Here is a 60,948-nt window from a genome sequence, read left to right on the forward strand (position 1 = left end):
GGGATGTTAACATCATTGTGGAATCAGCACGTAGGGAACTCTTGTAACTTTTGTGTGATGGTTTCAGGGTGTGTTCCATAGGGCCAACACATTCTGGCATGGTGCACAACTTGTACTATCTACACAGTAGTTTCTGCCGGGCGTCAAGCAAATACATAACTGATTGAAGGAACAAAAACAATGAAATGTTGGACTTAAACATGGAGTTTTTATATTATTGCGAAGTTGTGTCCAATACCTCTGCATTTATATCTAAATCTCCGACGTATTTAGTGTTTTTGGAAAAATGAATTTCATTTCAAAGGTAGCAGCTTTACATCATGAATGCAGAGGGATGTTGTATTCTACCAAAGTAAATGTTCAAATTGGCCCCAAGCAATGAAACTATAAGCGATCTATCTTAAAGTTACTGTGTACAAAAAACTCCCCTTGTCTTTCAGTGGACATAATGTGCATGCAAGAGCTGTGGGTTTAGACCTTAACATGATTAATGTTATGTGGAAGGCTGGGCAGTTCCTAAGGAGTAGGTCTTTGAGACTGGTGGGCATTATAGACTTTCTTTCAGGCTAAATGAGGGAGCAGTTAAATGCTGCTTTGTTTAGTAATGCCTGTAACAATAGAAGCCACCACCCAAATCACAGACCAGCATGACAAGGCTGTGCATGTTCCCTCACCCCTCAGAATACAGGCCCATGGGCAGGAGGAGTATGTTGGGGGTGGACAGGGATTCTAGATAGCTCTGCCACCCACAGAAAAGGCTGGACTAGGAGTTGAGTCATCCGGTCCGAGTTTTGGATGTAAATGCTGGAAGCTGGTGTTTATGGTGCAGCTGTGTGTGTCTGTGAGCAAGAAGCAGCCAGAGGCACACAGGCGCAGAGAAGGCAGCAAGAAGCCAATGGAACAGCAAAAAAAAGTACTAGTAACATGGTCCTGAGAGAAAGCCAAGAGAGCTTTTTGGGTAGTGTGGTGGCTGGAAAGAGGCTTGGAACTGCGAGCAAAGAAACTGCCTCCCATAGGTTGATTCATACTGCGTTCAGGGAAACAAGACTTTATACTTTTTTTTGTAAGTGAACCAAATTGCACCAAAGAAATATCTGACTGCATCATCAATTTCCTCCCCCTGCCAGGAACAACCTACAAGACCCTGAATACTGGCTGCCTGCCTGGACTATAGAGGGGTAACATGAACATCTTGCATTTACATAGTGCCTGTCATCCTGAAGGAGTACCAAAATACCACACCCCTCAGTGAAAGGCACCCAACTCTGGAATGAAAAATTGCAGCAAGTGGCTAGCAGTTTGAAATGGAAAGTGAAGCAGAAAATTATATTCAATTAAAAATACAAAAGGGAAATAGGCTAGAAAGACAGTAGTTAACAACACTGGAATTTGATAAGGACACCAGAGCTAACACTTCAGGTTATCAAAGTCTTCCTTTTGAGGATCCTTTTTCTATGTAGCCATGCAGAAGCTCAGGAGTCCATCTGAACATTTGGGTAGTTTTAGTAAACCACCTGGGATGAGATTTTTGTACTGTGCCTCTAAGTGGCACAGCACAGAACTCACAGTCGAAGGGGAAGCAAAGGTAGCTTTGCACACTGCTGATTCCGGGCTACTCTAGGGGCTGAAATGGCATTCTGTAATTCAGACATCCCCAGCAGCTTGTCTCTGGCTGAACTATGGATGGTGCTACCCAGAATCCTATAGTACTGCACTGTGTGTCCACCCCCAACACATCCCTCCTGCCTTGGGCCCCTTATTCTGAGGGATGGGGAACATGTGTCCCTAAGATCACTTCTGTTCTTTGTCAATTAACTTAATCTTGTTTTATTTCACAACCATCTCAAGGCAGCGTTTCAAACTCACAGGAGTGAAATCCTCAGCCAAACTAACAAGCTGGTGCTGTGTACTGTCTCTTTAAAGGAGTAGCAAACTGGGTAATGTGTTGCCAGTGCCACAGTGACAGGGTCTGAACCCTGCAGAGGTGATAGTTTGCAGGAGACTTGGGCCTTGAAGGGCTTTTGGGGTCACCCCGCAATGAAGTGGTAGAAGCCAGGGTGAGGTCTTTGTGCTCTGAGCAGGCTGCTGGGGTCAGGGCTCTGAGCCATAGCTGCAAGCACAGGTGCTCCCAGGGTTACAGGGCAGGCAGTGACAACCCCTTACTGGTCTAGGTGAACCTCCAAAGCATCACACATGTACACCGGTTTACAGTGGCTCTATGCTATCAGGTATGTGCCAGGTGAATTCTCCCCTGGCTGGCTGCAGGGCACTTGTAGCTCTTGTACTCCACCACCACAATATATAGGGGGCATAGCAGAGAATCGCTCTATGGTATCAGGATTTGGTTGTTTGGGTTTTTTTTTTTTTAAGATTTATCATCATCATCAAGTGTATTTGGAATTTATTTAAAAGTTGGGAACATTTCGGAGAATAAACGTACTTCGAGCTGGTGATATGAAATCAAAGTGGCAGATTCTTCCACCTTTAGTCCTGCTGTGCAGTACTTCATTCCTCAAGTAGTCCCAATGAAGTCAATTTGCTTCCCTCCCTAATTAATGAGACTTCTTGAGGAGGGAGTACTACCCACTGGAGGTTGGCACAATCTATCGCAAAATAAAAAATTCCAGAGGTCCAAGGAGTTACCAATCTTCTTCCTTGCCGAAAAACCCAAACCCAAGTGTTCAAGAAACCATGACATGAACTAAGGAGTCCTATTTGCCTGAAGTGATTCAAAATGCTGTCCTGAAAAGAACCCTCTATTCACCTCTGTTCCAGCCTGCTGCTAAATTTCTCAGTTTAAAATCCATGCAAATCTAATGCAATGAAGAAGTTTGATGAAAATGAAATTAATGTAATTTTGTATATTTGAGGATTTAGAAGAATCCCCTTTCTTTTGAACATATAAAATGAAAAGATCCACCACCCCCAGAAGGCTGTGAATAATTTTTTTTACTAACAGGATGGCCAGAAATTTTTAAACACTTACTTAGCACAGGATTTCAAGGGAAAAAAAAATTAACTTTTAAGTTTTTCCCCAGATTCCTTCCCCCAGCAGATTTCACAAAGAACTTTCTTTTAATTTTTCCCCCCATTAAAAATAAATGAAATTAATAAAACCAGTGAGGCAGCATTTTTATTAATTTAAATTTTGTATGGGTACATGTTTATGAACACAGATGTGGGAGTTCAAAATACAAGTCATTAGGAAAACTTATTGCAGTTCTTTCACTTTCTTAACTTGTAGAGAATGGCACCAGGCTTGACTCTGCCAGGTTTACTCACTGACTCTTATTTGACCAGCTGAGCTGTAGCCATTTGAGTAACATTTCTGCAGTCAATCTCCAGACATCATATCCGTTTACACCAGCTGCAGAGCTGACCTAATGTGAATAAGGTGTTGGAATGATAAAAGCCAAAATAGAGGCCAGATTTTCAGTGACACTGCTGTACGTCCAGAGCAATGCCGTTGCAATCAATAGAGCTTCTGAGTGCTATTTCCATGAGCTTATTCAATAATTACACTTATATAACAACTGAGAACAAATTTTGGCCCAGATTCACAAGGATTTATGTGAACAAATTGTAATAAACCTTATTTTTTTCCTCTACAAGCTATTTAAAGAGAACATGAAGTAGTAGAACGTTTATATTGCTGCAAATTCACAAATCTCTTCTAAACGTCTCTCTCTCTTCTGGGTTATATTCCACCTACTTGAATCCCACTGCAGTTGGATGAATGATTCTTCTTCACTTCCTGACCTATTGTGTCATGTGCTATCCTGTTCAATAGTTGGCATGTTTCACCCTAGAAGTGGCTGCACTCCAGCAAAGACTGAAGTGATTCTGGCCTAGATGGAGCCTTCAGGGTCAACCCACAACATGTAACTGCTCTGCCTCAGGAGCAGGAAGAAATGGTAACTCTGGGCAAAAAAGTAAGTAACTGTAGCCCTTGAAAATCTGGACAGAAACTGGGGAGAGCAGGGATGAGGCCAAGGTTCAACGTCCAAAGAGCAGGGGCTGCACTACTTCAGCAGATCCAAAGAGAAGGCCCAGGTAGGCTCCCCAATGGTGCTGGGGCTGGTCAGAGGTTTCACACACACCCATTCAGCACCTGATCCACAGGGGATGAGAGTCTGCTACAGACCCTGATGTGTTGTGAATGCTTCAGCAATTCATGTTTTTAAGCTCTGGAGGTCTCCACTTCAAAGTTCAAACCTCAGTGTGTTAGCCAAGATGGCAGCCATCACATAAGTTTGGGGTCTGGTTCAGGATTCAAACTGCTTTGAGTTTCACACTTCAGGGAGAGCCTCCTCTGTCTAAAGGAAGCCTACTGGCCAATGTGTGTTACAAAAACTTTGTCCCTGTGCCGGATCCTCAGGGGATGTGAGGATGTCATAGTTGTCAGCTCCAAAGCCTGGCTCTTGAGCTCAAGCTGTAGAGAGCTTTTGGCTCTAGAGCTTCTGGGCCAACATGCTGCCCATTGAACAAGATGATTGTTCTCACACTTAGACCCCCTTGTTGTTCTGGTCAGCAGAATATGATAAGAGCACATTCTAGCCTTGTGTGCACCTGTTTCTCTTACAGATTGTGTATAAAGTGGGACAGATTCCCAGCTGGTGCAAATAAGCAAAGCCAGTGGAGAGATGCCATTTTACATTAGCTGAGGATCCACAGTAAAATATTTTAAAGCACCCCTGTGTTTTAGGAGTCTATCCCATTGGCTTTCTATTAAATATAGCTGCCTCAGTCACTTAGGCGCTTTTGAAAATCTTACCCCTAGACTAGCATGTTTATAAGTACTTTGGGATTCTTCAGGATAAAATTATATACTATTTGCATAGATTCTTTCAGTCTCCCTCCATTACCATCACTGCCACCTACTTTATTTGTTATGCAAAGTCAAAACGGGAAATCCCACATTCAATTAAAGTTTCATGATGCACTCAGTGGGCGGAAACAGACTGAACCAATCTGCAAAGAGCCGCCGTGTGAAAATACAACAGCATAGGCCAACCCTCAGATCACATTACTGCAGCTAAGACTTACTCTCGAATCATCATGGAAAGAGCAGCCCATGCAACTCTCATTGTAGTATTAATGTTGTTGGATACGGCTCAGGCCATCAGATGGTCTGTGCAAATCAGCCATTACCAGGAAATGCCTGCACCATGGCCATCTGGATTGTTTTTCTAAAATGACTGTAAAAACCAATAAATGTGTTTTCTATACATTTGTGACTCAAGGTATGTAAATAAAGCAATCCTAGAGCCTGCCCCCGTTCTGTCCCCAGGGCTGGATTAACATTCCTGTGGGCCCAGGGCTATTAGATTTTGTGGGGGCCCTGTATACAAGTCTCTTTCCTAATTTAAAACAAAATGATCAAAATTATGGCATCGAGGCTATTAACGTATAATAAACTTGCCTTTTAATTAATATAAAGCCGTTCTATGGTTACAATTCGGTCTTCAGACATGTAGAATATAGTTAAGTTAATTCAAAATAGCTTACTTCTTACCTTAGAACAGCTGTTATATTAGTTTCTTTCTGGGAGGGAGTTTGGGTGCAGGAGGGGGCTCCAGGCTGAGGCATGGTGTTGGGGTGCAGGAGAGGGTGAGGGATGTGGGCTCTGGGAAGGAGTTTGGGTGCAGGAAGGGATTCTGACCTGGGGTTGGGATACAGGAGGGGTGTGAGGTGCAGGCTCTGGCCAGGAGGTGCTTACCAGAAGCTGCTCCCGGCCGGCGGCACAGCAGGGTTCAGGCTGGCTGCCTGCCTGCCATAGCCCCACGCAGCTCCCGGAAGCGGCCGGCTGCCAGCACATCTCTGCGCGCCCCTGGGGGAGAGGGACAGCATGTCTCCATGTGCTGCCTGCGCCTGCAAGCACCGGCCCTGTAGCTCCCACTGGCCAGTTCCTGGCCAACGGGAGCTACGGCGACAGTGCTGGGGATGGGGTCAGCGCGCAGAGCCGCCTCCCCCACCAGGGGCCGCAGAGACGTGCCAGCAGCCGGCGGCTTCCAGGAGCTGCGTGGGGCCCTGGCATGCAGGCAGCCTGCCTGAGCCCTGCTGTGCCGGGGCCCCAGGCTGCAGCCCCTAAAGCCCCTGTGTTAATCCAGCCCTGCCTGTCCCTCCTTAACAGTGTGGTACTGTGTTAAAGCGAGTGTGGAGCAGCCAGGGGAGGGTATTGGAATATGTATTGTGCTAAAGGATCACTTTTTGATTGTGAGGCACTCAGATAATAGAGTGATGGGGACACATAATAATTTAAGCTATAGCTCCCTTTGGAGAGGGCCACACTTGATGACCAGCGCTGCAGCACCAGCGCTGGAATCCTTATTCCCCATGCTGAGTGAGGTGTACGGCCAGCGCTGCAGCCAGGGAGTTGCAGCGCTGGAAGTGCCCTGCAGGTGTGGCCACTTACTAATTGCAGCGCTGGTGGAGGCTTTCCAGTGCTGCAACTCGCCAGTGTAGCCATACCCTTAGTCCATTCACTTTGGCAGAAGAGGTTTAGTGCCCACTGAAACCTCACAGACTTCTCCACACCTGCTGAGTCCTGCATCCCGGTTAGGTCAGGATCTGACATCAATAAGCAGCCTTGAGAACACCTGTGGTTGTGCTGGGACTACCGCACCCATCTGGGGCTATCACAGTGCGAGAACATGAACAAATGCAGGCTGAGCAAAACTGCAGTTTTAAAGACCTGAGTCCAGATATGTACACTATGCAGAGCTTTTAAAATGCTTTATTTCAAAGAATAGGAAAATCAAGCATTTGTTGACCCAAGTATATCAATGTATTTTTCTAATGACATTTCTGTATCCTCCCTGCCATAGTATTGTATCAAGCGTGACACAATAGTAATGAAAAAAATGAATAAAATAATCTAAAAAACATTGCTGATGTCTTCTAGTACTTAGTGAGAGTACTAGTCTATGCTGGGCTAGCACAGAGATTCCCTTACACCTCCACTTTGTCCACAGCTCCCCTCTTTAACCCCACTGTGGAACTTATGGGATATGGAGGATATTAATGGAACCTCTTCCCAAGGGCAAATTTCACCATTATTGTATATTCATATTAATCTAAAAATTAGAAACTATGGAATAGATATTTTTGTGTAAGACAGCATTAAGGTTTCTAGCATATAGAAGATATTTGAATCATAATGAAATACTCGATGCAAAAAGCCCTTTTAGTATTTCACAATGAAGCACTGAAGTCAGATAACACCATAGTTAAAACTACATGTGCAACTCTGCACCCTTGTACATATGCAATCTTTAGTTACATGATCACATGCCGTTCCTCAAATAATAAAATAGATCATTTTGTCCAACAACTTTAGATTGCTTAAGCCTGTGCTTAAGACTCATTGAAGTTGATTCCTGAATTGGGGCCTAATTTAGATATTATGTGTCAGCACCTCTACAATTTTTTCTCCCTACCCAGCAGCAGATCAGTCTTTAGGTGCAGGTCTGGGGATAAGGCAGTTAACTATGTTAAGACAGAAACTGTTACACAACCTTAACTAGAGCAGTCACTGCTGCTCCTACCAGGATATTGAAAAATAGACATGATAACTTGCTACCAACCAGATTAAAAAAAACATATGTAACTTCTGCTCTCCTCTTTTCTGTGTTTGAGTAAGGAATTTACTGTGGAGAGTTTACTGCTAGCCATCCCTCTTCAGATATACTAGATTAGTAGGTCTGTTTCTTGGAAAATGTCATAATCTTTCATTTTTCTTCCAAGATTGTGCATTGCTCTATTACAATTATTTTCTTCTTTTGTGTTACATTCTTATCCTGACATCATTTGTTATATATCAAATCGAAACACAGTGATAGTCTGTTTACCAGATATCAAAACACTTCTTATGAGATTCTGTTTGGGCTTTTTTGCAAGTATGATTTCATGCATAATACATCATTCATTTATATGTGTGGTAGCCTTTCATGTATTATACTTGAAAAAGTGCAAGTACACATTATAATGCAGAGTATTTCAACAATGTGGTACATGCTAGAAATTCAGATGATCAGACAAAAGTTTCCCCACACCATTGATATCTTATGCCATTAGTTAGAACCATAATGATTTTCCCTCCCCCTGCCAACTCTGCCTGCTGATTCTCTCACACCTAACATAGATATTCATAATCCCTGATGTTTTTTCTTCTCTTCCTTACTTTTCAATCAGTTCCTTCCTACCCAAAGTAAAAAATTTGCAGCCCCTCCTTATCCACGTGCCTCCTCCCTAAACAGTTCCTGCTTGATTCTCTCCTGTTTACTTTAGTAAATTTATTTTAGCTAAGGAGGAACTGAAGACATTCTAAGCACATGAAACTACTAGAACATGATGTTTTAACAAGTTCTTACAACCGTTCAGATAAATTCTATTTGTGGCCTTAATCAAGACTCAAACATTTTCCAAAAACCAATGCAGATTGATGAGAATTGGATATAATATTTCAGGTCACTGGGCAGTTCAAATTATGTGGCTACATTCATGTTAATTATGATCTCATTGATTTGTTATTTTTTCCACTGAAAAAAATCAACTATATTTGGTTGGGGGGAGAAAAAACAAGCCTCAAGCAGATAACCAAGAGGGTATAATAAATATGGTTAACCCAATTTATAAATGCCCGCATTTTAAGTTGAATGTTTTCCCCCTTTGTGAATAACAATATATAATCATTTCTTGTCTTGTTCAACTTCACCTGTTGATGTGTAAAATCAAAATGTTGATCCTCTGTCTTCTTATACTTTTGTGTGTGGTCATAGAACAGACATAAGCAAATGAGCAGTACTAATTTGAAATAAGTATTGACAGACTTAATTAATCATTACTTTTGCTTATCCTTCTGGCTTTCTGAAGCATTTAAGTGGTACTGTAATCAACACATTAAACAGAGTAATGAAGAACACAGCAAAAATCTCATCTTCCTTTTTCCTCTGGTTCTTGAATATAATGTTTAGCAATAGCTAGTTCTATTGTAAACGTGTCAAATAAACAGCAATTTTTGAGATTTACAAAATGTCTTCAATTTTCTCTAAAGTGATCACACTTCGGAAAAGATATTTGCTAATAATTTGAAAGCCATATTATACTACACTTACAAGTAGTACTGTAACAATTTACATTTATACATTACCTTGCATCACAAAGCAATTTACAGCTCACGCACAGATCATCATTACATCCCTAGTGAAACGCAGATACCTTTCAGATAAAATTTGGCAACTGAGAGTCTGTGCTGCTCTGTGCTATTAAACAAGAATTCTGGGCAGGTAATAATAGAAGAAAATCTCCTTATGGTTTCATTTGAGTAAATATAATGGCCCGATCCTGCTGCCATTGAAATCAAGGGAGTTTAATCAATGTCTTCATTAGAACCAGGATTGTGTTCTTTAAAACTGTAACTACCTATTGGGCTAGGACCCATTCTTTTGGGAAATTACATATGGGTTTTCTAATGTGCAAAAAAGTGTTTGCAATAGTGATTTACAATTAATCTGAAATACACACCTCAGCAGCAGTGTCAAACAATAAAATTGAGCATTGGTTCAACATTGACTTCTAAAGTGCAACCTACTGTATAATCAGACAGGTGTTTCTTGAGCGGTCTCCCATACAGGCTTTTACTCGGACCAACCATGCTTATAGTAAACTGAGATCAGTTACTTCACCACTGCATAGGAGGTATGTTTGGAGGCAGCTCACATTCATTTATTTCAATGGAAGTAGGAAAAGGTACCAAAAAGAAATAGTCAATATTGTCACTGTCATGAGCCAGGATCCCAAAAATAAGGAGATGTATTTATTAAGCCAATTTAGTGTTCTTTTAATTTCCTCTTGATTTTTTAGTCTCTTGGGTTCATATTTTCAAGCTCTGCTCTGCAACCATGAAGGCTAGAAATTACTTTCTTAGAAAAATTAAAGCTAAGATTCTGACAATCATAGGACTCCAAGAGCTGGAGATTTGAGGAAAAAAGCACCAAATACTGCAGTATTCACTATAAAATCATAAGCGTTGGAAACACTGATTGAGCTACCTCTTTTACACTCTAAAAGAATGGAGTTTACTGTCATGTAGCACTAGTATAAGTCTGATTGAAATTCACCCTCTTTCATAACACAAGACCAAGGGAACATTCAATGAAACTGAAAGGGGGGTAAATTCAAAACAGATAAAAAGGAAATACATGATCACACACTGCACAAACAGCCTATGGAACTCATCACTACAAGATAGCATCAAGGCCAAGAGCTTATCAGGATTCAAATAAATATTGGCTGTTTATATAGATAATAAGTATGCCTTAGGTAATAACAGTAAATATTAAGACAGACAAAAAAAATTAAGGAATGTAAATCTTCATGCATCTGGGCAAAAGCTAACCTCCAACTATTGGAGATTAGCAGGAAACTGTCCCTAGGAGCATGTTACCCTGTAACTGTCTACTGCATGGTTTCTCACACCTTCCTCTGATCTTTCACTGTCAGATACATTATGATCAACTAGATGAACTCCTGGATTGATCCAGTGGCAATTACCATATATGTGAAATATAAATGTTAAAATGCTGGAGAAGTCTGTATGCTTTAGTTTTCATGATTTAAGGAAAGAAAGAAGGAAAGCCCTAGTTGACCAACATTGAAAAATATTGAGTAATACTTAAAGAAGCAATGTGAGTATCCTGTCAGAACAAATCAGAAAGCATGTACTTCCATACATATTTTAGACTGTATTCCTCATGCAGTCTGACAAGGCCCTTTTGAGTTGTTCAGATCTAGATCTTCTCAGACATTCAGGCATTAAATACTTTGGCACAACAACATTAAACAGCAATGACATAAGGAATTTAGGTCTAACCAAACAGATTTCATAAACCCATCTCAACAGTGTTGTGTCTCCTAAAGGGACTCAAACTTTTTTGCGGAAGGAGGGGTGACTTTTCCCCCAAAATATTGCTAAATAAAAATCGATCACACGCTTGTTATTTAGTACAGTTCTTTTGACAGCCCTTATCACAACAAAGCGTGGGCAGAGCAAAAGTGACTTTGCTTTCCTGGTCAGAACAAGGGTACCACGATGCCAAAGATCATGGACTGCAGTGAGCCTATCAATAGAAAAACCACAAAGCAGCACTGTAAGATCAATATAGCCCTATTACTCCCCGCATAGACTAAATGTATCTCCCTACCAGCCCATACCAGACAAGTTATCCTTGGATATCTTGGGGAGCAGAAATCAAAAGGGTGTTCTGGAAGGCAAGTCTGCCAGGTCATCTCTCATCGTTTCTTCTTATTTAGTACCTGCAGCTTCCTGCCAATTCCCTGTCTCACCCAATCTGTTTTGAAGTATTCACGATAACAAATGGGGTTGGTTCCAAATGATAAACATAGATCCAAGCCCAGACAAATTTGGAGAGTGTTCAGAATAGTATTTTACATTTCTGCTGCACCTCCCAGACAAGGATTTTGAAGTGCTGTACTATTATATATAAACACAAACAGCAAAGGCTTGAATATCTATAAAGTCAAAATCATCCTTGTTTTACAGATAAGGAAATTGAGGCATGGAGAAGTGATATGCCCAGGCTAACACTGAAATGTTGACAAACATAGGCCAGAACCCATATATCTTGTACTTTAAACTACAAGGCCATCCAGGCTCCCTTCCCTTAATCCTATTAGTTATATTTAGCATTACAAAAAGAGAGACATAGGGCCCAATTTCCAAATGTTGGTGCCTTAAAAGGACATCCTACTCCCATATTTGCAAGCTCACCTCAAGTCTTGGACATATGAAATAGATATTTGGGGCACAAATCCAGCCCACCTCAACCCTCGCAACATCTCTGAGCTTGATGCAGGGGAACTCCATTTTCACAGCTGCTTGACTATGGGATATGCCTTTATTTGCAATGAGAGTCTCGGGGGCCAATATAAACCCTTTACGGAGAGGTGCTAAATAAAATAGTTCATAGCATCAGAACCCCAAGATATGATCAAAAACTTGAATAAATCTGTAATGTATATAGGGTAACAGAGAGAAAGCACGGGAGACAGAAAATTCCAAGGCGCTCTACCAGCATTCCAATACATTTAGGTACAACACTAAATCATATCTGTTCCAAGACTCATCTTCAGTCAAAATCCTGCTACAACACAAGACCCACATTAAACAACGAAAGTCCCATCTACGCTACAATTACAAGTGGATCAGGGGACCCAATTACAATACCACTCCATTTTGTAGACTAGAAAGCAGCTTATCTCAAGCAACCTAAAACACATAGGCAGAGGAGAACAAACACTTACTTCTGCAAACTAGGCCAAAGTCTCCCCTCAGATACATATGCACGATTCCTGTTTTAGTCAAGGAATATGTACACACACATCTGTGTGAGGGAAGAATTTGGCCCATTACAGTGAGTATTGCAAACAATATTATTCCTAGCCAGGCATACTCAGCTGCCCAAGTGAGCTCAGCATCCCTACAAAACATTGTATTACATGTTTTCTGTCTCAAATTGTTTACAAACACTCACAGATTAGGGCTGGAGGGGGTTTTCCTGGGATCTAGGAAAATAGGCTACAAAATTGCTGCTCCTCCCTTCCACTTACCCTTCTGGCTTCAACTCTACTTTGTTCTTCTCTGTAGTCATTGCATGATACAAATGAGTGAGAGGATGGTCTTAATTTCCTGACCTTAATCACCTGACCTGAGTCAGCATTCCAAACGGGTAGTAATTACTATCACATGATAGTGGTTACTACCCAGTCATTTCAGTGACTATTGGTAGACCTGTTACTTCCATTAATAAAGGGAAACTGAGAGACCAAAGTGGGTAAACTTTACTGTTTGTCATAAGGACACAAGAACTAGCCATCATCACTAAGGACAGAAGAAAGTCATGCAGTTGAAGATTCAGAGAACTCACAATGTACTAAATGACAGATCTTAGTTTGATCTTTACTCTTACCTCAACTGTATGTTGCTTTTGAATGAACTCAAAGCTAATGATTTCTCCTGCCCAAATAATTGTTTGTACAAGCACCATATCCTTTGTAAATTAAGGTAACAATATTATTGTATGAGTTAAATGAAATAAAAAGCCAAGTTTCTCATCTACATTTCATTAACTTGGTTTATGCTGCACATGACAAATCCATTTTCCTTTGCATATTACACCACCAAGTGGCCTAATAGCTCTTCATGTTTCCTTCGGTTTACCATGTGTTTTCTTTGGCTACATGAGTACACTTTCCTCCTTTAATGACAGAATGAAAATATAAATAAAGAAAAGAGCTGAGCAGTTATCTTTCTAAGATAATAACATACATCCAAATGGCCCATGAGCCTGGAGGTCCATCTAGAGCAGGGGTCAGCAACCTTTCAGAAGTGCTGTGCCGAGTCTTCATTCATTCACTCTAATTTAAGGTTTCACGTGCCAGTAATACATTTTAACGTTCTTAGAAGGTCTCTTTCTATAAGTCTATAATATATAACTAAACTATTGTTGTATGTAAAGTAAATTAGGTTTTTAAAATGTTTAAGAAGCTTAAATTAAAATTAAGTAAAATGCAGAGCCCTCCGGACCAGTGGCCAGGACCCAGGCAGTGTGAGTGCCACTGAAAATCAGCTCACGTGCCACCTTCGGCACCCGTGCCATAGGTTGCCTACCCCTGATCTAGAGGTTCTTATCACTGCATAAAACGATAAGCTCACTGGAGAGGGGCATGGTTTTTTTTAAAAAATAATTAATCCTCTTTCCATATGTTTTTTCCTGGAAAATGTGAGTAACATACCTTGAACAATTTTAGAATTATTTGAGCATGAGGAAAAATATAATGGGCCCATTTCTCAGCTGGTATAAATAGACATTGCGCAATGCAACTATGGCAATTTGCACTAGCTGAGGTTCTAGCTTGGTATTTCCATATGTCTGGATCAGAATTTTTGTATTCTAAAAACAGCTAAAATGTCATGTTTGAAGATCTCACTGAAAGTTAAATATCAAGCCAAGTTTGAGGAATTTGTTATCATGATTATTACAGTAGCGACTAGGGGCTAGGCATTGCACAAACATAAAATAAGAGTTTACAATCCAAACAGACAGTGGTTAGGGGGAAAGGCTATCATAAAGCAGAGCGAACAATGCAATGGAGTTCCAATTTTTTTCCCTTTGTTATTCAAATCCTTTCACTGGGGCTATGTTAGAAGAGGATTAGCAAGATGGCGAGACAAAGGCAGGGATGGGGCAGGGGACAGACAGAGTGAGGGAGGGGTTGGAGCAAAGAGCCAATCAGCACAGGGGATAGAACGTTCAGAGTACAAACTGCAGAAAGCAGTCTGATGACTGCATCGGTATCCCTTGGTGACGGTCCATAGTTGAACTGCTGTCTGCAACTGCTCTACCAGCTTCAGTCTCTGGCTTACTCCTCACTGCAGTTTCTTTCCCAAGGCCACATGGCTGGAGGGAGCTGGGATGCCACCTGAATGCTAGTACCCCGGAAAGAGATTCCCCTGAATACTTCTGGGCCTGGGAGAATGCTAGAAGAGAGATGTGAACTCCATTGAATTCCCTTTCCTCCCCCAGTACCTGGTAGACCTGGGCAAACAACTGATTTTTTGGTTTGATGCCAATTCCAAAAAAGAAAAAAAAGTCATTTGGGGTTAAATTAAATCTGATGGGATTTTTCAGTGAATCAAATAAGCCCATTTCAGGTCTGTTCCAGAGTAGGGATTCAACTTGCATCTCCCACATCACAGCTGAATGGCCTAATCACTCAGCTAAAGGTTATCAGAGGATGGGGCAGAGAACAGCCACCCCTAGTGTCCAAATTTTGTTCCCCCGTGTAGTCCAAGGGGATTTTATTGGGTCTATTTGTGTAAGTAAGGCAAAGGTAACTTTGGAAGTTGTTCACATCTGTACTAACTCATAAAATTACATTAGCTACCTTCTATACACTGACCAGTGACTCAAACTGCTGGACCACTGGGTTTGTTTCCCTCTTGATTTAGAAGACTTAAGACCAATTTAAAGTGTGTTTAATGATTAATTAACCCCATATAATATGTATTATCTGATGTCTAGCTAAATAAATATATACCGAAATATATTAAACACTTAAGGTTATCCATATTTTTAAATACAAAATAATGTCACTTAATCCAAGGGGCAGAAGAGGCTGCCAAATCAGAGGCTGCGGCGGGGAGCCCAGAGCCCTTTAAATCCCAGCCGCGGCCGGGAGTCAGAGGGCTCTGGGCTCCCCGCGGCTGCCGGCAGCCCAGAGCCCTCTGATTCCCGGCCACGGCTGGGATTTAAAAGGCTCTGGGCTCCCCGCGGTTGCAGGCAGCCCAGAGCCCTCTGAGTCCTGGCCGCGTCTGGGATTTAAAGGGCTCTGGGCTCCCCGCGGCTGCCAGTAGCCCAGAGCCCTTTGAATCCCAGCCCCTGGCCACTGACTGCCCCCTCCCCAGACCCCTGTCCCAACTGCCCCCCAGGACCCCCACACCCTATCTAAGCACCACTGGTCCGTGTACCCCGATTACCCCCTCCCGAGACCCCTGCCCCTAACTGCCCCTTGGGACCTCAGCCCCTATCTAAGCCTCCCGTCTCCTTGTCCCCAACTGCCCCCTCCTGAGACCCCACCCAACTTCCCCCCAGGACCCTCCTACCTGTCCCCTGATAAACCTCCTGGACTCCCATGCCTATCCAATTGCTGCCTGTCCCCTGACTGCCCCTCCGAACCTCTGCCCCATCCAACCCCCCCTGCTCCTTGTCCCTTGACTGCCCCCCGGAACCCCCTACCTCTTCTCCAACCCCCAAACCGCTTACTGTGCCACTCAGACCAGCGTGTCTGGCTCCGTGCAGCTCCAGACAGTTGCTGCCATGCTCCCCCATGGAGCCCACAGCCCTCTCCCACCCCCAGCACCTGCCTTCCAGATTTGAACACCTCAAAATTCAGGAGTGCTCAAGCTCGGTTTGGGCAGCTTTTACTTCATTTCCTCCAAATCAGTTTCCCCTGCAAGGTGCCAACTGAAGGTGTTGGAGAACAGAGAGATCGGGTGGCCTCCTAATGCCTGGAAAAGAGACAAAGGCCGGAGGAGGGAGTGTCAGTGCCTGTGCGGACTTCTGGGAAGTGCACGGTGTGGAAGGGGATGCTGTGATGCTTTGGAACAACTCCACACAAAGCCAGTCAGGACTCGGGGGGAGCCTCCTCTCTTGGAGCATACTATCTCCAGGGCAAGAAGCTTACACCTTCCTGGGTCTGATCTCGGAGCATTCAGCATGCCCTTCCACATCATGCACTTTCCACAGCGAGTCTGCCCAGGCTGGTCCTGGGGCAACCAGAGGTCCCTGCACCCCAACTCCGCAGTCAGATGTGACTCTCAGCCAGACAGTAAAACAGAAGGTTTATTAGATGACGGGAACACAGTTTAAACAGAGCTTGTTGGTACAGAAAACAGAACCCCTCTGTCAGGTCCATCTTGGGGGGTGGGGAGCCCAGAACCAAGTTCTGGGTCTCTCCCCATTTCCCCAGCCAGCTCCAAACTGACACTCCCTCCTCTGGCCTCTATGTCTCTTCCAGACAGGGAGGCCACCTGATCTTTTTGTCCCCAACACCTTCAATTGGCATCTTGAAGGGGAAACTGAGGCACCCACACAGTATTCAGAGAAAATATTAAGAACATTCCCACTTCATCACAACAGGCGCAACAAAATATAATACTGTATATTGAAGTAGGCAAGTGCTGCTTCTGACTTTCCACTTTTAATTGACCCTTGTAATCTTGTGGCACTGACGCATTGTAGCTTCATTTTATATCGGCTTACAGGGTGGGAGTGGGGGGGGCACCACCATTTTGGGCCCCACCAAAAATTATACAAACCTGCCGCCTATGGTCCCTTCATGCTTCAACCACCATTCCAGGGGACATGCATCCATGCTGATGACAGGTTCTGCTCGATAATAATCCAAAGCAGTGCAGACCAAAACATGTTCATTTTCGACAAAGAGTCCTATGGCACCTTATAGACTAACAGAAGTATTGGAGCATAACTTCTGTTAGTCTATAAGGTGCCACAGGACTCTTTGTCACTTTTTACAGATCCAGACTAACACGGCTACCTCTCTGACACTTGATGTTCATTTTCATTATCTGAGTCAGATGCCACAGAAGATGGATAATTTTCTTTTCTGGTGGTTTGAGTTCTGTAGTTTCTGCATCAGAGTGTTGCTCTTTTAAAACTACTGAAAGCGTGCTCCACATCTCATCCCTCTCAGATTTTGGAAGGCACTTCAGATTCTTAAAACCTTGGGTTGAGTGCTGTAGCTATCTTGAGAAATCTCACATTGGTACCTTCTTTGCGTTTTGTGAAATCTGCAGTGAAAGTGTTCTTAAAATGAACATGTGCTATGTCATCATCCGAGACTGCTATAACATGAAATATATGGCAGAATATGGGTAAAACAGAGCAGGAGACATACAATTCTCCCCCAAGGAATTCGGTCACAAATTTAATTAACACATTTTTTTTTAACGAGCGTCATCAGCATGGAAGCATGTCCTCTGGAATGGTAGCCGAAGCACCAAGGGGCATATGAATATTTAGCATATCTGGCACATAAATACCTTGCATTGCCAGCTACAAAAGTGCCATGCAAGTACCTGTTCTCATTTTCTGGTGACATTGTAAATGAGAAGAGGGCAGCATTATTGCCTGCAAATGTAAGCAAATGTGTTTGTCTTAATAATTGGCTGAACAAGAAGTAGGACTGAGTGGACTTGTAGGCTCTGAAGTTTCACATTGTTTTATTTTTGAGAGCAGTTATGAAATTAAAAAATCTACACTTCCAAGTTGCACTTTCACGACAAAGAGATTGCACTACAGTATTTGTATGAGATTAATTGAAAAATACATTTCTTTTGTTTATCATTTTTACAGTGAAAATATTTGTAATAAAAAATAATATACACTTTCATTTCAGTGACAACACAAAATACAAGACATATGAAAATGTGGAAAAACAACCAAAATATTTAATAAATTTCAATTGGTATTCTATTGTTTAACAGTGCGATTAAAACTGCGATTAATCACGATTAATTTTTTTGAGTTAATTGTGTGAGCTAACTGTGATTAATTGACAACTCTACTTCTTAGTTATGCCATATTCATATCGTAATAATATCTCTATGAAGAGTATGGGGAATAGGGACACAAGGGTCTTTGGAATAAGTCCAATATGGCTCTTGTAGGATCTTGTATCTGGTTGTTTTGATGACTTTTGATACAAATTTGAAAATCCTTCCTAATAGTGTCTTCATTGTATACAATTCAACATTACATACATCAGCACTCTCATCCCAAATATTATGTTTATTACGTATCAGAACAAAATAAATATAGACATATGATTAATTTTTGGAGCATTAATATATTTGGCATGAAATTGTTCTAATTATAGTGGAATAATATACCTGTCTTAATTCTTTGTTTTTACTTCCCATTGTTCATCACTGTTTTTCAGCCAGATCTCACATTTGTGCACTCATTGTTGACAACCATATGCTCTTTTTACAGAACCTTTGAATGTTCAAGGAAACACTAAGCTGTACATAATTTAGGGGAAAAAAAACACCATTGCTTATCCGGCGAGCCTTCTGTTTAAAATTAATGGGAGCTTTTCCTAAGAAAGAACTACAGGGCCTAAGCCACACATTTTGTTCTTGGGAGTCCTATGAAAAAAATAAATAATATATTGTAACAGGGTGGCACATACCTCTTGCGAGTGCCATCTGGCCAGGTGTGTGTGCCTGCACTCTTAGTTTGCAGTGATCACTGTTGGTGGTTTCTCAGGTAGCTTTTCAATGACTGAGCTCTCCGACCAAGCCATGCACACAGTCTGTATGTGAAACAAAACAGACCCCTTCTGGGATATATAATCCAACAGTGACCTATCCCAGTACTCCTCCGCTGGTACCTCTGTAGCCCTCCTTGGGCTCAGTTTTTAAGTAGTCCTGCTCCTGGTATGGGGCCATAACATACCAGTCTTCATCCCTGGAGACATTGTCTCCACCTGCTCTGGGCCTTTCTGGTCCCAGCTCTCCAGCTGAGCCCTGAACCATCCGATCCCCTTTCAAGTTTGTTTCACAGTTCAATATTTAGCCCCTTGTCTGGGCCTTCTCAACTCCCTTCCTCAAGGCTTAAGCCACTTCCCTGGTGGCTGGTAGGGGGGGCCCAGACCATTCACTACTCCAGGTCCCAGCAGAAAGGACCCTATGAATAGCAGCCACATATTGCTTCCCCTTTAACTAGTCACTACACTCCTACAATTCCCTGGGCCACTTTCCCATGGCCTCAGCACCTTCACAAACACTTTCCCCTTCTCGTAGGGCTGAAGGCTTGTCCTCAGTCCCAGCAGCCAGACAAGAGCTATCTCTTGCTCCTACAGTCCCTGCCAGCAACTGATCTGTCCATCATCCTGCCACTGCTTCAGCCAGGAACACATTCCTTACTCCTCTAGTTCCTATGATACTGCAGCTCCTTTTAGATAGTCCTGATGGGCCTGATTGGCTGCTTCCTACAGCCTCCCTCCAATTGGCTGCTTTCACTGCAGCCACTATAGGCAGCCTGGAGGACTTCCCTACTGCTCCTTTCTGGGTCGGGGAGTGGTAGGACCCTGAGGTCTCCAGGAGTGGCCTCTGGGCCTAGTACACCTGTCACACATATGTTGTAAATAGACACAATTGCTGAATAAATCACATCATGGGGAGTCAGGACTTCTACAACTTGAACCAAAGGAAAGTTTCTGTAGCTGGTAGGAACAGCAGTAGGTCCCCTAGCCTCTTTATGAGGTAGTCACTAGAAAGCAATATTGTACAGTAACTCATGCATACCAAAGAAGTACACTCAAACATCCTTTACAGCCATTGAACCCATTTTGAAAGTAATAATTATCCTGTATGTGCTTGCATGCCTTGGAACACGGCATTTCAGTAATTTAATTTTGTAATTACCAGTCTCAGACACTTTGCATAAAAGTGAGGAATGCCACAGGACAAACATGTCACAACTACTTGCCAAAATGGGAGTAGGGCAAGCTTGGTGTTTGCAAGTATACTGCATCAATTATATTAAAAAATCTTAAAGTAATTAATAACTTATTGGTAAAAGGAGATTACTAGAAGAATCCATGACATCTGGCTAAGCAGAAAATAATGACTTAGCAAGTTACAAAATGGTATTTCTACTAGTAATAGAGAAGTGGCATGATAAAATATTACTATCCAGATTGCATTCAAGATTGATCAACGACAGTAGAGTCAAAAACTTCTCAGCACTAGGTCTTACTGAATTTGGAGTCAAAGCATGCTTCTCACGAAACAAAGCTGTTTTTCACTGTTAAAAAACTATACAGTACAAATGCCCTCAACCTCTCTCAGGTTTGCCAGTTTCAGTGCAAGTATAGATCAATAAATGTTTCTTTTTGAAAAAAAAAATCAATGTGCGAACTCAAACACCTTGCCTGTAAAGCAAAGTTTGCTAGGAAAAATGAACGTGGATCTGCATCTGATCAAAACCAAGATTTTGACTCAAACCTTTGTGTGTTGACACAACTTAAATTGCAAAGCTAGGAGAACAAAGACTTGCATTATGATTATCAGCAGAGATGTGCTGCAGAGATTAATACATTTTCCCTTTTGTGGTTTTTTTTTTTAAACAAAAAAGATTCAGAGCAGTGTGCAGGGGAGGGAATATTTTTTTAAACTCAAAGTTCCGTTTGGACCAATACCCCAATATTCAAACATTTTCTAAAACTTTTAAACCCACAAGGTTAGGATTCATTTCCTTTAGGGAACAGTCAGGTGAAAAAGGGAGTCCAGAGGAAGACCACCACAGAAGATGATGTCAGAGGTTTTGTACCTATACATATTCTTAACCCATATATTCTTGGCATGTGGGGATCTACTCAGGGCCGTCAAGCAAAGAATAAAAATGGAGTGCCCCATATTCTGAACTAATACAAACTTTAAGTGATTTCACTAGCTGTGAATTTGAAGAAGCAGGATGGCAGGACACTTCAAGGACTATTGCTACATAAAGGAACTTTTTAGCATACATTGTTTGTACAGGTGGCTCAAGTCAGATTGTGAACAATATTACCAACCCAAGTACTGAAAACTCATGAGGCAGCCACCCTCCCCAAATCATTAGATTGGCTTAAAAAGCATGAGATTTAATAAAATAAAAATTGGATTATTTTTATTTGGCATCTGAGCCTCTAGGGTGCAGTTGGCTTGTGTTTTCAAGCTTTCCCCCACCACTATAAGGGTTATAAACATTTTTGTTTGTTCTTGTTTTAAATGAAAGCTGAAGTTCCTATGCAATCACATGAATGCAGCTGGGGCTTTAAGAAAAAATACCAGATAATGTGTTGGCATCCTTTTGTCTGTGAGAGATGGTGGGAATTGCAGCCTATGATGTACATGGTTTGCAATGTCTCGTGTGACTGAATAGGCCAATCCAAGATTTGGATGATCTTTGGCAGTTATTGCAAACGTCTGTATCTTGGTTGGGAGCTGCTTGCTTCCTACAGGCTCTTTTCTCCTCAAGCTGTAGAAGCCAGTTCCTGTCATGGTCTTTGATACCTGATGGACACAATGACGCCACTTGTTACTATCACTTGCCAAGGTTTCTCATTGGTCAGGATCAATTCCAAATTCCTTCATATCTTGCTTGCATGTGTCTTTATAGTGAAGATTGGGATGTCCTGTTATTCTTGTTCCCTCTGATAGCTCCCCATATAGCATGTCCTTGGATATGCGTCTGCCACCTTCTGTGTTGTGTCCATGTTGCCAGCAAGGATGGAGTGTCCTCTCCATGTGATGTGGCTGCAATAGCCTGGGCAGTTGATATGCTTTACCCATGTGTCAGCGTCCCCCTCTTGACTTCACTGGTTTGGACCCAAGGACGGGAGTCAATACATTTGGAACCAGCTATGCTGCAGGAGTTGCCAGAGCACAGAAGATCTTCCATCTGCCTGCCTTTTGGGGTTCCAGTCCTAGACTGGTTATCAGCCACAGCTGAAGGACCCAATCTGTCCTGTGTGGATGTCATTGGCAAAAACACTGAGTGAATTTGCTCATCCACGTTTTCATAGCATTTCCTCCATCAAGGGTTCCACTACCCTTCTCAGGCGCTCATCAGACCAAAGCCACTGGTGCTTCCTGAGGTTTCTGGGTTAATTAACCGTTGCCCAGCACCCAGATAATGTGAGACTTGCGATAAAACTACAAGAGCTAGCAAAACTGTGAATACTACAGAGTTTGAGATAGTGTTGAGTTAGGCCTGATTCTCCATTACCCAGCATCTTGCGTAGTCATTTACACCTATGCAAAGTGCATGTAACACTATCAAAACAGAATTTAGCTTTTTGTACCCATTTTGCACTTGTGTGGTGGATAATAAGGAGCAGGTCAACAGAAAATCAGACTCCCAGAGTTTTGGATCTGTCTAGTATAAAGATAGAAATCCAGATCTGAATTTCCTATATGGACTCTTAACACACCCAAAGTTTGGGAGATTCAGATCCAGAGTTTTTATTCGGGGATCATTTCTAATCACCCAGTTCAGTATGTTATGCAGGGCTATTAAACCTTACAGTCAATTTCAAAAGATCCTTTCAGATTTGTAGAAATCATTCCTCAAGTTGCTGCTCCATTTGTCCTGCAAAACCACCACAAAGAGTATTCTAGGCAAGCTATATCAGAATGCAGGCAGCTTTCCTGTAATGCCATGGCTTTTCGAAGGACAAGACGTTGAGGATGGAGTGGAAGAAAACGTGTCCCTTGAGGCCCATTGACATAACTGTGCTACTCTGAGGGACTTTCCAATGAAACCCAAGGCTACATTAATCCTTTCCTGTCCCCAAAACAAGAGGTAATACAGATCCCTTCGTTCTTTTAAGTGTAAGAGATCTGTAGTCAGTCTCCTAACCATCTCCAATTGTCCAGCTGACCACGTGGCCTTCATTTCTCATTAGGGAAACCAAACGTATTTTTACAAATTATGTGATGGAACAGGAGGTGCTCAGCATCTCACAGCTTTGAGACTTTACTCTGACAAGCCGTCAGTTGGACAGATTCAATATTCAGTAGGACAGACGCTGATTCAATGAGAAAGGGCACATAACATGAATCTCTTGTATGGAAGCTGGACTTGAAGTGTTCAGGTAGGGCCCTACTTCTCCAATACTTATAACGTCACCCTGTTAGCATTTTGCTGAATGCTTTGTTCCAGATCGTGCCCAGCCTCTGTGTTGGCATGCAGGGGTCATGGAGCCTCTCCCCTTTCTCTCTGCAACACAACACACCAGCCGAGCACGACCATTTTCAGCAGAAGGCAAAGACTGCAAGGACTGCTCCCTAGCTAGCAGTACTAGCATTTCCAGCCACCTGAAAAGGCATAGGGTATGGGAAGTATGCTGGACCATAACTCCTTTCCCTTGCTCCCCACTGCCTCCACACAACAGGTAGTGAGTTATAAAGGAGAGCACATTCTGCTTCCTGTAAACGGTTGGCACAAGGGATCTCTGAGACACATGCTCCAACCTGGAGCTCTTCCACATCCTCCCAAAGCAGGACTGTGCTTTAAAGACACCACTGAGCTCTCAGTGTTTTGGAGAGGAAAGGAAATGTTATGCTGAGAGTGCGAAGGAGACCTGGAGATAAAGGGAAACAAAGGTGTATTCGGGCTGTGAGTGTCTGTGCCAATGGATAAAATTTCTACTTGTAAGATGCAGGATGTGTCAATAAAACTGACAACTAAAAGGGTATATTGCACTCTCAAAGGCTGACAACAAGTCAGACTTACTTGGCAATCCTATAATTCTCTCAAATTTCAGCAGATTCAGGACAGGGTTAGTCAGTGAAATTCAGAAGAACAATTGGACAAATGTTCTTGCCATGTAACATGAAAGAAACCTTAGAAAGTTTACCAGTCCCCTAGGGGGAACAGAGGATACAAACACATTTTTGTTTGCATTTTATGAAACATGTCCTTTAAACATTTACTAGACTTGTATTTTTACATATGGCCTTATACCCAGACAAAAACTCTCTGCCTCCTACTGAAATATACTTAGGAACATATTGTTGTGTTTGTAATAAGAGTATTAAAAAGTCCAGATGTGAATTAGAAAAACAACTGCTTTTATTAGAGCTAAATTTCAAACTACTGGAATAAGATCAAGCAGGGAAGTTGTGGTTTATTCCAGGCCCCCACCCACACAATTCTCCTGGTAGAATATTGAATAACAACAAATCTAGCCAGTGAAACACAAAAGTATCACATCATCCAACCAAAATCTCATTGGCTCTGGCCAGGATTGTTACTTTATAACTCCTCAGAGCTGCAGGCTTTAAAAATTAACCATTTGCAGGTGCTCTGTCACCCACCCACAGAAGTCTAATTAAAATCAAAATAAATAATCTCTTTGTCCGTAAAAAGTTGTACATGAGCTAACAAATCTGACAAGCATTAATAGGACCAGTTTGTGATGTTCAGAATGAAAGTTTTTTCCTGGTGGAACAGAATCCACTTCTTAGCAACATCTTTATGATCACCTCCCTGTAGCTTGCATAACTCAAATTCCAGGTGGCACTGGAGAGTAGATCCAGCAACACAGATATGGGATCTGTGACAGGGTGAAATGCCAACAGCAATAAAAGAAAAAGGAAAGGCTTAGAGAAGAACCTTATAATCTTTTTGGGAGAGGAACAGCAAAAAGAGAGACAGGAGTAGGAATTAGGAATCACTGAAGAAACAGGCACTGTTGAACTCATATGAGCCGCAAGACCTGTCTCCTGATGGTCTGGAGCTCACTGGGAATACTCACCTGTGTAATTTCAGCACATAGATAAATGTTGACAGGAGCCAAGCCACACTTTGGTCTTGTTTATTACAGCGGAGCAGCTGCAGTATAGACAGTACCAGTGGCAACAGCAGGGGTTCTCTCCCCTCGGCATAGTTAATCCACCTCCTGAGACAAGGGCCGTCCCTAGGGGGGTGCACAGCCCGAGACATTAGAAATTCGGCACCCATCTGCTGGAGGGTGCTCCCCCTGCCTATTCCCAGGCCCCACCCCCACTCCACTCCTTCCCCCAGGGCCCCACCCCCAACCCGCTTCTTCCCTCCCCAGAGCATGTTGTGCCCTCACTCCTCCCCCTCCCCCTGCCCAGTGTCTCCTGGGACTGTGAAACATCTGATCCGTGGCAGGCAGTAGGCGCTGGGAAGGAGGCGAAGGCGCTGATCATCGGGCCCGCCTGTGGGCAGAGACACTGAAGGGAGGGGGAGGTTCTGGTAGGGAACTCCTCCTTGCCCCCCCCCACCTGCCTGCTGCTCGCCTGCTTCCCCCCCCCCCCTCCAAAGCGCAGATCTGCTGTACCCAAGGAAGGGGTCTGCTCCAGAGGCAGCAGCTATGTTGACAGAAGAATTCTTCCACCGCCCTAGTGCTGTCTACATGGGGACTGACGTCGGCTTAACTATGTGGCTTTTTCACACGTGGGAGCCACAGGGGTCGCTCTAATTTACTGGTGCACAGACCAGCCCCTTGTAAAGCAGCCAGCCAAAAGCAGGGCCACGCAGAGGATTCAGGGGGCCTGGGGTCTTCGGCGGTGGGGGGGCTGCTTCGGTGGTAATTTGGCAGTGGGGGGGTCCTTCCGCTCCGGGACTCGCCACCGAAGTGCCCCGAAGACCCGCGGCGGGGCCCCCCTCCGCCAATTGCCGCCGAAGACCCGGAGCAGAAGAAGCTCTGGGGCCCCCGGCCCCGTGAGAGTTTTCCAGGGGCCTGGGAGCGAGTGAAGGACCCTGCTCCAGGGCCCTGAAAAACTCTCGTGGGGGCCCCTGCGGGCCTGGGGCAAATTGCCCCACTTGCCCCCCGGGCGGCCGTGGCCAAAAGGCACCGGATGGGCGCCGATCGCTCACCCAGCCTGTGGCCTGGCAGAGACGTGCCCCACCCCTCCGACGCCAGGGCCCGTCTACTGCCGTCCCCCCCCCGCCCTTCAAACGGGACCCGCCGCCTCCCACCCGCGGCAGCAGCGGGGCCGAGCGCGCCGGGGCGGGCGGAGCAGACAGAGCACGGGGAGGGCGCTGCGCCCTGCGGCCGCTAGGGGGCGCCGCTCACGGTGGCTCGCAGGCTCTCCGCTGCCGGCTACCCTCTTGCCGCGCGCGCGGGCGGCCGGGCGGGCTCGGCCGCGTCCCCGGGGTGACGGAGGGAGCTGGCGGGGGAGCGGGCGCTGGGCCGGCCGCGGGGCGCCATGGGCAAGAAGCACAAGAAGCACAAATCCGACAAGCACCCGTATGAAGGTGACGCGCCGCCTGGCTCCGGGGCGCGGGGCTGCCGCCGGGGCCGGAGGGCGAGAGAGACGGGGGGCGTCTAAGGGAGAACGGAGCGTCCCCGTGTGCGGGGAGGAGTGGGAGCTAGTAACTGGGGAGGGGACGTGGGGAGTGTGGGGAGGATAGTAAGTTGGGGAAGGGAGATGGGGAGTGGGTTTGTGGGAAGTAGAGGGTAGTAGCTGGGGGAGGGGAGATGGGGAGTGTGTATGGGCGGGATAGTAAGTTGGGGGGAAGGGAGATGGGGAGTGGGGGGAGGGATAGTAAGTTGGGGGGAAGGGAGATGGGGAGTGTGTATGGGCGGGATAGTAAGTTGGGGGGAAGGGAGATGGGGAGTGGGTTTGTGGGAAATAGGGGGTAGTAGCTGGGGGGAGGGGGATAGTAAGTTGGGGGGAAGGGAGATGGGGAGTGGGTTTGTGGGAAGTAGAGGGTAGTAGCTGGGGGAGGGGAGATGGGGAGTGTGTATGGGCGGGATAGTAAGTTGGGGGGAAGGGAGATGGGGAGTGGGGGAGGGATAGTAAGTTTGGGGGAAGGGAGATGGGGAGTGGGGGGAGGGATAGTAAGTTGGGGGGAAGGGAGATGGGGAGTGGGGGGAGGGATAGTAAGTTGGGGGGAAGGGAGATGGGGAGTGGGTTTGTGGGAAATAGGGGGTAGTAGCTGGGGGGAGGGGAGATGGGGAGGGATAGTAAGTTGGGGGGAAGGGAGATGGGGAGTTTGGGGGGGGAGATGAGAAATTGGTGGGGTAGTAAGAGGGGAGGTGGGGGGTGTTTTTGCGAGGGGGGAGATACTGGGGGGGCTGCTCTGTTCTTTATGGTCAGTGGATTCATTGAGGCTCCACACTGCAGATACGTTTCGGGTCCTGCGTTCAGCGCATCTTACCTCTGGAGTTCTGGGTGGCTGGGCTGGGTACAAAAGATCTGGATTTCTGTTAAAGGCCCTTGAAGAAATATCGGGAACAGATTATCCATGTGTTGTGTATTAGGTTAGACAGCTCAAAAGTGAAGATGGCCTGGTTTTGTTAAAGAGCAGACTGTTTATGCCACAAAGTTGTTCTGAGACATAGGAAGTTAGTTATCTGCCCAGGCTGATTGCAACCCTCCAATAAGGTTACAATGTACATGCTAACAGTAGGCATTGAAATAGGGACAATATAAAAACTTTCTTCCATTGGCCTAGTTAGTGCTGCCTGGGGAGGTGGATTATCTACACCAGCGAGAGAACCCTCTTATTCCCCCCGCCTTCCCACCCTCCGCATTGGTGTGTGTAGTGTCTGTGCCTAAGCGGTACAGTGGTAGGTAATGTCTCTGCTGAAGCAGCTGCACCACGGTAGCTCAGATCAAGTGTACTATCTGTTCTTATCAGTTTAATTTCTTTTGATGGACATATGCAACACCTGCTCTGAAGATGGATTCTCCTGCTGCCATTTTTGAAAAAATCCATGCTGCTTTGAAGATGTATTTCTCTGCTGACACTTTGGAAGAAAATTCTCTCTTTGCTCCTGAGACACTGCCAGCTGCACTTGTAACGCCCCTGTTGCTGCTCCACAGAAGGTCTCTCGAACAATGACTACAAAGAAGATCCTTGGCGCCTCCAGGACATCGCAGACCAGCAGCATGAAGAGAGAACGGTGCCTCCTCAAAGGATCCCGCCTGAAATGCTGCTCCAGAAAGATCCTGCATCCTGAGGCCGGTCTGTCGGGACATCACAACCAGAAGGAACATCCACTCTGCTCCGCAGCAGCAGCAGCTGCCAATGGACAGCCCCCCCACTCTCCAGCAGCCACCAACAAACAGCCCCCCAGCTATCCAGCTGCAAGGTGCTCCAACACGACCACCTCTCACTGCCCCAGCTGCCCAGGACCCTGACGGTGGTGGTGCACTCCCTGCTCTGCACGCTATCCAGGGAGGAATCTCCACAGACGGGACCAGCATCTTTCTAGAGACCACCTAGAGGGTCACCAGTGCCTCGCCGGATGCCTGCCCGGCCTCAGACACCACCCAGAGGGACCCCAGTACCTTGCTGGATGCTCATCTAGCCAGACCTCTCGACCCCACCCGTCAACACCAGGGAGAACCAGCCAGCGATTCCGCCGAGGCTGCTGGATCTCCCCCGCTGCAAGGTAATGAGGGCACCATCTACCTGCAGTATCCCCTCGCTGCGGACGTGCTCATCTTCCCCATCTGCTCCCCTGCTCCACCTCCTCAGTTACATCACCAGGCACCTGAAGAGATGCCACAACAAGCAGGTCGCCTTCAGCTGTGCCCTCTGCAGCCTGCCCTTTGAGACGCGGAAGCAATGCAAGATGCACCAAGTTACCTGCAAGAAATGCCTCAAGGGAACAACACAGTCTCCTGCCCCGGCTCCCAGCCCTCCTGCTGCACGCTGTCCCGCTGCTCCTGAGCCTCAACGGAGAAAGCCGACCATGCAAGCTGCCGTCAAGAAGCCTGCCCCCATCACCAGGCCAGCGGAACAAGATGCTGCGATCGAAAAGGTACCTGCTGCCTTGGGGAACATCTCCCAGGTCCTCGCCAGCAGGAGGCCCGTCTCACCCTCACATATTGCCAAGCAGAACTCCATACTAAGACGTCTCAGTTCTGTCTCACCACCTGTCCAGCACGTCCCTGTCCCCAGAAGGATTAGCGCCACCCCCACCCCCGTGCATAAGTGCTCGAGATCCTGTTGCCGGAAGAGCCAGTGCCGCCCCTCGGACCGCCCTGCCAGCTCCAGCCATCAGAAAGAGCCAGCGCCATGCCTCAGACTTCCTTGTAAACTCCAGCCACTGGAGGAGCCAGCGCCACACCCCAGACCACCCTACAAACTCCAGCCGTCACTGGAAGAACCAGCCCCGCCACTACACCAAAGCACCAGGCCTTCATCCCTAGATGGACCAGCACGGCCCCCAAGTCCATCCTGCGGGCACTGCCTGCGGAAAGATCTCACGCTTCAGCAGCAGCTGCCCAGGCAGCAGCCACTCATAGAAGGACCAGCAATGTCCCAGTAACCCCCGAGCCAGACATCTGTCCGACTACTAGCAACGCCACCATCCTGCCAGAGATCCCGCCCCAGTACCCAACCGAAGGGAATCCTGACCCATGAGAGAGACAGCAGGCCGACCACGCAGCAGGCTCAAAGCCTGCACCAGATGAGGTCAAGGACCCTGAGGACCAGCAGCCGATGGTGAGGGCTGCCACACCGTGGCAGACCACCCGGACTGAGGAGCTACAAGCGGGAGCTTCCTTTGATGACTTTGACCTCCGCGTAGACAGGCTCACCTGAGAGCTGTCTGTGGAAATTGCTCCCAGGAGGAGTTTGAACTAGGAGAACGCCCCGCCTGCCCACAGAACATTTGCTCCAAATCACACCACCACCACTAGGGGATCCAGAAGTAGAAACACCAGCCGCTGCTACAATCCAGCAGTGGGTTCCAGGATCCAAAAACTGTACCAGGCGAACCACTCCAAGGTCATGAGGGAAATCCTAGCTGGGCCCTCGTCCTACTGCACAATCCCATCTGAGCGTCCCTACAGCTACTTCCATGATGTATTTGACCGCACAGCCTGGAACGACGCATAGCGCCCAGAGTGCCTCCAGCCCCTGTCTCGTGTCGACGACGCAGGTGTCCTGGAGACTGACTATACGCCCAAGGAAGTGATGGCCAGACTCTCAAAAACAAAAAACACAGCTTCTGGGAAAGACGGCATCCCCTAGAGCCTCCTGAAAAAGCAAGACCCTGGCTGCCTGGTCCTCGCCACACTCTTCAACCAGTGCAAGCGGTTCTGCCGGACTCCCAGCTCCTGGAAGAAGGCCATGACTGTACTGGTGTACAAGGAGGGTGAGTGGGACGACTCCAGCTACTGGAGCCCATCTCCCTCTGCTCCGTGATGTACAAGCTGTATGCCAGCTGCCTGGCATTGAGGATCATGGAGTGGTCAGTGAGCGGGGGAGCCATCAGCTTCGTCCAGAAAGGCTTCGTGTGCTGCGAGGGCTGCTATGAACACAACTTCGTCCTCCAAACCCCCAGCTAAATGGCTAGAAGGGTGCGGAGGCAGTGCGCGGTACCGTGGCCCGACCTGGCTAATGCCTTTGGGTCCATGTCCCACCACCACATCTTTGCCATGCTCCAGGAGTTCAGGATGCCAGAGAACTTCCTTCGTGTGATCCAAGACCTGTATGGGGGTGCAGCACCACCATCCGATCGATCAAAGGGGAGACTGCCAAGATCCCGATCTGGAGCGGAGTAAAGCAGGGCTGTCCCCCCAGCCCCATTATCTTTAACCTCGCCATGGAGCTGTTGCTGCGAGTTATCTCCAACGGCCCAGATTGCTCACCCTCTCACCGTGGAGGTTGAAGCCTCCTGGCTTATGCGGACAACCTCGATCCTGACTGTGGCCAACCCAGAGAGCCTACAAGGTATGCTAGATGCCACCAACCGAGCTGTCGACTGGATGGGGCTCCACTTCGGTGTGAAGAAGTGCGCAACTCTGCACATTGATGACGACAAAAGGGACTCGGTGCAGGCAACGGGGTTCCAGATACAGGGTGAGCCTGTCATCCCCCTGGCAGAGGGGCAGGCCTGCCAGCACCTGGGCACGCCAACACCTGCTGGCACCGTGGCAGAAGATAAACGCTCTGAACACCTTCCTGATCCCACGCATCTCGTTCACCCTAAGGGGATCTGCCATGGCAAAGGTGCCCCTCAACAAGGCAGACAAGATCATCCGGCAGCTGGTGAAGAAATGGCTGTTCCTTCCCCAGAAAGCCAGCAATGAGCTGGTCTACATCGCCCACAGGCACGGCGGAACCAGCATCCCCCGCATGGGTGATCTGTGCGACGTCTCGGTGATCACCCATGCCTGCTGACATGTCCCGATGCCACGGTAAGGAACATCGCGGCTAACGCCCTGCATGACGTGACAGAGAAGCAGCTTGGCAGAGCCCACTCCAACCAAGACATCGCCACCTTCCTGAGCGGCTCCCTGGATGGGGAATTCGGACAGGACGGGCGTGACATCGCTTCACTGTGGTCCCGCACTCGCAACACCATGCATCGCCTGGGGAAGCGCATCGGCTGCTGCTGGGAGTGGTGCGAGGAGCACCAGGAGCTAGGAGTCTAGGTGCCGCAGATCAGGCCCAGCGACAACCCCATCGTCACCCCGAGTGCCAGGGGCTTGCTGGAGAGGACTCTGAAGTTGCCATCCACTCGCTGCATGTGGAAATCCTGAAGCGTAAACTGGACCAGGGTAAAGCCTTTGAGTTGAACAGCAAGTGGAGCCCTGGGCGCCTGGAACCCCTGCAACGAGCGTGTGCTGCATACCTGCAGGATCGGTCAATGCTACGCACGGCTCATGCAGCGCCTCATGGTCTTAGACACCATCCGATGGTCCAGGGTCATCTACATCGAGCACATCACCAGCCACTGACAGTACCAGGAGGCGTGAGCCAGAGTGACATCGTTCTTCGACTACGAGAAAGGGACCAAGAGACTTTCTCCGTTGGATCATATGAACTGGAACCATAAACTCCCTGAACATTAAATCTCACCAAATGTGGATCAATCCATCCTCATCATCATATCCACTCATTATACGCCACACCCGAACGTAGCCACTTTATGAACTTCATACCCATATATCTCAATATCTGTACTTTGACCCATCAACCTTTTACCCCCAATCGGGGATATTGTAGATTATGTATTCCTTATGCCACCCAATCTTAACCCAAACTTTGCACCCTCGATAATCTGTACGTTATTCCCGGATAACCAGAAACTACTGTGCTTAAACTGTGTACCATTCACTTTTTTTATCATCTTAATAAAATTTTTAAATTTTAAGGTTATGCCTCCACTATACTTCTATCAGTAAAACTTTTGTCGGTCAGAGGTGTGAAAAAACACACCCTGACCAACAAAAGTTTTACCAAGGAAAAGATGCTCTTCCTCCGACAAAGCTACTAACCCTCGTTGCGGGTGGTTTTATTTTGTTGTCAGGAGAGCTCTCTCCCGCTGACAAAGAGCGGCTACAGCACGTACCTGTCAATGGCACTGCTGTAGTGGCACTGTGCCGCTGTAGGGAGTGCAGTGGAGACATATCCTAAGTGTAGACGTACCCTTAGTTGTAGAGACTCACACTGCACACTGAAGAGATAAGAAACAAAACCACTTGGAAATAAGGTGAGAGAGGTGCCTGACTACTTTTGATCTGGGCCTAAGCGCCTTCACTGCAATTGAAATTGGGGGGAGGTCTGCCCTTGGACTTCAGTGGACTTGGACTCAGGACAAAACGCATTTTTGTTTTGGAACTTATCTGAAAATGATTCTACTTTAAAACACTGTAGTAAGTTTCATCTGGAACTATTTTTGATTTGGTCTAATTTGTATGAAATGTAACAATTTTAATAAAGACCGATAGGAGTGCCAGTTTTACCAAACCGGATCTGATCATCTGTTCCCCAGGATCTAGTTTGCCTTTGTCAGTAGCCAACACCTAGTGAGTATGGGAAAGGGGAAAACATCCACAATGTCTTAGACAACTGTGCAATACTGGATGGGGAGGAGGTCGTTCCTAGTGTAAACTGATTCTCATAGAAGCCATTGGACATGAGCTTTGATTAGCCTTGGTCCATGTACTGAATTTGACAGATTTTAATTGTAATTTCATGTTGATTAATTATAGACCTGTTCAGGAGTAGTTTTGTAATGTCAGAAATATATATTGGAACACTATCCAAATTGACTAAATAAGAGTATGTTCTCTGATTTCTATGCTTTAATCATATTTCTCATTTTATTGATGCTTTAAGAATATGTAGAAAAACCCTTAAAGCTGGTACTAAAAGTCGGAGGAAATGAAGTCACTGAACTCTCTACTGGAAGCTCAGGACATGATTCAAGCCTCTACGAAGACAAAACTGAACATGAAAAACACAAAGACAGGAAAAGGAAAAAGAGAAAGAAAGGAGAAAAACAGATTCCTGGAGAGGAAAAAGAAAAAAGAAAGAGAAAAGTAAAGGTAGTTACTGTTACATTATGTACTTCAGTGTTAAAATCTTCACCTGGCCGAAATATCTAAGTCAGTAAGGTGTAAGAGAACAGTTAAATCATGAAGGTTTGGTTGTTTTTTGTGTGGTGGGGGTTTGGTGGGGGTACCCTGGGGAGAATTCTCTGTGTATGAAGTTGCTCCTGTCACTCTGTAAAAATCTCAATTCTATCACAAATACCATGTAAAAAGACTCTTTAAATGGTAGTTATTCTGCTATCTGAATTACTCTATCTTCCAGCAGGTGGAGACAGTACCTTTAGAAACGTGAAATCTTGATATTCCAGTCCTTTGTTTCCCATCTTAAATAATCTGAACAAAGAAGTAGTTAGCCAACAATAATGCAGTTTCTACAGCCTCACTGAAATTGCTTATCTTTCTCTTTCTAGGAAGATAAAAAGAAGCGAGATCGGGAACATGCTGAAAGTGAGGGAGAAAGAGAACTGAAATGTCAGACTCCTGTGAGACTGGAATTGCCACCAGAGAAACCACTGGCGAGTAGTTTAGCAAAACAAGAAGGTAGAAATAATTAAGAATTAATTGCTTTTGTTGAGATGCTTTAAAAGCTGAAATTGGTTCCTTAAAAATAATGTCCTGTAAAAGGTGGCTAGTATTTTCTTGAATTGAGAAAATTTTACCTGTTATCTTCATATCAAATGACTTGACCTTTGATACTATCCAAAAATAGCTGAACTTTGAAATACTGCTACTATGGTGGCATTTTCAAAGTGAGGCTCATTGCTTGTATACAGGCATCACTACAATGTTTAATAAGGCAAATTAGAAAGGTAGCCCCCTACTCTCTTTGCTGCAGTGCATTTAGGGCAGTAAACTTAATATTTGACAGAATGCTCTAATGTACAGCAGTTTTGTAAAATCAGATGATAATCTTGGGGTGGAGAGTTTCAATTTTTTTGTAGTTTCCTTTTTTCCCCATCTTACTTTTTTCCCCCCCTAGAAGTGGAACAAACACCACTTCAAGAAGCTTTGAATCAACTCGTTAGACAGCTGCAGAGGTGAGTACTTGCTCTATCAGGACTATGAAATGGAAATTCAAAACATTAGTTGCTAAAGGGTATAGCAGCTTTGAAAATTTTTAAGCTATGTGGCCTATTAACAAGCTTGGTCAATTTTAAAGTGCTTGATAAATATTTTGCCTGGCAGCAGCAGCAGAACTACAAACTGTCAAGCATTCAAATGTCAGCATTTTATTTGCTTTCATTGGCAATTTGTAGGATATTCTATAAAGAAGACATAAATTGACAGTGACCCTCTTTTGGTGGTAATATTACCTATGCATTCTAGGGTTACAGCTGCATACAAATCAGAAGTGAGGGGAACTTACAGGGCTATTTATAAACTTAACTACCAATAGCAGAATGTCACAGTGCTTGGTAATTTCTCCTAAGACTTGCACTTTCTTTTAATACCTCTAATTATTAAGTTTTAAAGACTATTAAAAGGAAACAGTATGGCAAATATACTGAACTCAACACAAATGTGTCCCTTGTATGTCATAAAATATTTGCTTTCAGAGAAAAGCAAGAATTTTTAATTAGCATTCTGTCAAAATTGCAACCTCATCTAACTGAATATGAATTTGTGTAGTCTCAGTCTTTAAAGTAAAAAGGTAAATGCACATACAAATTAATAGCTTTCTAAAGCATAAGCGATCATCTTTTGAATAAGAGATTCAGATTCCCAGGTGGTGGTGGTGGGTTGTTACAGTTTTGCAGGAAGGACCAAATCAAGCATAAATGCTCTTAATTTAAACCTTCTCCAGCTAACTCTGAATTTGGGGGAAGAGGTTCACTGTCTGTGCCTGGCAAACAAATATGAAGATGACGGGGTATCAGGTTAAAGAGCTAGCTTTGTTAACCACCCTAAATTCTCAGGTTCTCTCCCACTCTTCCAAACTCAGAGTTAGATATACAGTATATCTAACTTAGTCTTCTCTTCTATTTAATTCCAAGCTCAATATATTCTTTTATATAAAAATAAAATATAAAGAGCGCATCTTTTCATATCTTAACAGAAAGGATCCAAATGCCTTCTTTTCATTTCCTGTGACTGACTTTATTGCTCCCGGCTACTCCATGATCATTAAACACCCAATGGATTTTAGTACCATGAAAGAGAAGATCAAGAACAATGGCTACCAGTCCATAGAAGAATTAAAGGTGCTTATAAGTTATATTTTTGCTACAGAGAGGGATTAAATGATGACGCATGGAGATACAAGCAATTGCATTGTACGGGATTATTCTCTTTTATTCACATTTCCTTAAATGTTCATATTCTATGAATATATGAAATTGGCAGAAATCAGCACATGTGGCTTTAGCAATATTTTCTGTTGACCTTGTAAGCAAACAAGTTCTGAAAATAAAAAAGAAATTACACTTCCTGTTTTCAAAAAATAATTGATGGCAAAAACAAATATGTATAGTATTGGTTAGAATACGAATATAAACAAGTTATATATATTTTAATATGGTATAACTGGAATCCAGTTTCATGAATGATTGCCTATTGGTCTGAGTGGACTTTTTTTCCCCTTCTATGTCTACTGCTTGCTTGTAGGATGTAACCCAGTGAATTTTCAGAATTGTGCTAATTGGGTTAAATATTTACAGCTCCTCCAGAACCCAAAATATGTAATGTAGTTATAGCCATGTTGGTCTCAGGATATTAGAGAGAGGACGTGAGGTAATATCTTTTATTGGGGAAAGGTAATTCGAGTACCAAAACTGAAGAACTTGTGAGACGCGAAAGTTTCTCTCTCTCTCTCTCTCTCTCCAACAGAAGTTCCTCCAATAAAAGTTATTAAATCACCCATCTTATCTCAGCCCAAAATATAGTCTTATACTCTTAGGCCACGTTTACACTTACCTGCTGGGTCGACGCGGCAAGTTCGACTGCTCGGAGTTCGAACTATCGCGTCTGATCTAGACGCGATAGTTCGAACTCCGGAAGCGCTAGTTCGAACTCCGGTACTCCACCGCGGCAGGAGGAGTTGCCGGAGTCGACCTTGGAGCCGCGGAGTTCGCTTCCGCGGCGTCTGGACGGGTAAGTGAGTCGAACTAGGGTAGTTCGAATTCAGCTACGTTATTCACGTAGCTGAATTCGCGTACCCTAGTTCGACCCCCGACCTTAGTGTAGACCAGGGCTTAAACAACACAATGTGCAAGTCAGTAGAAAACCATTTGGTGTCTTTATTTCAGAATAAAACTGCAAAATTTACAATGGACTGCATATAACCAGAAAATGTAAGGATAGAGATGAATGAACTTGTCATCCTTGCCTACCTGTTACTACTCCATCAGATTTCCCACTCCCCTCCCCACCCCCGAAATGGCAAGTCTTTAAAAGAAAAACGTAATACATATATGGCCCTTTTACTGCTGTTTTCTGTCTGACAAGTACAACTGTATAATCTTCAGGGAAAGCTGTCTATGCCTGGCATTGCCTTTACCTTCCTATTAATAATAAAGAGGTAGTCAAATGTCTGTCAAATTGCTTTGGCCTCAAGAACAAACCTGTCATCTCAAGAAGAGATGAGTTCCAATCTGCAGGCCTTGGTGCCTTTGAAGATCTCTAGTGAGTTAGAGAGGAACCTGCCCTTTTGCTGGTATATATGGGGAACTCTCGTGCTAAGTGGAATTCACTGTTATCAAGAAATTGGTTAAAGATGCTACTTCTGACAGTCATGTTAAACTTGGGGGGTCACATTGACATACTTATATTTCATGGCTTCTCAGAGTAAATTGGGCATTTGTAAATGTCCCAGAATAATTGCTTCTGGGACATAGAATCACCCCCCAAAGAATATCAAAGATCCAAAACACCTGGGACAGATAACAGCCATAACTCTGACATAACTGGGGTGAGTAAAGTTGAACCCACCTCTAGGGAAGGGGTTGCAGTTCTATGATGTCTCTTCAGTGCTCCTGTTCCTGCCAAAGAGGATTTCCTCTGAAGAAGCGTAATTAGTTTCCAGGAGCCAAAAGTCATAAAAGCTAAATTTGACAAAATTGAGCCCTCAGGGCATGATCATGTATTCAGTGCACGCCAAAACTCCCAGCAGTTTAGGGTGAATGAGGAATGCAGCTTGGGTTCCAAAACTCTGAGCTATGTGTCACCTTTTAAGATCTGCTAACTTTCTAGTTTGTGCCCCTTTCCTGGAAAACTTTGAGGCTATAAAACATCTTTTATTCATCAGGATGTGGAAACAATATAGGCAGAATCAGCATCACTTTCAGTGTAGCATAATATGTGTTACTTTTTGTAATGGCACAGAATACCATTTGCTCATTGGTAGGAAGACATACTCTGTAGCCCTTCACCTGCCTGACTGGGTATAAATGGGGCCCTCAGTTGCAGTTTCTGACTATAACATGTTTGCAATTTGTGCAGCTAATATCTGGATTACTGTTAACTTTTATTTTTTTTTCCCCAAATATATGTTCTCACTCAGAGCTTTGAAGCTGAAGAAAACATTCCTTTGTTGTTTCAGCTGCTTCAGATTAGTCTGGCACACAGATCTACAGAATCTATTTCTCCCTGCCTTTTTGAGTTCTTCGCCTTTCACACATAACTGCAGTGATTCATAGTGGAAGATATTTTGTGCCAAAACTTCAGTTTTCATTTCAACTTTGACATTCTGTGTAGATGGTTGAATGGGAGGTCTAGCACATCTATGTAGAGAAAGTCTGACATAGTTCATCCTTTGTTAGACAGTCTTTTGGATATCCTTTGCTAAGCTTAGGATTCTGTATTTCTTTTTCGCATTAAAATACTAGTGAGACACAACTGACATCTTAATGACTAAGTGCAATTCAGTCAAGTATTTTATATATTTTAAAACTCTGTTTTAAGGATTTGAGACAAGATTTTTAAAAATGGAGACCTACATCGATAAGTAAGTACTTAAATAAATGGCCTGATTTTTTTCAGAAGTCCTGAGCACCCAACAAATCTTATATCAGACTACTTATGTAGGTGTCAACATATGGATCTAGACAATTTGTGTATATGTTCTGAAAAGTTTGACCTTCATACACCTCTACCCCAATATAACACGACCCGATATAACACAAATTCGAATATAACGTGGTAAAGCAGTGCTGTGGGGGAGCGGGGCTGCGCACTCCGGTGGATCAAAGCAAGTTTGATATAACGTGATTTCACCTATAATGCAGTAAAAAAATTTTGGCTCCCGAGGACAGCATAATATTGGGGTAGAGGTGTATTTTTCATATTTAATTACTTAAATATCTTTGAAATTGCAACAGGCTTTTGAAGCTATTTGTTTGTTACCTTCAGCTCAAGACACCACTTGTATTGCAGCCAGTTATTTTAGTAGATCATCCTGTATGATCTAACTTAACTTTCACTCAAAATTCTTTAATTTTTTTTGTACAGGACAACTTCAGATTGATGTGCACTAATGCCATGATCTACAACAAACCAGAAACTATTTATTATAAAGCTGCAAAGAAACTACTGCACTCAGGGATGAAAATACTTAGCCAGGTAATGAAAATTTTAAATAAAATTTTGTTTAGTTTGGTTTTTTTGTCTTTAATTGAGAAATATAACAGGCTGCACTCAATCTGATTTTATTTGTTTTTTGGTTTATAGTAAATGAATAACATTAAGGAGTAGTGGATAGGGCTCTGGACTTGTAGTTAAGACCTGGGTTCTGTTTCTGGTTTATTACTGACCTGTCTTCTCATGTGTAAAGTGGTGAAACTATAGTTACCATCTTTTATAAAGCACATTGATATATATATATATGGATGTTAAGTGCATTGAAAGAGTGAAGTTGTTCTTTTTGTACTTTAACAGTTGCATGAACATCCTCAAACTTTCTTTTCAAGATGGACTAGAATAATATTGTAAGGGGTGCAAGATTTGTCATTTGGGGCCTGATACAGTGCAGAAGGAACCATAGTATTTCTTTGACATAATTTCTTCATTATAACTTAGTGAAAACAGTTTACTATTCTCTCATAAGCCACTCCAGTTGTAGGGAATTTATATACGGAACACAAATACTAAATACTGAAAAAATGTTGATTTCATTGGTCAAAACTTAGTGAGAAGTCTTGCTTTTGCTGTGAAATATGTGGGATCCATATTTTTTTTTTTTTAAATATAGGATCCATTTTCTTAGAGTTTAAGGCCAGAAAGGACTGTAACATCATTTAATCTGATCTTCTGTATATCACAGTCCATTAAGTTTCACTGGGTCATCCCTGTATTGAGCCCAATAACTTATGTTTGACTAAAGCATAACTTCCAGAAAGGCATGCAGTCTTGATTTGAAGACTCCAAGAGATGGAAAATCCAACATTTTCCTGGGTAGTTTGTTCCAGGAGTCAGTCACCCTCACAGTTAAAAATTTGTGCCTTATTTCCAATTTAAATTTGTCTGGCTTCAGCTTCCTGCCACTAGTTTTTGTTGTGCTTTCTCCATGAGCCCTTAGTACTCAGTTTTCTCCCTGGGAAAGTACTTATATACTATAACCAAGTCACCTTTTTTTTTTTTGCCTTTTTTTTTTTAAAGGTAAACCAATTGAGCTTTTCAGGTCTTACTATTAGGCATTTTCTCCAGCTCTCGAATCATTTTTGTGGCTCTCTCCTTTACCTTCTCCATTTTTTCAATATCCTTTTTAAAACAGGGAAACCAGAAGTGTATAGTATTTCCGTATCAATCTCAGCAGAACCAATACAGAGCTAACGTTACCTCCCTACCCCTCTGTTTATTCTTCTGTATGCAATGCACTTTGTCCTTTATTATATGTAATACAGAATAGTTAGGAAAAGCTATTTTGCTTTGTATCTACTTCACTTTTATATTTAGAAGAATAGAGTTCCCAAAGCTACTTACCACTATAAAAGAGGGATGAAAAACTTTAAACACTCTGAAACCATTTGTGCTGAGATACTGCTTGTCCCTTCTACTTTACAAAGTGCACTTGTCAAATTAATGCCCAATCTTTTTCATAAAAAATAAATATCAACCCATTAACTTGAATTTGATACATGTTAAAGGAGAGAATTCCTTATTTACAGCAGGGAGTGCTCTACATGTATTTGATTTTAACTATTGATAATATTTCATACTCCGTTTTCTACAGTACATGGGATCTTGCAGTTACTCTAGCTAGTGTTGCCCTTTCTCCCTCAGATCTCATGTCAGCAACCAAAATAGCAGTTTGGTACATTTGCTGTTTACATATAAAGGTGACCGCAAAAGAAAATCAGTTAGAATCAAGCAGGTGAGATTCTCCTCTGTAGCCTTTCAATGTAAAATGCTATTTGCTTCTTTCAAAAAAAGAGGGAACAAAGAGCAAAAGTGAGATAAGACAGGAAGGCGACTTAACAAGCCGCATGAAAGGAGAGAAATTCAGACACTACTGGGTAGGATATGGAAGGGGGGAAAGGATGTCAAACAGCATCATTAGTGATGGTCACATATCGCTTTTAACCAATAATTTTGTGGGAGACAAGATGAGAGAGCTAGAAATAATTTTTTTCACAGGATCCAGTGAAACAATTTGATATCTCTGCAGATTGCTCTAAACCAGGGGTCCTCAAACTTCATTGCACTGTGACCTCCTTCCGACAACAAAAATTACTACATGACCCCAAGAGAGGGGACTGAAGCCTGACCCTGCCCGAACTCCATTGCCCTGGGTGAGGAGGCCAAAGCCCAAGGGTTTCAGCCCCGGGCAGGGGGCCTGTAACCTGAGCCTCGCTTCCCAGGGCTGAAGCACTCAGGCTTCGGTGTTTGGGCTTTGGCTCTGGCCCCGAGCCCCAGCAAGGCTAAGCCAGCCCTGGCAACCCTATTAAAATGGGATGATGACCCACTTGGGAGTTCCGACCCGTAGCTTGAGAACCGCTGCTCTAAAGAAAATTTTGAGATGTAAGAGGCAAAATAAATTTTAAAAAAAAAAACCTTTCCATTGTTCCTTCCCGAAAACCTGCTAACACCTCTACTATTGCTTCCCCTTTATCCCTACCCTGATATTTCCTTGTACCATTTGCAGACCACTTCCTCTTTGCTAACATCTTGGGGAGGGGAATATCAACGCACCCTTTAACTTATAAATAGGAAGGAGGAGTTGCTTTTTTGCACCCTTGTCACTAGGAGCTATGAAATATTAAGACATTAAATCCAGTACCAAATACATTAGAGATGGGTCAGATGGATGTGCCTTAAATATAGGATTACAGAAATCTGTACTGGTATAAATTAAAATAGTCTACAGAGAACATTAATAATAGTATTGCCTTTGTGTTTTCAGTTTAGTATTAGATCATTTTAGTGCTTTACAAATTGTAGGTATCTAAAGTAAGTTTTGTTTTACAGTGGTGCCTATGGGTTCCACACTAGACCAGAGAACCATTCTGCAGGATTCTTTACAAACACAAAACAACAGTCCTTGTCCTAAAGAGTCTACAGTCTAATAGACAAAATAAACCAAGGGTGGGATAGGAGACAGTGGCACAAAGTGGTGATGTTATTTGCCTGAGGTCACACCAGGTCAGTGGTAGGTTTCCTGAGTCTTAGTCTAGTGCCCTATCCACTGGATAACGTTGCTTCTTAAAGGAATAGTGACAGAAAAATTCTACTTTGAGATTTTCTTAAATATAATCTGATTAAAACCTGTTTTATGGTACATCTGTTAAGTCACTACATTTGTTTTGCTCTGAACAAACTATGATTTCCAGTATACAGCAAAAAAAGTTTAAAGATGAGAAACAAACAAAAGCCAGGAAATTCAACACCTTTATGCAGTCTTTTTCTTTCTGTGGCTGATTCTACTGTCTTCATTGTTTTCAATTTTTTAATTTAATAACACTGATTTTCTTGCTCAAGAGCCCGACTCTTCCTGCATTACTTTGTTTTCTCCTTCTTGACCCTGCTTGGGAAGCATTCATCATCTTACTGAAAATTTAAAAAAAAAAATTGCTCTGTTCTTGTTCAGCTCTTAGCAATAGGATGGAAATAGAAACATCAAAATGTGTCATTGCTAAAAATCCCCTTTCCCTTTGTCTACAAAACCCAGCTGTTACACTCACGCTATAGTGACATAACTGCATAACATTTTATTGCTTTAATGTTCACCTTGGAGATTGGGAGAAGTGTTCCACACTCCCATAAATAGTTGGGTGGGGAGAGTGGAATCATTTTTATTTTTCTGAAGGCTGTAACAGTTCCTGGGTTGGTTTCTTGAATGGAACTAATAAAAGTATGCTACTTTATAACAAAACATGAAATTACATACAAGAACATCCTCTACAATCATGTTCAGGAGTTCATTAAACAGCAGCTTCTTCACTGTGTTTTCTTTCATAGATTCCTGCAAAATTAACCTGTTTAAAAAAAACAAAACAAAACACATCCTGCTTTTGATTCATATGCAAAAGGTTAAGCTATGTTTAAGATGGTTTCTCCATGCTAAACTAAGATGTCAGTTTATTTTAATGATGAACGGGATGTTTAATGTCTTAGGCCTTGTCTACACTTAAAAGGGTTTGAGAGTATAGATATATTAGAAGAGCTGTATAGTCATGCCTATTGTCCCAAAATGGAGACACAGAACTCTTACTTCAATACCTTAAACCAGTTCCCCACTCAGAATAAGCTATATCAGCAAAATGACTTCTTTATAACTGCATTTACACTAGGGCTTTTGCCAGCATAGCACAGCTATGTTTGTTAGGGATGGGGGTGGGTTCTCCCTCCCCCCCATATGTTCCTAACCAACACAACTATGCCAGTAAAACTTTCTAGTGTAGACCTGCTCTTGGCTAGTTGCTAACACTACATAATGATAAGTAAAATAGCACTGTTAACATTGACTATTATTTTAAAGAAACACCTTGACATAAAATTTAACTGGCCACAGGCGTTACTTTGTTGTAGCTGATAACTTTTTGTGGCTACTAGAATTGCACCCATCTGTAAACAGCGATATCACTTAAGTACACATTTCCTCTTGACCCCTTTCTCCATGTTTTTCATTATATGGATCCCACGTAAATTAGTGAAAATGTAATATTTCTCTACTGAATGCTATAATGGAATTGAGTCTCACTCCATTATTTTAAGTATCATGCTTCAGTACTGTTGCCAGATGACCTATTAAACACAGTGTCCATATTAATCTATTGACCAGCTAATGACCCAAGTTGACTTTTCTAGTTGATAGTGTTGAAAGAAAAGCATTTAACTTAAATCTTTGTGAACAAGTTATGAAAGAGTTAATTGTAGATGTGAAATGAAAATATCCCTTGTATATTTTTAGGAGAGAATACAGAGCCTAAAACAGAGTATCGATTTCATGGCAGACCTGCAGCAGAGCAGAAAGCAAAAAGATAGGATGGAATTACAGCCAAATGGTGAGGATGACAATCTTCTTGGGAAAGACAAAGAAGACTCTATGGAAGCTGACATCAAAGCATTCAAAACCCCCAACAAGGAGCATAAAAAGTAAAGTATTGTTTAAATAATGATTTAAAGTTACCCACTCTAATTCCACTGAAAGAAAGTGTTCTTAGACATCAGTGGATATGGCCTGTTGCATTTCTGGCACTGTTTATGGACCAAGAAACTCTGATTCCTAGACTCTTGGAAATTACTTTTGTGTTTTCTTCCATTCCTTTTTCTTCTAGCCCTTTCCTTTGGCCAAAATAATAATGAATGTATTTTTTTCATTTTATAAAAGGTCTTCATTTTGCATTATCCGGGTAATTCTGCACCAAGACTAACTCATTTCAAGATTTTTTGCAGGTCTTTTGTGTGTCTGTGTAATTGTTCTCACTCTCAAGTAATGCCAGTTTGGTGCAAGCTGGCAAATATGACTTTTCAACTATTTTTGCTGTCAGATATGTCTTAAATGCTGCAGAGAGTGCGTGTAACAGCAGCAGTTCTGCTATATTGAAATATCCTCAAATACTTCAAAATATTTGCCAAGCAGTGGCTTCATTCTTCTGAATGTTGGTACTCAAGATATGATAACATAGCTCCAGCAAATCAGAGTTTAAACTGTTGTAATAAATGTATCAAGACTATTCTTTTCAGTTTATGGTAATGCAACTGTAAAACATGGCAGTGCCCCAAACTGACAAATCTCTAACTGGAGAAACCCATGCGTGAAGACAGCTGTAGAGAGACTAGCACACGGAGAACCAAATTATTTGTATAAGTCCACTCTCTGGCTTATAGATAGAGCTGGGCGGGAAAAAATATTCCCATCCAGCAAGAATTTGAGATTTCGAAAGATTTCCATCCTGAATCACGACTAAATCAATCTCAACATTTTTTACAATCCAACAACGTGAAAAAAAATCCATTTTGGATCAATCAAAACATTTTGTTTCAATTCTGAGTTTTCTTAACTTTTCTAATATAAAGTCAATATCAAAACAAAGTAATTCAATCCAAACCAAACTAACATTTCTCATTTTGAAAATGTCAAAATGGGCCACTGACAATTTTGAAACATCAATTTTTTCAAGATGGAAAATGTGTCAAAACGGACTCTTTCCTGCAAACAGTTTCAGTTTTGATATACTGGCATTTTTGAGTGAAAAAACATTTTGGCGAAAAATTACCAACCATCTTTACTTATAGACACAGCTTCGTAATGCATATTTTCTCCTGTTTAAACCTGCTCAGACTGAATTCCTTTGTACATAGCAGGTACTCGACATTCTAAACCGATGGTGTAATAGTCTGACATGTGAGACTGTTTCTCCATTGAACCTTTGCCAATACTTGTGATTCAGTGACTTTGCTAGTTTAAGTCAGATAATGTGAGAAACTGTATTTATTTGCAGGAAAGACAAAGATCTACTTGAAGAAAAATTAAGGAATAACAACTTAGAAAGGGAACAGGAGCAGATTGATCGTATCATTAGAGAATCTGGAGGAAAGTTAACAAGAAGACTTGTGAACAGTCAGGTGAATAGTTGGGTGGATTTGGAAACCAATTTGTTTACTTTTTGGGAAATGCCCATTTAACATTGTGTAGCATTTGAAATTCTGGGTGTAACAATGTTATAATTTGCATGGAGTTTTACTCGTGTTAATCTTGATTCGAACCTAACATTTTAAACACAGGAAGTTGAAAAAAGTACTTTTTAGCTGAATATTTATGGAACTTGATGAACTAAATAAGATCTCTACTGTTGGCCTTTACACTTCTTGACTGCAGTTGAAATAAAATTTTGAATGAATTTTAGAGCTCAGTCATGCAATACTGGTAGAAACAGTTTTAATCAAAGATTAAATTTTGAGTCACTTGAAGTTTATAGTAAATGGTACAGTGCAGAACCTCAAAACATTTTAACCCTAGCGTGCAAAAAACTGTGTTTCAGAATAGTCCATTCTAATCAAAGACTACTAACTGTATCCAGTGATACAGGGATCTTGTGCTGCAGACAGGTTTTAAAGACACTCGACTAACACAAACAGGCCCATTTCATTTGAGACCAAACATTTGAATGCAGCCTCCTAGATATATTATTCCCTTGTACCTTGTTAATGAAGGAGAAAAACTTTCAAGCTATACAGAGCTCTTTTTCATTATTAGTCATATCTAACACAATAAATCTGTTCAATCTTTCACAACAATAATTTCTATTTGTCCTATTAATAATGAAATTAGAAATTTTCACAAATTGGTAACTGGGGCAGTTACAAATTGTAGACTTTTTTTTATTTTTTTATTTTAAAAAGCCTGATGAATTTTGACATTTACCATTTAAATGATTGGGTTTAGGCCAGCTGTGAAGGTATCAACTGAAGAATAAGCGTAAGAATAGCAAAGCTACTGTAACATTTATGTTTGTGGGTCAAATCTGATCTCTTAATACTCTCTGCATCACTGAAATTTTTCCCTATAATACCATATAAAACTCTTAAAAACTAAGTTCCTATCAGTTCAGATATTATGAATCCAAAGTTGTTTATAAAATCAAATGTTTTCTAATAATTTAATTTGATTTCAGTGTGAGTTTGAAAGAAGAAAACCAGATGGTACAACAACACTGGGACTTCTTAATCCATTTGACCCTAATGCAGGAGGTATGTTTGTCTGTTGAGCATGTTAATTATCATTTGCTAGACCCACTCTTGGTGTTTGCTTCAGCTGCCACCAGTTATATACATGTCTCCATTGGTGTAGACATGTATATACCTACATGCAAACCTGCTGACACAAGCCATTAGGGAATCATTGGATAACTTAGGCTAAGTCTACTCTACCACAGTAATTCTACCTATGCTACGCAACTCTAGCTACATGAATAACGTAGCTGGAGTAGACATACCTTAGGTCGAGTTACCGCAGGGTCTACACCATGGTGGGTCAACGGGAGAAAATCTCCCGTCGACTTACCTTACTCTTCTCGTCAGGGGTAGAGAACAGGGACCAACTGGAGAGCGATCTGCAGTCGATTTGGCGGGTGGATCGATCTCGGACCGTTGATCCTCGCTATAGTGTGGACCTGCCCTTAGATGTGCAGTGCCATTCCCCTCCCTGCCATGTGGTTTAGGGAGCATTTCCAGCTAAAAGGGGGCGTGGAGAGAGTTTTTAGCTATTCCCAATTTATGCCAGTGCTGCACTAGTCCCTGACTAGCCCCCGAACAGGAGGAAGTATAAAGGTGACATAAAGCTGTCCCTTCCCCTCCCCTGGTTTCTGCACCAAGCAGAACTTGTCAAGAGTGAAGAATTGGGGTCCAAGTTCTGTTACATTCCATGTGAATTCTTCTTTTATGTTATCTCAGATAGTGTAGCTTGGGGAGGAGGGAAAGAACTTAATATTAGCAATGAATTTTCCATGGAAGGTGGTGGTAATTGTTTACCCAAGTAACTCTTTCTAGTATTACTGGTAAATATATTCATGTTTGTTTAAACATATTTAACATTAAATACATAATCAGAGACTGGTTTTATTTGAGTCTGTCTTACTTAAATTTTTGCAGTGGCGTAGCTGTTCATAATGGCCTCACTCAAACAGGGAGCTGATGCAATTTTGAGAACACCTGATTTATTTTATTTTTTTGGTATCTATATAGTTTGAACTTAAATCTTTGGAAATTGCAGACTGACAGAATTTGTGCACTGAACTCCCAGATTAAGTTGGACATTTTGCATCTGTTTAAAGTTGTTAACTATTTCTTGGTGACTTCTATGTTGTGATATGCTGTATTGTAGAACCAGGTTACAGCCCTATGAAGTTAGGTATGACAGCCGGAAGACTACAGTCAGGAGTTAATACGTTACAGGGGTTCAAAGAAGACAAAAGGAACAAAGTTACTCCAGGTGAATGCTACATATTTTCTTTAAACCTTTATTCTCTTTAAAACAGCAGTAGCTCCTCCAAGCTAGGTATTTAAACCTCACGACAGCCAACCAAATAGCTTGGAACTGGGTTTTATGCAGCTGTTAGAGCTAAATCATAGTATTCTCAGCAGAATATTACATATCCTCTTCATATATTATCTATCAAATAACTCCTTAAGCAGATCTAAAATATTTTCTAAACTGCACATGCAAAAATGTACATACTTACAGATGCAAATGGTCAGGTTGGCACAGTGGTTCCTTTTCACGTGTACTGGGTGTATTGGTTGATCTATGAGCCGCCAATGTGATGTGGCTGTGAAAAAGGCTAATGCAGTCCTAGCATGCATCAGGCAAGGCATTTCCATTAGAGATAGGAAAGTGTTAGTACCATTATACAAGGCACCGGTGAGACCTCATCTGGAATACTGTGTGCAGTTCTGGTCTCCCATGTTTAAGAAAGATGAATTTAAACTGAAACAGGTGCAGAGAATGGTCCAAGGAATGGAAAGCCTACCTTATGAGGCGACTCAAAGAGCTTGGCTTGTTTAGCTTAATCAAACAGAGGCTGAAGGGAGATTTTTTTTTTTAGAGAGAACAATCATATCAGACAGATAAATGCCGGAGAGGGAGAGAAGTTATGTAAGTTGAGCACCAGTGTGAAAACAAGAACAAATGGATATAAACTGGCCATCAACATGTTAAGACTTGGAATTAGGCAAAGATTTCTAACCATCAGAGGAGTGACGTTCTGGAACAGCCTTCCAAGGGGAGCAATGGGGCAAAAACCTAACTTGTTTCAAGACTGAGCTTGATAAGTTTATGGAGGGGATGGTATGATGAGACTGCCTACTGTGGCATGTAGCTGATCTGCAACTAATAGCAGCAAATATCTCCAACGGTCAGTAATCGGACACTAGATGGGGAGGGCTCTGAGTTACTACAACAAATTCTTTCCCAGGTGTCTGGCTGGTGGGTTTTGCCCACATGCTCAGAGTCTAACTGATCACCATATTTGAGGTAGGGAAGGAATTTTCCTCTGGATCAGATTGGAAGAGACCCTGGGATTTTTTCACCTTCCTCTGCAGCATGGGGCCTGGGTCTCTTGCAAGTGTAAACAGTGGATTCTCTCCTATATGAAATCTTTAAACCATGATGTGAGGACTTCAGTAACTCAGCCAGAGGTTACGGGTCTATTACAGGAGTGGGTGGGTGAGGTTCTGTGGCCTCCAGTGTACACAAAGTCAAACTAGATGATCATGATGGTCCCTTCTGGCCTTAAAGTCTATGTGGAAATACAGATTTGTGCACAGTCAGTGATGGCATGCGTATTTACATCATGCTTTTTAGAAAATCACGACCTTAATGTTTGGGGAAATCAGCTTTATGTAGGGACTGTATCACATAGAAGCCAAATAACTTCTACAAAGGGAAGAAATGGGATGGAAAATCCCTTTTAAGTCATCTAGTCTGTATCCCTGCCAGTGCGGGACTGTACTTCTGTATATTTTCTAGTGCTTTAACCAGATATAGTTGATAGAATGTTTGTATGCAAGAAACTCTTGGAATTAAATTGATACAACAAATTAGTAAAAACTTGTAAGAAATGCATTGCTTAAAGATTCCCTGTTTGGGACAACTTTACAACACTGAATGTTACTCCTAATGTTAGAATCTGATATTGTGCATATGTAAGATAAGACTAATTAGTGATATTGTATTATTCAACAGTGGTATACTTGAATTATGGGCCCTACAGTTCCTATGCTCCAGCCTATGACTCCACATTTGCAAACATCAGCAAGGATGATTCTGACTTAATCTATTCAACGTACGGGGAAGATTCTAATCCAGAGTGTTTCAGGTAAGTAACAAAGAGCTGTATTCCAGTTTGACAATTACTGAAGTTATCTTGAGAGTAAGTAGAGTTTGTATAGACCTTGTAAAGATTTGTTTATCGTAACCTATGCATATCTAGGAAAAAACAAATATACCTGTTTCCAGGGGTCAGCCTCCCCCAGCCAGCCCATCCATGCTGCTACCTTGCCCCCGGCGGTGATTTAAAAGGGCCACTGAGAGAGGAGGCTTTAACGCGGGCTGCGTATGGGCCGGTACCGGCTTCTTACTGGTACTCCGTACCGGCTCACTTTCACCCCGCCTGTTTCCCTACCAGTAGCAGTTGCAGCATCTAATTCCCCATTCGTCTTGTACTCATTAGATAATCAGTTTTTCCTCATGCAAAGCAGAATTTTCCTTTGTGATGAAGAGATCCCATTTCATCTAGTATGCTTACCTTTAGAAATAAGGCAAACTTATCTTAAGTTAAAGTTTCTGAAGTAGTTTGAATAAAACAGTTGTGGTAGTCAAATATTTATGGTTAAGGCTGTGTCTTTCATATTGAATGAAACCAAACAAGATTCTGGTACTTCCTCATAGTCCACCTACTCTACCTTTTAAAATTAGTGCTATTTTAAGACATAGCTCCTTTAATAACAATGCATCTGTGCCATTATCAAGGGAAGGGCAATCTTAAGGAGTTTGATACTCTTAAGCCATGAAGTGCATGAAATAAAAAATTCCATTGCAAAGGTAATACTGACTGATGCTGGAAGACTGTATTTTTCAGGCTTTTCAGACTGCCATAAATTATGATAGTTTTTCATTTGTTTTAACCAGTTCGATTGCTCTGTGCAAATAAATGAGTCATCTTTGTACTGACTTGCTTAGTTGCCATTGCCATAATCCAACAATGTGTAATTCCATAACTACTTTAAAATAAGACAAAACCTTTTCTAACAGCTACTCTTTAAAGATATCTATCCAAAGTATATAAATATGCAGGTGGTCTGAGGGACATCTGCATGTTTAATTTTAAAATACTACTTAATTCTCCCCTCGTACCCCCCATTATATAAATAAGATAGTTAATGAGTGACTTCAAAAATAATCTGGGTTTCACTTTTTCATACCTACCTTAGTATCCTCAGAACGTAATAGCTTTCTTTCAGTTAACTGTATTTCTGTATGCTTATATTGTTAAATACTTACTAAAGGTATTTTTGCACTTGGATTCAATGGCGATATGCTTGGTAGAAGTCCCTAGATGCTTAGTGTACAAAGATGTTCATAAAAAAATGAAAATCCACTCACCTGCATTTATTTCACTGGTGAAACCATCGTGTTTTTGATCTTAGAAAATGTGCCATCCTGTTTAATACCGTTCAGAAACTGAAGAATAGTGTTGATGGCTACAGAGGTTTAGACAGAATACTTCTAAGGAACCTGATTTTATCGTGTTAGACATGAGGCACCTTTACTACTGGTGTCAAATGTCAGTTCATGAACCATGGTGGTAACTATGGGACATCAGTGCAACACAAACGTCAGTTTCAAATATAATGTATATAGTGCTTGAAATGATAATGATCAGATTTATTATACTGAGCAAAATGGCTGTAACTATCTCGCATCTTTTATAACCACCCTTGATTCTAATGACTCGAATAAATGCTCATGGCATAGTGATACAGTTATGAATACACCTTTGTCTTGATGTGCTTTAGAAGCATTTCCTGAAAGAAAATTAGAAAACTTTCTAGTCTTGTTAATACTCCATGGTATAGCTCACTTCAAATACCTGAATTGTTTAAAGAAGTGCAATAGCAATAATGACTATCAAACATGCAAAACTGATTGCAGTTTGAGATCTTGCTCCTTAAAGCACTATTCAGTTGCATTTTAGGCTAGTTGGGAATCTAAGTTAGTCCACAGGCGACAAAAGCCTTGGCTAATTAAACAAAAAGTAAACCTGTTAGATTGAATCCCTTGCCGGTCTTCTAATATCAGCATTTTCAAAGTTCAGTATGGTGGTTCGACATACTGACCATTTACAGGCTTTTTTCTGTCATCTATGCTTGATGTGAAATTGATTTCTTTGTAATTACCTTTCAGTATTCATGATTTTTTGGCAAAGTCTCAAGACTACCCATATGTAATGGCTGATGGTTTGCTGGATGTTTTAACTAAAGGCGGACACTCTAGATCTCTGAGAGAACTAGAAACGGTAAGAATTGTGATTTGGGAACTTTCTGATGCTTGTTTTATCTCTAGAAGAGAATGAAAATCAAAAGTTCTGAAGCCAGTTGGGCTGATTTGGTTTAGAAACTGGCATTTCTCACTCTTTGCTAATGTGTTTTTGAACATGACCCATTTTCCTAGTCTAGACATGTCCTATCCCGTTTTAATTAGCACGCATCCACCCTCAAGTTGATAATTGACAAATTAATGGGTTTTGAAATATGTTAAACCGTGTGTATCCTAACTGTTGAATCATTTCATATACCTCTAGTTATGCCTTTGCATTTTTAAACTCTTTGTTACAGAGAATGCTGGGAGGGGGAAAACAGTCAACGTGTAATAGTTGGAGGTATTGTCCAGCAAAGTAACTTAAGTAGGTTGAAGCAGGAAATTGACTGTGCAGTTAGACTCATGTTCTGAAACAATCTCATCATAACAGTTTGACAACTGGTATGGTTTTCTAGAAGATCGTTGCAGCAAAAAAAGCTGGAAAGAGAGTTAGTAGCAAACGCTGACTTCTTTCCAAAGGCAAAAATGCAGTTATGCCATCTTGATTTGCAAAAATTGATTCAGCTTTATGTATTGTTGTACACAGTAACTTTTATAACCTTATAGCACGTAACTGTTACCCAACTTTATATAAAGCCAAAAGATGGGCAGAGTGCATACTCATAAAACATGGCTTCATAGTATAAATTGACACAAGACTTGTCAATTACTTTTTCTAACAAATAATTCCACAGTGAACAGTTGAAACTCTGCAGGTGAACATTTTCAAACAATTTTTATAAGTAGTAGTAACTTACCATAAGCAGAATAGTTCCTGAGTTCAGATGATGGACAGCAAACACAGGTATAGTCTGTTCTGTATGCATAACAACTTTTGAAGAGCTGAGCCTGCTAGCTGATGATTAAATATAGTTCTTGTCTCATCCCATGATGTTTAGAACTTTAAAATTTGATCATTGACATATAGAAAAGGCATTAGTTCTAGATGCTTTCACAACTTACTGGTTCTAGTTTTACTCATCCCTCTGTCTTTGTGGTTTGATTCATGATACTACGGTGAACCTGGCTTTACAGAGAGGAAGTACAAAAAGCCAATGACAAACTAAAATTGCTCTTCTGTGAACTGTAGCACAAACAAAACACACTGTGTATTTTGCCACTTGTATGCAGTCATTCCAAACACAGTTTTTGTACTACAACATCTAATGCAGCATTAAGTCAGACAGTTACAATAAAAGCCAGGAAAGGCAGAAGTGAAGGCTCCTGTAATAATGTTAACTTAGCACAGATGTGCAACTGTTGCTTTGCAAATGGGCAGTTGAATGTATTTAATGTATGTCATAAAACATGCAGGAAGTGCATTCTCCTTTTGTAACATTGAGCCCTAATGTTGCATTGATGTAACAATTAATTTAAATTCTGCTTTTCCAAAGAGAAAAGATTTTCCTTTCCTTATAATATTTAAATAGTCACTGTAAAGCACAAGCCTCTAAGATGAATAGGAGGGGAGGATTCTTGCCTCTGCTGTTGGTGAATGGCTGGAAACAGTTTTCTGTAGGGTTTAACCAACCATCATCACAGCTTTATATTATGATGACTCTGTCTTTACAATTGGAAAATATAGGACTAGATCACTGTCACTTCCATTTCCATAAGCAGGATAATGGATCTGATTGTGGTGCATCCCCAGATCTAGTGAAGCTCTTTTGGGGGTATTCAGCTCTACAGCCAGGAAAGACTCAGAGACTGCTGTTCATTCTGGCATTGTGCCCTAGAACCAATGGTATTAGCAGAGTCAGGAGTTGACCTTGGCTTGATAAAAGGTTGAGGTGGAAGTTAAGTGGCAGGTCTTTTGTCCTTTATGCTTTTTTTCTTTCTTTCCAGCGTAGGAGACAATTTGGCCCTCAAGTTCTGTAACAAAGTGAAAACTTGCAAAATGAACCAAGTCCTTGCCCCTCCCTATTGTAATGGTCTCTGTAAAGTCTGCCCACAATCTTCTTTTGTCTTTTCTGGTAAGGGCGTATAGTATAGATCATTTGTTTTGCATTTTTGGGAGCAGGAGGTTTTTGCGGTTTCCATTAAACGTTTAGTGTACCCTTAGCAGCAGCCCGTGAGTCATTCTCCTACCCTTACTTGACCTGACTAAAGAGGAAGGGCATTATTATTCTGCTAATTAAATACTTAGTTATTTCATACATGACAAACATTAACCATCTCATCGTCCTTGACCCTGTGAAGTTTTAGCAAGTGCTCATGCTGAATGTTATCACCAAGCAGATGGGCTGATTTGGCAGGAAGGAAGTGTGCAAACATGCTCCCCACAGTCCCAGAGTTAGCTGAAAACCTTTTTAAAAAAAAATCGTTGTAGTTAACTATTTTCCCCTTTTTTACGTATTATTTTAGAGTTTCACACCATTGAAAGGAATGGGGAGTTCATAGCACTGATATATTAACAAATTATATGATTAACATTTGAAAAATTGCTGGCTTCTCTTATGACTGAAGATACTTTCTGGCTGCAAATGAGTCAGTTTCATACCCGTGGACACTGGGCAGTGAACCTCTGTCCAGAAATACTATTTATTTAGTTTTAATTTTTTCTTTAAGCCCGGAGACATTATCTTAGGACCACTTAACAGGATTCAGTCACTTTTGCTTTAGACTAAAGAAAAGTATGATAAGAATTTTTGGAATAGAACATGTATTTCAGTTTCTAACTTAGAAAGGAATTTTCCTCAAATTTTCCACAAAAAAAAAACAAACCCCAAAACAAAAAACTTTTGGTCTGAGATCATGTATGGAAAGTTTTGGTCCAGAAAGGAATTTGCACAGTGGATAATGGAAGACATTTTGCAATATTTATTGAAGTGGTTGTCATTGTGGTAATTGCACTAGCCTGTTCCAAGCAATTTAATAGAAGGAAAACCCCTTACTGCTATTTTCTTGTACAAGACCAATATATGGAATGCTTTCTCCGTAAAGACTACTGTGTAGTTTTTGTTACCAATGAAAATCCATAACATTGTTTCGTCTCTCTCCATTTATGAACATCCCATTGTAAGGTTCTGGTTTTGCTTTGTACTTTAAAATAGGAACTCATTTTAAATGTCATACTAAATACTCTTTCTCCCAATTTCAGCCAATGGTGGATGGAGAAGGTCAGCATGGGAGAAGTGATACAATAAAAGATGTGGAGGTGATATTTTCTCTCTTTTTCCAAGTAGCTATTCCAAAAGGCATTTTTAACCCCTAACTGCAAAATAGCTTAAAGCTGGAGAAATGTGTGCAGCTATATAAACAGATGTTGTGCAGCACCATACAAAACTGCATGCTTGTTATTGTAACTCTTTTGTATTCTAAGTTGTGTGGATAAAATCCAAAAGGTGTAAATCACATCAGAATGTAGGTCTGATTGGTTTTGATATCCATCTGTGTGACAGAAAAACCTGAAGCATTTATTCTTAAGTAAAATCTTCCACGTTTACAATGCACAGAATGAGACATGCACAGGTTTATATTTTTTATTGTGTGTCATTTAGAACTTTGATTACATGAATCAATATTTTCCTGCAACATGCTACAGTAATTTGTACAACTTGTGCCATTTAAGATACGGATTTTAAACCTCCAGTGCCCCAAATTGCTTAGGGCCTGGTTACCTCAAACTGCCTGTCTCCTTGTGTTACTGAACCAATTAGAATCAGCTGAGGAACTTAACACGGGTTGTTCAGTTGGGAGGGGGCTGGAGCCAGTATTTTCAGCGAATGGACCGTACTTTGGAATTTCATCTTCTTTTGGTGCTCCAGAGCCCAAATTATTTGATCTTCAGCTTATTGTGCTAAATGGCTTTCGGGGGGGGGGGGGGGGGGAGGCGGGGAGAATGTGGGTTGTGGGAGAGTCCAGGAGTTTATATTTGAAGGCTGATCATAACTTATGTTTGTTACATTACTTTTATATGTGTGCCCAGCGCTCTGGATACTTGCAACTCATAAATGGGATGGAATAGTTAACTATTGAACAGTAAAAGATTGTTGTTGCTTTGAAGTGAAGAACAAATGGGGTAAATCTAAATTAGTCAGTCCCCCAATCTGTGACAGTTTTTTAATTCACACTGCAAAAGTGACATGCATCAGCGTTTGTGTCGCACTCCCCATCAGTTCCCAGTCCAAGCCAGGGAAGCTACTGATGCAGACCAAATTGGGTGACGAATCCTGGTCACGTGCCAACTGAGGCATGTTGCGCATACACTAAGGGCTAGTCTATACTTACCTGCCCGGTCGACGCGGTGAGTTCGACTTCTCGGAGTTCGAACTATCACGTCTAATCTGGACACGATAGTTTGAACTCCCCGCGCGCTCCGGTCGACTCCGGTACTCCACCACTGCAAACGGCGGCGGCGGAGTCGACCTTGGAGCCGCGGACTTCGATCCCGCGGCGTCTGGACGGGTGAGTAGTTCGAACTAGGGTACTTCGAGTTCAGCTACGCTATTCACGTAGCTGAACTTGCGTACCCTACTTCGACCCCCGCCCTTAGTGTAGACCTGCCCTAAGAAGACTAAAAAAGCATTCTGGATGGATTGTTTAAAAACTTCATTTAAACACTTTTATTTGCTGCTTTTTTGCAGATTATAGAAACAGAAGCGGCCAACAAGTTGGACTCTAATAACGATAGGCTTACGGCACTGAAAGCAGTAACAAATTTTGGAATTCATGTAGAGGAATTTGACTCTGAAGGTAAATCTACTGCAATTAGGAATGCAAGTGCTATTTTTGTGAAAGGCAATTATCACAATCTCAGTTCCATGGTATATTCAGGCATATTTTGTATTATCCTGTAATTGGTGGGTGGGTGGGGGTGTCTCTCTCCTCCTCCTTTCACTGACATGGGCTTTTCTATCAATCAGAGGCTGAAATTTTCCAGAAGAAACTTGATGAAACCACAAAGTTACTTAGAGAGCTCCAAGATGCTCAAAATGAACGACTGAGTACAAAACCACCTCCCAATATGATTTGTCTTTTGGGTCCATCTTACAAAGAAATGCATCTGGGTGAGTATAACTTTTAATTGATGTTTAGAAAACAATTAGGTCAGTTGGAATTTGTATAAAATTATTACAGGTAAAGAACTTCCTAGTAAATTTGTACATTGGGTGAAGGTCCTTAAGAGTGATTTTTTTGGGTACGCCTGTAATCTTTAGTGTGAAACTGGAGGTGAATTCGTTGAGTGTTTTGTTAAAATAGGACAGTCAGAACAACTAGGGGCCCCAGCTGTCACATCTGGCCAAGGAGCACATTAATCAGCTGGCTCCTGTTTGATTTTCCTTCTGAATAATATGGTCTCAGATAGTGGCATTCCAGCTCCCTCAGTTGAGATTGCAATTGATATGCAGTGCACCGCTTTGGATTGTTAGATATTAACAAGTTATGATCGAACTCTAACATTTAGTTGCTTATGCTATTAAAACCTTGTACATATGAGGATTGCATTATTTTAGTGTTAAATTCTCAGAAGTGTGGTATAAGCACAAAATAGAGGGCCTGGGTACTAATCCAAACTCTGATATTGCCTTGAAGCAAGTCTCCTCTCTGCTTTATTTCCCTATTTAGAAATTACTAATCTGTAAAAGTAACTGCCTTCTTGGGTTAGTGCGTGTGATGCATTCTGTTTGTTAGCTAAGGCAATATATGAGAATTATAGCTTAATTCTAAAATGTCATGTCAGTTTGAGAGGCTTTTAGCTTTTGTGCTTGTGCATTCTTGTAGTTCATTTCTTCTTCCATTAGCCACATATATCTTACCAATTCCATGCAAGTCTAAAGTAGACCAAATCCTCCCATTCTTGAGGGGAAAAAATAGCTGCTGTGATGTACTTTACATCTGTGGGATCTGAGAACTACAGCATTTAAAGTGGAAAAGGGGCTGTAGCCATGGCCTCTAGGTCACATGGAGGATTGAGAGCCAAAGGCAAAATACCCAAACGCAAAGATCAGTGCCCTGAGTGCCACAGGGTCATTTGTCATTGGTTTTCCAACAGCAGCTTGCACTGTGATTCTCTTGATATGGAGCACACAGTTAATGATGCTTGAAGCAGCATTACCTTGTGCTTTAAATCTGCCTAACTTCTGTTGCTTCTCAAAGGGGGTCTTAGTAAGGAGCTGTTTCATCTCCTTCCTTTCTCCCTGCTTTCCCCCCCCCCCCCCCCCCCAGAAAAAAAATCTGGTAACAGTTTTGGAACATTCAAGGAAAATGCTGCATTTTCTCTCCCTCTGGTTCCTAGTGCCTTTATATAGGATTAATGCCCATCTGCTCCCATGCAATACTGGAGGAGCAAAGAGCCACTAGATTTAACTGTCTGAGTGACATTAAGATGTCTCTGCATATATGCTATCATAGGAGTTTTAGTTTTTATATAAATACAAATTCTCCAAAGCTAAATACTATTTACAGCTGTGCATTGTAGCTGAAAGGCAGATTTCAACTCTTCTGGGCAATTTGTAAAAACACAAAATGAATTTACATTATCACTTTCTAGCGGAGAGAGTGACCAGTAATTTAAAAGAACTCGCGCAACAAGTGACTCCAGGCGACATTGTAAGCACGTATGGAATCCGAAAAGCAATGGGAATTTCAGTTCCTGTACCTGACACTGAAGCCAGCTCTGTGGATTTAACAGATGGTGAGTATAGAGTGTATTTAGACATGCGTTGCAGTAGAGCAAAACTACATCTGCAAGTCATTGTAGTATTGTTGGTAGCAACTGCAGAAGTTAAGATGGAGTCCCAACTTCTGGTCCAAATTTTGGGTGGAAATTTGCCATGGTGGTTCTCAGCCCAAAGGTAACTTTTTTTTGTTTAGAGAAAAGTGTGTAGAATTGGTGCAACCACTTAAATTAGTAGAGTGAAAAAAAGTTTTCCTATTTTTGCATTTGCACAGCTGACTGAAGATAAAACCAGCACATGTAGAAAAGCATTTTTAATATTAATTTGGCATGTATGCATTAGAATTTTTCCTTTTTTAAGCTTTCCATTTAAGGGTGCTCAGTTATGAAGCTGCCACATACTAAAAATAGTGAAAAGAACAGGCATTAAAGATTGAATGTCACGTTGTGGTTGGCAAGTCAGTCATGAAACCACTAAAGTTTTCTACTGCAACTTACTGCCGTATTTGTATTTATACTATTTTGCATTTGTTTGCTTTAAATACGTACCTCCCTTTTTATGGCCTAACATGGATATTGACACTGCAACAGAAACTTTGAGCAGACTTCTCAACCTGGACACCGCATTAAATGCTAGTTTTTCAATTTCATTTAGTATTTTTAGGTCAGTCTTGTTTAAAAAACATTTACTACACAAATAGCAGGAAAAAACAATGAATAGCGTAAAGTGTTAGAGAGTACAATGCTGTAGACGCCATCTCGTTTGTAACAGGTGATCGTTAAGCTATGCTACTGAGTGACAAAGTAAAACCATTTCTTGATGGTTTTTACTCTGAAGCAAACTTTTCTAGCAGTTTTGCATATTTCTTAAATAAAAAACGGACATCAATTACTCATACTTCTGAGATCAATATATTTATGGTGATGTACACTGCAAGAGTAATGCCCCACCTGTTAACAGGAATAGAGCTAGAAATATATATATACACTTCTTTAAGGGATGTTGAATGGGATAATTGACTGACCAATCTGTGTGGAATATTTATTTTTTTTCCAGATTGTCAGGAATCTAAAAAGGCTGCCACCTTCAGTGGAAATGAATCTGGTCCAATTGCAATTTGAAACGTCAGTTGTTTTTAAATTATATATTTCTATTTGGTCCTATTAAACTGCTAGATTTAAATTTTGTTCAGGATGTATTCACTGAACATTTGTACATTGAGTTAGAGGAAATATTTTGTCTATTAAATTTTGGAACTCATTAAACTAAGTCAAAAGTCATGGTTTCATGTTAGACGTCAGTTACTTCTAATACATACACACATGATCCTGAATTTGAATGGACTATACCATTACTTATCCAGCAGTATTCTAAAGCCATTTACAAACTTTCAGAGCTGGCCAACTTGAAAATTTCAGCACTTGAATGCATGCAAACTTTCTTTTGAATAAGTATATAGTCTTTATGGATGCAAAGGAAAAACTGCTTTTAGTGGAAGATGCTATATTGAGGCTGTATAAATGTAGCCTACGCTTCTTTCATGACCTTGCTCTGTTTATAAAAACTCTAGCTGGTTAAAAGTCATGATGTTTCTGCTACTTATTGCAGCTATCGGGATTATAGGTTAAGAATGCTAGGGCAAGTGTCAGGCAAAATGGATTACTCTTCTGAGTAAGGTAATTAAACAGTGACATTAACAAATCTCTTGCCAAAAGGTTCCATAAACCTTTAAGAGGGCTTGCCCACTTTAAATTTCAAACTCCCAAACTGTGGACTCCACTAAAACAGTCACCTAGGAAGTACCTGCTAATTAAGCTGGATAGCCTTAAATCAGTTGGAATAGCTGAGCTGGTGTAGGAGAGAGACAAGAAAAGTACATATTGTACCAGTACCATTTTAATGGCTGCCATTCTCCACTGATCCTTAGTCTACTTTGCTTCCATCTTTGGTGACTAAGTTGAGGATGAGTGAGACCTGCCAGCCCCCAGCATCACTCCAATTAAGTATGTCCCACTTCTTTTCCCACGGTAGGTTTGCACTGTCATTGCATATGATGGGCCCACTCCTTCTCACAGCCACCAGATTTTCCCAAGCCCCTTTCTTCCACAACTTCTCTTGAATGTAACCAGGCTCCTTTCTCTCATTTCCACTATGCATAATCCTGCAATAATACATTTACTCCTCTTTACTTTGGGATTACAATTTCCCTTCTCACCTTTTGTCTTATACATACCTGTCTCAGGTTCCCAGCAGCCCCTACCATCTTGACAAGAAAATGCTTGAACTGCACCTAATCAGCAATTACACAGTTAGTGGAGATGGGCTGCACACGATCTAAGTGAATTGGGGATGGTTGTGTGAATTTACATTGGAGTGTTCAAGTGCTCTAC

At 42.1% G+C, this 60,948-nt stretch overlaps 1 protein-coding gene across 1 annotated transcript; it reads left to right on the top strand.

Moving 5' to 3' along the window:
- The first annotated feature begins 26,191 nt into the window (after positions 1 to 26,191).
- BRD7 (bromodomain containing 7) lies at positions 26,192 to 59,838 on the top strand. Its single transcript, XM_039503579.1, has 17 exons — positions 26,192 to 26,381; positions 33,213 to 33,421; positions 33,838 to 33,967; positions 34,407 to 34,464; positions 35,484 to 35,628; positions 38,873 to 38,983; positions 43,770 to 43,954; positions 45,304 to 45,427; positions 46,477 to 46,552; positions 47,685 to 47,792; positions 49,545 to 49,677; positions 51,765 to 51,876; positions 55,039 to 55,095; positions 56,525 to 56,633; positions 56,804 to 56,947; positions 58,432 to 58,575; positions 59,615 to 59,838. Exons 1-17 carry the CDS (start codon positions 26,333 to 26,335, stop codon positions 59,677 to 59,679), a joined length of 1,959 nt encoding a protein of 652 aa, XP_039359513.1. The 5' UTR covers positions 26,192 to 26,332; the 3' UTR covers positions 59,680 to 59,838.
- Positions 59,839 to 60,948: the final 1,110 nt, after the last annotated feature.

This window comes from Mauremys reevesii, linkage group 16 (assembly GCF_016161935.1).
Source record: "Mauremys reevesii isolate NIE-2019 linkage group 16, ASM1616193v1, whole genome shotgun sequence".
In the NCBI taxonomy this organism is placed as follows: Eukaryota; Metazoa; Chordata; order Testudines; family Geoemydidae; genus Mauremys; species Mauremys reevesii.

What these genes read in the sequence shown, in the direction of transcription:
- BRD7 (XM_039503579.1), top strand. Translation starts at nt 26,333, where the DNA reads ATGGGCAAGAAGCACAAGAAGCACAAATCCGACAAGCACCCGTATGAA. An exon ending in TAGTTTAGCAAAACAAGAAG is followed by an intron (nt 33,968 to 34,406) that starts GTAGAAATAATT and finishes TTCCCCCCCTAG; the next exon opens with AAGTGGAACAAACACCACTT. An exon ending in AGAGGAATTTGACTCTGAAG is followed by an intron (nt 56,634 to 56,803) that starts GTAAATCTACTG and finishes TCTATCAATCAG; the next exon opens with AGGCTGAAATTTTCCAGAAG.